The following is a 72,089-nucleotide window of genomic DNA, read 5'->3' as shown; positions in this document are numbered from 1 at the left end:
CAAATACTTGCCAGCAGACTTTTCCTGCAAGCCCCAAAGCCTTGCGTTAAGTCTTCTTCTTGATGTCTCAAAAATATCCTGAGGTTCTTGCACTTGCCCTTCTGGAAGTGGGCTTCTTCCCTCACCTGATAAGGGTCCTGGGAACCTTGCAAACAAGGGTTCAGGCTGCTCTTTCCAAGGGGCTGAAGCGGCTCCATAAAGTCAACCCTATACCGTGAAGCTGTCTGGTCAGATATGAGTCTATTCACATCTATCTTAAATATACCATTCCAGTCAAATCCCTGGCAACATGACAAACATTTCCAATTGTTTTCTGTCACAAGGAGAACATGTTCTTATTGAGGTTATGCAAATAAATATGTTACTACAAAAGTAGGAATACTAAGTTTCTGAATTTTGAAAAACAAAAATTTTCAACCCTTAACTTCTAGTCAAAACGAAGTAGTAAGCAGTTGTTAACCGTGTGCTGTACCACCACTCTTTAGTTTGGCAAATTGATGAATACATTTCATAATTCCTGGAAACATGTGCTTCTTCATAGTATAATCTATCAATAAAACACAAAACACGTTCACTAAGAGACCCAAATTCCTCTTTAGCTGCTTTGTAATGAGGAAGCCCAAAGTACGTAAACCAATGTTCAGTAAATTATTTTATCGTATTTGGTAATCATTTAGTCATGCAGTGAATTTGACTGAAGTTATCTTTTAACTTCACCATAAATGAAGATTTCAGGTTCCCCAAAAGATTTGGGGAAACTAAAAGTTTACCTAAAATTTTTGGTGTAATGCCAGAGTGGAGTGGAAACACTGGGGCTGGAGGTGAGTGAGCTTATGGCCCCTGCTGGAGAATGTGTTGGCCATGGATCAGAGTGGAGATCCGGGGAAGCAGCTGGATGGAAGTGGTGATGCCTGTGCTCCATCCATTCACAGGGATTGATACACTCTGGAGGCTGAGCTAAGGCTTGCAAGCACTGCTGATGCAAGCCCAGTGCTGAGAAATGCTGGCACCCACCTTGTGGGTGGGCAGGCCAGAGCAGGAAGTGAGGTCCGCTCACACCAGGCTCCTGCACTTACCTGCAGGTGGCCTTGTGGACGTCCACCATCTGCCCCCGTTCCTCCAGGTGCAGTCTAGAGGCAGATGTGGAGACTACCCTGCAGGAGGAAGTGAGCTGTCATGTGAGCCCTCTCAAACCTGCAGACCTGGAGGTCAGCTGGAGCTAATGTCCCACCACTAGCCTGAACCTCCCTGATGAGACCAGCTGCCACAGCCTCCCTACTTCCCTGCTGTCACACCTCAGGAGAAGGGGAATCTCTGGCAAGGTGATGATGCCATTTGTTGTTCAACCACACAGGGAATTTAAGGTACTTGACACATCAGGCATATTTAGTGGAGACCATCTGTGTGTCTTCAGGACCGATTCTGGGAATGCAGCATCCCAGACATGCCTGGGGGCTTGTGACCTCGATCTGCTGTGTGTCCAGGCAGTGCATTCTTCCTCAACACTGTTAGTCTGTGTGTGTGAACAACTCAAGCTGTGGCCCGAAAAGCCACCTTCTGTGTCAATGTCACAGGTGCTCTCCCTGCATCCTGGAGAAATCTCTTGCAGTGAGATCCATAAACACACATGCTGTGTGTTCCATAAATGAATACTTGGACATCTACAATATAAATGACACAGTAAATATTATGGATGTGTCTTTGCAGGGGAAATCTCCTAGGTAAGGACACTTTTCATTGAATTGAATTTTATTTTGAGGTTTTGGGGACTATTTTTATCGGTAATGTGTGTGGTTGTGGGGGTTCAAGTTAAAATATAGCAAGGACACTGTATCTGAGAAAATAGAATATGTTCCAAATAAGAAAACTATAAACACTAAAATCATTTTGTGTTTTAAGGAATTCTTCAAATACATTCTTTACCTTCTACCACTTACATAGAATTTCTATTTTATAATCTTAATGAATTATTTATTCTTCTTTTTTCAGTTGTGCATTGGGGGATAGTGCTCTATACTGTGTTCCTCAAGAGCTGAAACTTTGCAGCCCTCTGTGATCAGTAAACATGGTGAGAGTGAGTTCTTTGTACTGGACTTTCTGGGGGAGGGGCCTGTTGTGCTACTTCTCAGGTGGACTTGCCCGAGGGGAACAGCTCTTCCAATGCACAGGGAGGCCGGCCTTGGTGTAAGCTGCTCCGGCCTCCAGTAGGTGGCGCTGATTTGCTCCCTACAGGGCATTCAGCCCTTTGGGCAGGATGAATATGGCAGTGTCCCCCTCTCTAGCCCTGGGACTGAACATTCATTCTCCCACTCTTCAGTGAGCCCTCACAGAAAATAAATTAATCATTATCGTCTCCCTGGGTTCCCTGAGAACTTTGTATTCAAGGCTGCCTTTGTGCTGGCTTACAACTGATTTTCAAAACTCCAAATTTGACGTACTTCTTCGGTGCAGACTCACTCTGTTCCTTCCAGGGGAGGGAGAGGGTCTCCCCACGCTTCTGCCTTTGCAAAGCCCCTCCCAGGAGAGTGATCAGTCTACCATGCAGCGGTTTGCAGTTTATGACAACACAGGGCAGAAACAGGCGTCTAGACTCACTGGTGCTGCCAGCGTCCCAGCTCTTATGCTTGGGAACTCTGCTGCACCAAGGCACCACATGTTCTCTTCGTGACCCGAGGGGTCCTCAGACCATGCTGTCACATCTGGGATTCTGCCTTACTTTGCACCTGAGCACCTCTAAGCAGGGAACATCCCCATGTAGCAGACCTCTAAAGGTTCCCATTTTGTGCTCTGCTGCTTATACTTGGTGCTCCCCTCCTCAAGCTGCCCTCCCACCATATCCGGAGCTATATCACAATGGAATCAAGTCTCCCCACCTCCTGCATTCCAAACTGTGGTGGCTTTTCTACAGGCAGACATGCAGGATTTCTTTTCTCATATCTCTTATTGATTTCTCAAGTGTTCATAATGATTTGGTAACATTTAGTTATACTCAAGGGACAAGACAAACTTAGGGCCTTCCTACTCCTGCACCATCTGAGCTCTGCATATACATTTAATCACTGGACTTCTGATTTCCTTTGGGGGAAAATATGTTAGGCCTGGCAACAACGAACTCAATATCCCCAAGGCATTCGCCCATCACACATGTCCTCCAGACATTCATAGGTGCCCCACAAGGGACAGAATGCTCTCTTATTTGAACACAGGCCACGTCATCTGCTCCTGTGCCCTGCTGGGCACCCCTGACACTGAGGTGCCTGACCCTTGAAGCCTGCCAGGAGCAAGCCTCAACAGCACCCCAGTGTTTGCTCGGCATCCCTAACACCACCAGTCCCTCTCTGCTTGTGGTTTGGAGTACAAGACTCAGGAAGAGACGGGGGCTGGATTTTCGCATAAGAATGGTTTCTAACTCACTTTTCCTATTGGTTTCTAATCTAATTGGTGTCTAGATGTAATCTAGTTAGATCTAAGTATGGCCACATGAAAACTCTGAATGTTTTAAATACAGTTAGTCCGACGTTTGAAAACAAAAGGGAAGCAGTGCCACCGATCTGTCTAATGGGCTCCATTTGTGACAGGTGTTTCCTTGCATTTAAATGTCAGCCATAACTCTTCCTTTCCTGGTCATTTGTTGAAATGGAGTTAACATGCAGTGTTGTATTACTTTCAAGGGTACAATACAGTGATTCGACCGTTCTGTACCTTACTCAGTGCTCAACATGATACTTGTGCTCTTCATCCCTTCCCTCTTTCTCCCATCCCCCACCCAACTGCCCTGTGGGAACCACCTGTTTGTTCCGTGGCTTGTTGTTTTGTATCTTGTATTCCACATATAAGTGAAATCGTAGGGTATTTGTCTTTCTCTGACTTACTTGTCTTAGCATTATACTCTCTAGATGCATGTCATTGCAAATGGCAAGAGTCCATTCTTCTTGAGGGCTGAGTAATATTCCATTGTGTATATATACACCACTTCTTCTTTATCCATTCATCAGTCGATGGACACATGAGGTGCTTTAATAATTTGGTGATTTCAGATAATCCTGCTATAAACCTAGGGGTACATATAACCTTTTGATTTAGTTTTCTGTTTTTTTTTGGTGGGGTTTTTTGTTGTTGTTGTTGTTTGTTTGTGATTTGTTTTGTTTTGTTTTTGTATTTTGGGGGTAAATTCACCATAGTGCAAATACTGAGTTGTATGGTAGTCCTATTATTAACTTTTTGAGGAACTTCCATACTGTTTTCCACAGTAGCTGCACTAGTTTGGAATCCCACCAGATGTGTAACAGTGTTCCTCTTTCTCTGCATCCTCACCAACATCTATTTTATTTTTATTCCCTCTGTTGTTTATTTTAGCTGTTCTGACCAGTGTGTGGGGGTATCTTTGCTTCGTTTTGGCTTGCATTTCCCTGATGATGAGTGATGTTGAGCATCTTTTCCTGTGTCTCTTGGCCATCTGGATGTCTTCTATGGAAAATATTCATGCCTTCAGCTCAACATTTGATGGGATTGATTATTTGGTTTTTTGATGTTGGGTTGTGTAAGTTCTTTATATATTCTGGAGTTTAACCCTTCCAATAAATTAAAGATGGAAAGTGTATTAAATTCTCAAAATGATCTATAATCCATTACTTTTTTATTTTTGTTGTTGACTGACATTTTTAGCAACTTAGTCTCGGGAATATTTGGAGACGTTTTTAATGCTCATGAAGATGGGCATATACATTCATGAATTCGTTCTTTATAGTGAAGGAACCTCTCTCAGTGAGAACTTCCAACATGAGGACAGAGGTTCTTCTCAATTCCAAAAAAAAAAAAAAAAAAGAACTCTATCATCCTTCTTTTGAGCCATTAGCCAACAGTGGTCCCATACACACCATGGAATTAAAACAACATGCAGACAACAGTCATCTCTACGAGGGGTTGATTAAAACCTGGCATTTCTTCTCTGTATACTACCAAATGTTTGGAGGGAGTGCTCTATAATCTAGCTGACAATGATTAGAACTGTGTGAGATTAAGTCAGTGGTAAGTCGGCCCTAAACTGTGTGACCCTCCACAGTTGACATCGAGGTACTATCCGTGGAGCAGAACAATCATGCTCCTCAATTATAGGCATGACTAAGATATTCTAACTTCCTCTAACCATTAGAAACACACTCACTCCCTTGTCAGCACAGGCACTGATATTATCATGCTTCTCTTGCAGCATCTGAGGGCCCATTCAACAACACACATTCTCCCTACCCAGACTCATTCGTGACATTTTCCTAGACTAAAAGGTTAGAGCATCCAGTGTCAATGCCTGGCATGTCACAAGTACTCAAAAATGTTGTGACGTTTACGCACTTGAATAAACCAGTTCATCTTCCTTAATGTGATACAGACAGGCCTCAAATGTGAATCTGTGTCCCAGTTACGAGGTTCCTGTGGGCAGAAGCAGCTTGTCAGCATCTGGAACCTCATCCTATCGCTTACATTCCTCAGTCTAGCACATCCTCAGCCAAATGAGACACTTTTAAATAAACATTTATGGAATGAATGAACATAGTCTTACTTTGCTGACTTCATAATTCCCAACTATGCAAGCATACCAAGGATTGATGATCAGTCTAGAATAAACTGCCAGAGAGCCCAGGCTCCTTCCCTTCCTTGCTCAGACTCACAGTCACTCTAGAAGTGGCTCTCAGGTCTCCCTCTTTTTCACAGTAAGAACTGCAGGGCTTTCCAGCTGCAAATCCAGATTCAGAATCAGAGTGATCTTCTTGCTTGAGTTTTCAAAACCTCATGACTCTCTGCTCAGCAGCTACCTGGTCCCACAGAGACTCAGCTCTGCTAGTATCTTCTTTTTTTTTAAGATTTTATTTATTCGACAGAGAGAGACACAGCGAGAGAAGGAACACAAGCAGGGGGAGGGGGAGAGGGAGAAGCAGGCTTCCCGCTGAGCAGGGAGCCCGATGCAGGTCTCGATCCCAGGACCCTGGGATCATGACCTGAGCCAAAGGCAGACGCTTAATGACTTAGCCACCCAGGCGCCCCTCTGCCAGTATCTTCTGACCATGCTCTTAACCACATGTCAATGACTATGCCAGGCACCAGAGGGTTATTGCCATTGCAGTTGAAAAGCTACAACCACAGGGACAAACTATTCTGAATGAAAAGAAAACCAAGGGCCTTCTTCTGCCTTTAGCAAACATATGTGACTTAAAGACAGAAGATGTGAATAATGTGCAAAACTGGTTTTATGAGGACTTCAGTTAATGGTGACAATGGTTAGTCATATTTTATTGTATATTTGAAGATTGCTATGACAAAATTCTTAAAATTCTTTCACAAGGATACATGAAACTATGGGAAAGATGTTAACCTGAATGGGGTGGTGATTATTTCACAATACATATATCACTCTGTTGTACACCGAAAGGAATAGAATGTTACCTGTCAATTATATCTCAATCTTTAAAAATAAATGAAGAAAACAGGAATTGGCAAAATGTAAAGTCAGTGTGACTGAAAATAACTGCTTTTACACATGTACTTCTATGAGAACCGAGAAAAGTGGAAATCAAAGGAAAAAGCTCTGGTTGTGAAAATCAGGGAAGACTTCACAGAGGAGGAATTACATTGATTTATAAACAGAAGTTTTCCAGGTTTAGAGGGTACGTCCTGATAGGAGAGCATGTACAACCACACGTCTCAATCTGGTCACTGCAAATAATCTTCTTTGCTTTAAACAAATCATAATGATTTGAGAGACATGAAAGCTCCTTCTCCCTCCTAGACTCAACAGACTCTTCTCCTTTTACCCAGCTAATCTGTACAATATCCACTCCTGAAGACTCAGCCCCAGACCCAAAACTCTGTGTGTCCTCTTCTGGTCAGTCCACAACCCCCACCATTGTCTGCTTCACATGGCTGGCATGTTAGTGAAGACTGTAGTCTCCAATCCCACCTATGAGTTCCCTGTCATATTTATTTTAGTTTGCTTTGTGTGCTTTTTCTCTCTAGTACACCAAAACCTCAGGCTATTAATTGTTTGTCAAGAAAGGTACAAAAATACTCAGTAAATAATTTATTCTACAAATGACATCTTTTAACAAATAAAGATGTATTACAAGTGTAAATTAAGCTTCAAATCACACAGATATTACAATGAAATACATAGGTGGTAGGGCTCATCTTGTATTCTTCCCATGAACTTAAAAAAACACTTGTTTCTGCTTAAAGTGAAAATTAGGGCAATTTTCCTTCATTGTGTCTTCACCAGATCATCTTCATTGTGTCTTCACCAGATCATCTTCCCAACACTAACCTTTCTTAGAAAAGCGATGGAGAGCTCATTGTCAAGAAAGAGCAATATTGTCCAGCAACATGCTAATATCTCCACCCTCAAAGGCTACCTTCAATACAAACTCCTCAATGTACCTCAACTCTGAGAGAAAACTCAATAGCAGCGTTTTGTTTTTCATTTTTATTTAAATTCAATTTAATGGACATATGCTGTATTATTAGTTTCATAGGTAGAATTCAGTGATTCATCAGTTGCATATAACACCCAGTGCTCATTCCATCAAGTGCATTCCTTAACACCCTTCACCCAGTTACCCCACCCCCCCAACACACCTCCCCTCCAGCAACCCTCAGTTTGTTTCTCACAGTTAAATGTCTCTTATGCTTTGCCTCCCTCTTTGATTTCCTCTTATTTTATTTTTCCTGACATTCCATTATGTTCATCTGATTTGTTTCTTAAATTCCACATAGGAGTGAAAAGATATGGTATTTGTCATTCTCTGACTAATTTCACTTAGCATAATACTTTCTGGTTCCATCAACATGGTTGCACATGGCAAGATGTCATTCTTTTCGATGGCTGAGTAATATTCCCTCATGTATAAACAAATGACCAACAAACACATGAAAAAATGGTCCCCATCACTTAGCATCAGGGAAATAGAAATCAAAACCACAATGAAAGATCACCTCACACTGGTCAGGATGGCTAAAATGAACAAGACAGGAAAAGACAATGATGGCTAGGATGTGGATAAAGGCTAACTCTCTTACACCATTGATGGGAATGCAAACTGGTATAAGCACTCGGGAAAACAGAATGGAAGTTCCTCAAGAAGTTAAAAATAGAAGTACCCATGACCCAGGAATTGCAAAAACTAGGTATTTATCCAAAGGTACAAACATGATTTGAAGAGGCACATGCACCCCAATATTACAGCAGTAATGTCCACAACATCCAAACTATGGAAAACCCCAGGTGCCCATGGACAGATGAATGAAGAAAGAAGATGTGGTATATACATTTAATAGCAATTTTAAGTTCATCTTGCTGACTTAACAGTTACAATCCACCTGAGTACAGCAGAATCAAATCCATTTGCATGATCCAAAAACCTCTCCCCTTTCAAACCTTTCTCCTGTTTCTAGGGTGGGAGAAATTGATGTTGGCATTTTTAGCATTTGGTGAAGGGCTAAATGCACTCATAGTTTGTATTAGAATACTCAAGAAAAAACTCCACCAACCACCACGTGTTTGCCACTGTACCCTTTTTTAAGTTAAGCATGGGGGAGAAAATACCAGCAGATGCCCCCCACCACTATTTCAGCTAAGGACTGAAACTGGAACTTGCCCCCAGCACTTTCTACAATAGCTCCAACCAGATGACAATGGCAAAGTTAGTGGAGACCAAAAACCCTGAAGTGAGTCCTAGGCATGGAAGTGGTCTTGTCTCCTGCACTGACCAGGGTGACCACGTCTGGCTATGGCAGGCAGTAGTCTCAGCAGTAATAATGAGCAGAGCTTCCTTTTATTCAGTTTTCACCAAAGTCATAGACAGAATAAGAATGTGTGCAAGTGGATAAAGGCATAGATAAGAGAAACCACATTCCATGAACTTTAATCAATGACGAAGGGCTGTAAAAGTTAGAGGACCACCCCGAGAGACTTTCCCCACCCCTAGGAAACACTTACACCAATCAGACAGGTAACTGTGGTTCTGGCCCAGGTGTACCCAGCTCCTCTGTCCTCCTGCCCTGCCTATCTTCCCAGAGGACAGGAAGGGTGGTTTCAGCTAGTGCAACACTGGTATAGTTCCTGGTGTGGGGAAAGCTGGTTAACCTACCTCAGATAGTGAGGAGATCCTCCTACCACTTTAGCACTTCCTCTGCTCAGGTCTGAGCACTGGTGAGAACTTGGGGAGCTGGAACAGTGAGGAAGAGGGGTTGGGTTTGTCCCCATGGGGAAAAGCGGGCAGACGGGGGAACCCTGACACAACAGGAAACAAAGCCAAATGCCCACCATTAGTGTTGGTGCTCTGAGGGTCATTCGGGACTCCCAGGAGCCCACCCCTCAACCCCACACCATGCCTGGGCTGACTGACCTCCTCCCTGCCCAGGTGGTATCCTCAGTTGGAGCTGAAATGGGTGGGGTGCACCCTACCTGAGGGGGATAAAAGCAAGGCAGAGCTGGTGCCATGGAGCCAGGCACACCTGCAGAAAAGGGAGAGAAGAATTAGGCACTGACCCCATCCCCACCTTCCCCAGTGCCTGGAGGCCCCCTAGGATGATGCACAAGCCACTTGGCTGGCAGGGCCCAGCCATCCCTGGCGCTGGGCTTGGGCGGTCAAGCCAGTCCACACTTATCTCCCCAGCCCAGGTGTCCTCCTCACACTAGCCGAGCCCCCACAGGCCGCAGAACCCATGGGGCAGGAACTGGCTAGTGAGGCTGGGAGGTCCCCTATGGAGAGTCACTAGTCCCAGGTCCTTGTGGGAGGAGTGCAGGGTACACCCATGGTGGGTGCACAGGAGCCTCCCTGACTGCCACAGAGCACGTGCTCCTGTGGCACCTGCTGTGCTCCAGACACACTAGAGCTATCGCTCTCCCCACCCCAGGTCTGGAGCTCCTGTCATGTGCCCGGCTCCCCCGCCACCCCAGAGCTCACACTCCTGTGCCCTCTGTGTTTCTTCCCAGCAGGGCTTTTGGGCTTGCATGTGGGAGGGAGGTGGCTGTAGCTGTCTGTGTAAGTACATCTCTCTCCTTATTTGATCCCTGGGAAGGAATTCCATGAATCTTGGCTGCTTCCTGCCAAACCCCTCCCCACTCACACTGTGCTGTCCCAGCTGAGGAGTCACCTTCCAACTGCTCTTCTCTCTCTGCATTCCTCTCTGTCCTGCTTCTGGTTCTGGTTCTATGACCTCTCCTCTGGTGCCCTTTCCTGGTTCTTTGACTGAGCCACCCAGGCAGCCCCCTTTCCTGGTTCTTGACTTTACTACTTGCCCATCCTTGGATTACCAGGTCAAAATAATGAAAAATGAATAAATAAAATACCTACATACAATGGATAGTAACTCTTTCCCAGCTGGGAGAACCAATGTCTACTGACCTGCTCTAGATGCTGGAGATTGAGTTGGAAGCAGCCGCTACTGAGCTCCTGCCCTCACGGAAATCCCAGTCTTCCTGGTTCATGTTAGACTTTCACAAAGCTTTGACCCAGGGATGCAGATGCACTGATGAAGTCCCTTAGTTTGATTTACACTTAAAAGTAGCTGGTAATTGAATATTATATTCTGTGAATTTTCAACTGAATATACTTTTATGGAGGTGTCTTGTGTAGAAATTCAAGTCTGCATAAACCAAGAAATGAATCGGTTTTATTTTACAGGTTAGACCAGTTCTTTGGTAGAAGCATAATTTGGTGTTGTTATCAGAGAGAGAAATGGAAAACACTTTGCTGAAGCACTTTTTCAGTTAGGAGCCATGACAAAAGCATCATATAAAACCAATGCACACAACCTGTGTCAGATGCTGTAATCTGTTAGGAACAGTGATGTGGGGCAAAGAGAAAAAGAAAAGGAAGCAGGGGGCATCTGCACAGAGGAGACATTTAAAGACATCTGGGAAAGTGGTGCACTTAGTTTCATCCCATTTTTACATGTTTATGCTCGAGACTACAGCCTTTCGGTGTGTTTCTATGACAACAGCACACCTCAGGGGACCCGTTGGCATACCTGCTCCACCAAAGGTATGAAATTTGAGTGGGACCCGGTGGGTGGATGTGAACTCCCCTCCCTGTACTTCTCTGAGCACCGACAGCATTTCTGGTGAAAAAAAGTGCTTTAGTCACTGCCATGTAACCGCAGTCCTGTCCAGTGCTGCTCATCATGAAAGATTGTCAGGTCTCACTGATCTAAACTTCAACATGATCCCAGCACAGAAAGAGTGAAGGACATTTCTGGTCTCACCAGGCCACTTAAAACAAAAAACAAAAACACTATTATTAAAATTCTTAATAAAGAAGGCTTTATTGAAAGCCAAATAGCGTGAATATATATCACCTCTTTGTCCTCCCTGGGTTTTTTTTGAAACAGAATTTTTATCATAACATGTTTTTTTGAATCTATTTGGCTTACATTTGTGAAAACTGGAACACTGTTTTCATGGCCTAGGTCTAAGTAAGGGAAGGATGTACCCAAAAAACAGGTGACCAGGCCAGGGAACCTCATCCTGGATTACTTAAATGGGAATCTATGGGTGCCCAGTGCTGACAAGTACATATGATTACATGCAAAGTATCTGGCATCTCTTTTAAATGACACTGTTTTTCCCATTATATATGGAAATATAGGCATCCATACACTTTTTTATTTTATTTAATTATACTTCCATACAACAGCTGGAGCTCATCCCAGGTGCAATCCTTAATCACCATTTCCTATTTAACCCGCCTCCTGCACACCCTCCCCTCTGGTGACCATCGGCTTGTTCTGTAGAGTTAAGAGTCTGTTTAGTGGTTTTCCTCTTTCTCATCATGTTTCCCCTTTGCTCCTTTGTTTCTTGAATTCACATATGAGGGAAATCATATGGTATTTGTCTTTCTCTGACTGATTTATTTCGCTTAGCATAATACTCTCTAGCTTCATTCATGTCATTGCCAATGGCAAGCATTCATTCTGTTTTTATAGCAGAGTAATATTAATACATATATATGTATAGATATATGGATATTTAAATAATGATATATACATTATATTTTCTTTATCCATTCATTTGTCATTGGACACCTGGGGTCTTTTCATATTTTGAATATTGTGATCTTATTTATTGTATTGCTTAGGTACTTGTATTATTGAGAATATCTGTGACCTAGCAGATAATAAATTATTTGGAACAAAAAATAAAGAAAGATTACCACCAAAAAGAGTGACTGGGAATATATAATGATTTTGTCAACTCTCTACAATTTTAATTTTCTAGATTAATGTAATCAATCCTGGAATGCCATTGTTCTTAAGGAGTGTTCAAGGCAAAATTAATGTACTTCTAAGCAAGGAGGACTAGTGAACTTTGTTACATTTTTACGGAGCACAACCTCAGAATCACTCTTCTCAGGGCCCCCATCACCTCCTTGTTTCTCAGACTGTATATGATCGGGTTGAGCACTGGGGTCAGGATGGTGTAGAAGACAGCCAGGACCTTGTCCTCTGTTGGAGATCAGAATGATCTTGGATGTAGATAAGTGTAAGTGAAGGGTGCATAGTAGAAAGTCACCACAGTGAGGCGGGTACTGCAGGTAGACGAGGCATTCTTCCTCCCTTCTGTTGACTGCATGTGGCAGATGGCATAGAGAACCCAACTATAGGAACATGCAATGCGAATGAAAGGAAACACAACAAATAGGGTGATGCTCACAAACACTGTGCATTCATAGACCCAGTTGTGCATGCAGACCAGAGTCAATATGGCTGCAATATCACAGAAGAAATGGTTGATGGTCGTGGATCGACAGTAAGGTATATGGAGGACATATACAGTGTGGGCACAGGAAGTGACTGAGCCCATGATCCAAGATCCTGTTATCATCAGCACACACACTATTTTTACTCATACGGATGGGAGAGTGGAGAGGAAAGCAAATAGCCACATAAAGATCATAGGCCATAGAGGCCAATATTGATCCATCTGCACCAGCTAAAGCCATGAAGAAGAAGCATTGAACTCAAAGCCCCATGAAAGAAATAGACTTATTTCCAAGGAGATAATCAGAAGTCATCTTGGGGACAATGGTAGAGATGTAGTTCAGGTCCATGGGGGAGACCTGACTAAGTAGAAAATACATGGGTGTGTGGAGATGAGTGTCCAGGAGGATGAGGATGACTATGGACAGGTTGCCAAACAGAGCCGTTAGGAAAATTAGGAAACTGAGAATGAAGAAAAACAGTCCAATTCTTGATGGTGGGAATAACCCCAATAAGAAAAAGAGAGTAGATGTTTGATTAATATTTTCCATGGGACATTAATTTAGTTTTCCCTAAAGAGAGATACATATTGGGTACAGAAAAATAATCTCGCAAATAATGAATCATGGAACACTACATCAAAAACTAATGATGTCATGTATGGTGATTAACATAATAAAAATAATAATCTCTTATTAATTCATTATTTTAGTTCTACTGTGATTTATTCAGGACACATTGCAGCTCTCAAAAAATTTCACACATATTTTGAAAAACAATTTCTACCTCAAATATGAAATCTTGATGACACATACAACTGTCTCCAAAATGTTTCATGAGAATGTGTAAATTTCTAAGAATAATATATTTTTATGACTTATAATGATACATGTATTTTATTTTTCTATGTAAATTTACTTATTATCAACATCAGACGTTATTCTTTTAAGTACGCATTGTAAGTCAATGTAAAAGCATAAATTACAGACCCACGATTGAATATGTGTTATGACCCTTAGACAATGATTTTTTTCTTTTATACTTAAGCCCTAATACTTCTGTTTTTTTTTTTTTTTTATTTTACAGAGAGAGACATACAGAGAGAGGGAACACAAGCAGTGGGAGAGGGAGAAGCAAGCTTCCCGCCGAAAAGGGTGCTCGATGTGAGGCTAGATCCCAGGACCCTGTATTATGACTGCCACATTAGCACTTTTTATTGCTCATGTTGGAATGTGCTAATATAAAGAGATGAGATATTATTTGAAGAACCCCTGAATCTGACAAGGAAGTATGTTCAACTGTTGAATATTAGCCTTGAATATTTCAAGGCATAAAGACATTTCTTCTTAGGTAAAAATAAATCTGAATAACTTATTTTTGCTCCCTTTATGTTGGGTTTATCCATTTAAAAAAACACAATAAATAACCTATATTGAGCTTATTTACAACTCATTATCCGTCTCCTTGAGATTTTTTTATGGCTTATTTACTTGAGAGACAGACAGAGTGTGAGTCAGGGGAAGAACAGAGGGAGAGGGAGAGGGACTAACTTACTCCATGCAGAGCACAGAGCCTGATGCAAGGCTTGCTTCCTGGACCCTGAGATAATGACCTGAGCCAAAATCAAGGTTCAGATGTTTAACCAACTGAGCCACCGAGGTGTCCCTCAATTTTGATTTTTGTTTTTGTTGTTGTTTCCTTATTTTAGATCTTCAGATTTACTCAGTTTAACAGATTCAGTGGCGGTATTGGTATCCAAAGCCAACTTCTGACAGCATTCAGGGAACATGAGAAACCCAGTCATGGCACCCTGAAAACCCTTTCCAATTCCTTCTCAATCTCTTTGTTTTTAAAAATTTCTCTAAAACCTTTGCAATCTGGGCATCAACATTACAGAACATATGGGAAGAAAGAAGAGCAGAAAACATGGTTTTCTGATGGTTTAATGGTGAACAGAAGAAACAAGCCTAGAATCTTGCTCCTGTCCTACATGAAACAGAAGATAAAGGTATAAACATAAATTGATAACTGCAATGTGTCAGAATATGTTCCAGAATTACCTGTATTTGACCTTGACCTCTAGCTCTTGAACTTGATATCACACTAATATTTTATACATGATAAAATTGAGAGGCAGGGATTCTAAGTGAATTGAACAAAAATATATATACTTGGAAAACTAGATTCCCTGATCTATCTCTATCTATCATCCATCTATCTATCTATCCTCTATCTATGTCTATCATCTATCACCTGTCTATATCTATCATGTATCTATCTATCTACCTATCTATCTATTTATCTATCTATCATCTATTTATCTATTTATCTATCTATCTAGATATCTATCATCTATCTATCTATCATCTATCTATGTCTATCATCTATCACTTGTCTATATCTATCATGTATCTATCTAAATACATCCCCCATCTTATTTCTCGAATATTAAATATTTTGAAATAATTCATCCGAAATGAGGGGGGGTCGATTTTTTTAATATTGTTTTAATTTTTTATTGTTATGTTAATCACCATACATTACATCATTTGTTTTTGATGTAGTGTTCCATGATTCATTGTTTGTGCATAACACCCAGTGCTCCATGCAGAACGTGCCCTCTTTAATACCCATCACAATGCTAACCCATCCCCCCACCACCTCCCCTCTAGAACCCTCAGTTTGTTTTTCAGAGTCCATCGTCTCTCATGATTCCTCTCCCCCTCCGATTTACTCCACTTCATTCTTCCCCTCCTGCTATTTTCTTACTTTTATTTTCTTAACATATATTCCATAAGGTGTTTCAGAGGTACAGATCTGTGATTCAACAGTCTTGCACATTTCACAGTGCTCACCATAGCACATACGCTCCCCAATGGCTATCACCCAGACACTCCATCCCTCCCAACCCACGCCACTCCAGCAACCCTCAGTTTGTCTCCTGAGATTAAGAATTCCTCATATCATTGAGGTCATATGATACATGTCTTTCTCTGATTGACTTATTTCTCTCAGCATAACACCCTCCAGTTCCATCCAAGTTGTTGCAAATGGAAGATGTCATTCTTTTGATGGCTGCATAATATTCTATTGTGTATCTATACCACATCTTCTTTATCCATTCATCTGTCAATGGACATCTTGGCTCTTTCCACACTTTGGGTATTGTGGACAATGCTGCTATAAACATTGGGGTTCACGTACCCCTTCGGATCCCTACATTGGTTTCTTTGTGGTAAAGACCCAGTAGTGCAATTGCTGGATTGTATGGTAGCTCTAATTTAAAATTTTAAGGAACCTCCATAAAGTTTTTCACAGCGGTTGCACCAGCTTGAATTCTCACCAACAGTGTAGGAGGGTTCCGCTTTCTCCACAACCCCGCCAATATCTGTCATTTCCTGACTTGTTAATTTTAGCCATTCTGACTGGTGTGAGGTGGTATCTCATTTAGGTTTTGATTTGCATTTCCCTGATGCCGAGTGATGTTGAGCACTTTTCCATGTGTCTGTTGGCCATTTGGATGTCTTCTTTGGAAAAATGTCTGTTCATGTCTTCTGCCCATTTCTTGATTGGATTATTTGTTCTTTGGGTGTTGAGTTTCATAAGTTCTTTATAGATTTTGGATACTAAGCTTTTTTCTGATATGTCATTTGCAAATATTTTCTCTCATTCTGTCGGTTGTCTTTTGGTTTATTTGACTGTTCTTTTGCTGTGCAAAAGATTTTATCTTGATGACATCCCAAGAGTTCATTTTTGCCCTTGTTTCCCTTGCGTTTGGTGATGTCTCTAGGACGAAGTTGCTGCGGCTGAGGTCGAAGAGATTGTTGCCTGTTTTCTCCTTTAGGATTTTGATGGACTCCTGTCTCACGTTTAGGTCTTTCAACCATTTGGAGTCTATTTGTGTGTGTGGTGTAAGGAAATGGACTAGTTTCATTCTTCTGCATGTGGCTGTCCAATATTCCAAACGCCATTTGTTGAAGAGACTATCTTTTCTCCATTGGATATTCTTTCCTGCTTGGTCAAAAATGAGTTCACCATAGAGTTGAGGGTCCATTTCTGGGCTCTCGATTCTGTTCCATTGATTTATGTGTCTGTTTTTCTGCCAGTACCATACTGTCTTGATGATGACAGCTTTGTATTAGAGCTGGAAGTCCGGAATTGTGATGCCGCCAGCTTTGTTTTTCTTTTTCAGTATTCCTCTGGCTATTCGGGGTCTCTTCTGTTTCCATACAAGTTTTAGGATTATTTGTTCCATTTCTTTAAAAAAAGTGGATGGTACTTTGATGGGGATTGCATTGAATGTGTAGATTGTTGTAGGTAGCATTGACATCTTCACAAAGTTTGTTCTTCCAATCCATGAGCCTGGAATGTTTTTCTAATTCTTTGGGCCTGACTCAATTACTTTCATGAGTATTTTACAGTTTTCTGAGTACATATTCTTTGCCTCTTTGGTTAGATTTTTCTAGATATCTTATGGTTTGGGGTGCAATTGTAAATGGGATTAACTCCTTAATTTGTCTCTCTTCTGTCTTGTTGTTGCTGTATAGGGATGCCACTGATTTCTGTGCATTGATTTTATATCCTGCCACTTTACTGAATTCCTGTATGAGTTCTAGCAGTTTTGGTGTGGAGTCTTTTGGGTTTTCCACATACAGTATCATATCATCTGCAAAGAGTGAGAGTTTGACTTCCTCTTTGCTGATTTGGATGGCTTTGATTACTTTTTGTTGTCTGATTGCTGTGGCTAGGACTTATAATACTATGTTGAATAGCAGTGGTGAGAGTGGACATCCCTGCCGTGTTCCTGACCTTAGGGGGAAAGCTGTCTGTTTTTCCCCATTGAGAATGATAGTCGCTGTAGTTTTTTCATAGATGGCTTTTATGATATTGAGGTATGTACCCTCTGTCCCTATACTCTGAAGAGTTTTGATCAAGAAAGGGTGCTGTACTTTGTCAAATGCTTTTTCTGCATCTATTGAGAGGATCATATGATTCTAGTTCTTTCTTTTGTTAATGTATTGTATCACATTGATTGATTTGAGGAGGTTCAACCAACCTTGCAGGCCAGGGTTAAAACCCACTTGGTCATGTTGATTAACCCTTTAAATATACTGTTGGATCCTATTGGCTAGTATTTTGGTGAGAAATTTGCATCCGTGTTCATCAAGATATCGGTCTGTAATTCTCCTTTTTGATGAGGTCTTTGTCTGGATTTGGGATCAAGGTAATGGTGGTCTCATAAAATGAATTTGGAAGTTTTCTTTCCATTTCTATTTTGTGGAACAATTTCAAGAGAATAGGTATTAATTCTTCTTTAAATGTTTGGTAGAATTGCCCTGGGAAGCCATCTGGCCATGGGCTTTTGTTTGTTGGGAGATTTTAATGACTGCTTCAATTTCCTTAGTGGTTATAGTTCTGTTCAGGTTTTCGATTTCTCCCTGGTTCAATTTTGGTAGTTGATACATCTCTAGGATTGCATCCGTTTTTTCCAGGTTATCTAATTTGCTGGCATACATTTGCTCATAATATGTTCTTATAATTGTTTGTATTTCTTTGGTTTTGGTTGTGAGCTCTCCTCTTTCATTCATGAATTTGTTGATTTGGGTCATTTCACTTTTCTTCTTGATAAGTCTGGCCAGAGGGTTATCAATCTTGTTAATTCTTACAACGAACCACCTCCTAGTTTCATGGATATGTTCTACTGTTCTTTTGGTTTCTATTTCTTTGATTTCTGCTCTGGTCTTTATTATTTCTCTTCTTCTGCTAGGTTTAGGCTTTATTTGCTGTTCTTTCTCCAGCTCCTTTAGGTGTAGGGTTAGGTTGTGTATTTGAGACCTTTCTTGTTTCTTGACAAAGGCTTGTATTGCTATATACTTTCCCCTCAGGACTGCCTTCACTGCATCCTACAGGTTTTGAACAGTTGTGTTTTCATTTCCTTCGGTTTCCATGATTTTTTTTAATTCTTCTTTAATTTCCTGGTTGACCCATTCATTCTTTAGTAGGATGCTCTTTAGCTTCCATTTATTTGAGTTCTTTCTGATTGAATTCTAGTTTCAAAGCATCGTGGTCTGAATATATGCAGGGAATAATCTCAATCTTTTGGTACCGGTTGAGACCTGATTTGTGACCTAGGATGTGATCTATTCTGGAGAATATTCCATGGGCAATACAGAAGAATGTGTATTCCGTTGCTTTGGGATGGAATGTTCTGAATATATTTGTGAAGTCCATTTGGTCGAGGTTGTCCTATAAAGTCTTTATTTCCTTCTTTACCTTTTTCTTAAATGATCTGTCCATTTCAGTTTGGGGGGTGTTAAAGTCCCCCACTATTATTGTATTGTTGTCCATGTGTTTCTTTGCTTTTGTTATTAATTGCCTTATATAATTGGCTGCTCCCATGTAAGGGGCATAGATATTTACATTTGTTAGATCTTCTGGTTGGATAGACCATATAAGTAGGATATAGTGTCCTTCCTCATCTCTTATTACAGTCTTTGGTTTAAAATCTAATTTTTCTGATATAAGAATTGCCACTGTAGCTTTCTTTTGTTATCAATTAGCATGGTAAATTATTTTCCACCCCCTCAATTTCAATGTGGGATTGTCTTTGTGTCTAAAATGAGTCTATTTCAGACAGCATAGAGATGGGTCTTGTTTTTTAATCCAATCTGATAGCCTATCTCTTTTAATTGAGGCATTTAGCCCATTTACATTCAGGGTAACTATTGAAAGATATGAATTTAGTGCCATTGTATTGCCTGTAAGGTGACATTTACTGTATATTGTCTGTGTTCTTTCTTGTCTATGCTGCCTTTAGGCTCTCTCTTTGTTTAGAGGACCCCTTTCAATATTTCTGGCTGGGCTGGTTTCGTGTTTCCAATTTCCTTTAATTTTGGTTTGTCCTGGAACCTTTTTATCTCTCCTTCTATTTTCAATGACAGCCTAGCTGGATGTAATATTCTTGGCTGCATATTTTTCACGTTTAGTGCTCTGAAGATGTCATGCCAGTCCTTTCTGCCCTGCCAGGTCTCTGTGGATAGGTCTGTTGCCAATCTCATATTTCTACCATTATAGGTGACATATCTATTCTCCCGAGCTGCTTTCAAGATTTTCTGTCTCTGAGACTTGTAAGTTTTACTATTAGATGTTGGGGTGTTGACCTATGTTTATTGATTTTGAGAGGAGTTCTCTGTGCCTCCTGGATTTTGATGCCTGTTTCCTTCCCCACATTAGGGAAGTTCTCTGCTATATTTTGCTCCAATATACCTTCTGCCCCTCTCTCTCTTTCTTCTTCTTCTGGGATCTCAATTATTTTAATGTTGTTTCATCTTATTATATCACTTATCTCTCGAATTCTGCCCTCGTGATTCTGTAGTTGTTTCTCTCTCTTTTTCTCAGCTTCTTTATTTTCCATCATTTGGTCTTCTATATCGCTGATTCTCTCTTCTGCCTCATTTATCCTAGCCATTAGTGCCATTTTTGATTGCACCTCATTCATAGCCGTTTTGATTTCGACTTGGTTAGATTTTAGTTATTTATTTCTCCAGGAAGGGTTTCTCTAATAACTTACAGGCTTTTTTCAAACCCAGCTAGTATCTTTCAAATCATGAATCTGAACTCTACATCCGACATCTCACTAATATCCATATTGAGTAGGTCCCTGGCAGATGGTACTACCTCCTGTTTTTTCATTGGGGTGATTTTTTTCGTCTTGTCATTTTGTCCAGAGGAGAATAGATGAATGAGAGAACAAAATACTAACAGGTTAACAACTCCCTAGAAAATATAATCTAAACAAATCAGAAAAGACCTGAAACCAGGGGAAAAGAAAGGAAAAGAATGGAAAAAGAAAGTGGAAAAAAAAAAAGAAAAAGAAAAAAATCAAAGGAAAACAGAACCCCCCCCAAAAAACAGTATATGTTCAAATAGGATCAGGCTGGTGCATAGATCAGTGCCACACACTAGATTTTCGGTGTATTATGGTCTGTTATAAGAAACTGCTTCTTACAATTTTAGGGAAAGAAAGACTTATAAATGTACAAAATAAGGGGAGATATGATGAAGGGATGGAATATGACTGTAAAAATGAAAATTATAAACAATTTTAAAAAAGGAATTGATCAAAAGGTGTTTGAAAAAATAAAGAGTATTTAAAAAAAAGAAAAAAAATGACAATGTGATCAGGCAGGAGACTGAAAAAAGCCATACACTAGATATTTAGGGTATATTTTGATATGTTAGAAGAAACTATCTCACAATTTTAAAGAGAGAACAACTTATATACATATATGCCAAAAATAAAGGTAACTACTATGAAAGGATAAAATATGACTCTAAAAATGAAAAATATTTTTTTTAAATGGGATTGATAAGATGTTGTTTGGAGAAGGGAAAAAGAGAAATTCAAAAAAAATAAATACAGTTAAAAAAATTAACTTTGAAAGACTAATGAATCATGGTAAAAAAAAAAACCCATGAATTCTATGTGCAGTATTCCCCTAGTGCTGGAATTCTCCCGTTCTTATTGATTGGTAAATTTCGTCTTGGCTGGCTGTTTATGCTGATCTTCTGGGGGAGGGGCCTGTTGCCATGGTTCCCAAATGTCTTTGCTGGAGGCGGAATAGCCCCGCCCTTGCCAGGTCCGGGCTAATTAATCAGCTCGGGTTTGCTCTCAGGAGCTTTTGTTCCCTGCAAGCTTTCCGGACAGGGTTGGAGGACTAGAGTGAAAATGGTGGCCTCCCAATCTCCGCCCAGGAGGAGCCGAGAACTCGGGGCCCCACTCCTCAGTGCACCCCCAGAGAAAAGCAGTGGGTCACTCCGGTCTCCCTGGTCTCCGGCTGCACTCTGGGGTCACCCGGCCTGTGACCAAGCGTTTCTATCTCTGGCACCTGACCCCGTGTGGAATCTCCACACCCAGCAGATCCCTGCAGTGGGCTCCAATGCCACTCCTACCAGGGGAGAGGGGGGAGTCTCCCCAGCTCTGCCGCTTGTTGGTCCCTGCTGGAGGAGCAGTGGCCCGACTGTCACAGATCACAGTTTATGGCCACCCCAAGTTGAGAACCCGTGCCTCAGCTCCATCTCTGCAGCCAGCTTCCCTGCTCCAATACCTGGGAGCTCTGCTGCACTCAGGCACCCCCTGTCTTTCTGTGACCCCGAGGGTCTTGAGACCACACTGTCCCACGAGGGTTCCACCCCCCGCTTAGCCACTACAGTGACATGCCTCAGCGGAGACGACTTCTAAAAGTTCTGATTTTGTGCTCCACTGCTCTAGCACTTGCCAGAAGCGGCCAAGGAGGCCCCCTCCCCTGCAGTCTATCCTCTCGAATATCTCCTTGGATTCATTTCTCTGCACATCCTACCTTCCAGAAAGTGGTCACTTTTCTGTTCAGAGTGTTGTTGCTATTCTTTTCTTTGAGTTCCTGTTGAGTTCGTAGGTGTTCAGAATGGTTTGAACCCTATCCAGCTGAATTCCTGAGACCAGACGAAACCCAGGTCTCCTACTCCTCCGCCATCTTGCTCTGCCCCGAGGGTGGGTCGATTTTTATCCCCCAATGCACAAACTGAAAAAGGAAGAATAAATAATAAATTAAGGTTATAAAATAGAAATTCTATATAAGGGGTAGAAGGTAAAGACTGTATTTGAATACTTCCTTAAAACACAAAATGATTTTAGTGTTTATAGTTTTCTTATTTGGAACATATTCTATTTTCTCAGGTAGACTGTTTTTGCTGTATTTTAACTTGACCCCACCACAACTACACATTACCTGATAAAAAGTCCTCAAAATATCAAAATAAAATTCCATTCATGTTCTTTTCCCAATGAAAAGTGTCCTTACCTAGGAGATTTCCCCTGCAAAGACACACCCATCTTATCTACTCTCTCATTTATATTGTAGTTGTCCAGTTTATCATTTATGGAACACACTGCATGTGTGTTTATGGATCTCAGTACAAGTGTGTTCTCCAGGATGTAGGGAGAGCACCTGTGACATTGGCACAGAAGGTTGCTTTTCCGGGCCCAGCTTGAGTTGTTCACGCACACAGACTAAAGTGATGAGGAAGAATGCACTGCCTGGACACACAGCAGATCGAGGTCACAAGGCTGCCAGGCATGTCTGGGATGCTGCATTCCCAGAATCTGTCCTGAAGACACACAGATGGTCTCCACTAAATATGCCTGATGTGTCAAGTACCTTAAATTCCCTGTGTGGTTGAACAACAAATGGCATCATCACCTGGCCAGAGATTCCCCTTCTCCTGAGGTGTGACTGCAGGGAAATAGGGAGGTTGTGGGGCCTGGTCTTATCAGGGAGGTTCAGGTAAGTTTTGGGACATTAGCTCCAGCTGACCTCCAGGTATGCATGAGTCAGAGGGCTCACATGACAGCTCACTTCCTCCTACAGGGGAGTCTCCACATCTGTTTCTAGGCTGCAGCTGGAGGAATGGGGGCAGATGGTGGACATCCACAAGGCCTGCAGGTAAGTGCAGGAGGCTGGTGTGAGTGGACCTCACTTCCTGCTGTGGCCTGCCCACCCACAATGTGGGTGTCAGCATTTCTCAGCACTGGGCTTGCATCAGCAGTGCTCGCAAGCCCTTTCTCAGCCTCCAGAGTGTATCAATCCCTGTGACTGAATGGAGCACAGGCATTACCATTTCCATCCAGCTGCTTCCCGGATCTCCACTCTGATCCAGGGCCAAAGCATTCTCAGCAGGGGCCATAAACTCACTCACCTCCAGCCCCAGTGTTTCCAATCCATTCTGCCTTCACACCAGAAATTTTAGGTAAACTTTTAGTTTCCCCAAATCTTTTGGGGAACCTGAAATCCTCATTTCTTGTGAAGTTAAAAGATGGGTTCAGTCAAATTCACTGCATGTCTAGATGATATCCAAATAAGATAAAATAATTTACTGAACATATGTTTACATACTTTGGGCTTCCTCATTAAAAAGCAGCTCAAGAGGAATTTGGGTCTCTTAGTCAACGTGTTTTGCGTTTTATTGAGAGATTATACTATGAAGAAGCACATGTTTCCAGGAATTATGAAATGTATTCATCAATTAGCCAAACAAAAGTGTGCTGGTACAGCACACGGTTCACAACTGCTTACTACTTCATTTTGAATAGAAGTTAAGGGTTGAAAATTCTTTTTGGTTTTCAAAATTCAGAAACTTAATATTCCTACTTCTGTGGTAATGTATTTATTTGCATAACCTCAATAAGAACATGTTCTCCTTGTGACAGAAAACAATTGGAAATGTTTGGCATGTTGCCAGGGATTTGACTGGAATGCCAAATTTAAGGTAGATGTGAATAGACTCATATCTGACCAGACAGCTTAACAGTAAAGGGTTGACTTTATGGAGCCGCTCCAGCCCCCTGGAAAGAGCAGCCTGAACCCTTGTTTCCAAGGTTCCCAGCACCCTTATCAGGTGAGGGAAGAAGCCCACTTCTAGAAGGGCAAGTGCAAGAACCTCAGGATATTTTTGAGACATCAAGAAGAAGACTTAACCCAAGTCTTTGGGGCTTGCAGGAAAAGTCTGCTGGCAAGTATTTGGGTGGGCCACTGGCCTTGAAAAGCTGTTCAAATTCAATCTGAGATTTCTTAGGAAATGTTTCAGCGTAGCTGGTTTAAAACGGCCTACTTGATGAATTGCTATTTTTGCTGTACTAACATAAATAAACAGGCCAAGTGTATTGAAACTAGGCTTATACTGAAAAAAAATTAATCTCAATTTGGCTATGCTTGGAAGTTGGGAGATTAATTGAGGTTTTAGTATTTCTCATTATAGCAGTTATAATCAACCAAATGGTTGCAAATAGTCTTTTAAGTGCACAAAGCCTTCGATATTTCAGTATTACTCAACTCTTTAAACACATTTTAGGCCCCTGTGATACTGATTTAGTTTCATGGCTGGACCATGCATGTTCGGGACAATAAATACACAGCGGGTTTCTTTGTATTTTCTTTTTGTTTTATTATGTTATGTTAGTCACCGTACAGTACATCATTAGTTTTTGATGTAGTGTTCCATGATTCATTGTTTGCATATAATACCCAGTGCTCCATGCAATACCTGCCCTCCTTAATATCCATCACTGGGCTAACTCACCCCTTTCCCCTCTAAACAATTCAGTTTGTTTCCTGGAGTCCATAATCTCTCAGGGTTCATTTCCCCCACTGAACCCCCCTTCATTTTTCCCTTCCTTCTCCTAATGACCTCCATGCTATTCCTTATGTTCCACAAATGAGTGAAAACATATGATAATTCATTCTCTGATTGACTTACTTCATTTGGCATAACCTCCTCCAGTTCCATCCATGTTGCTGCAATAAAACGTGACCATTCTCTTACACCATACACAAAGATAAGCTCTAAATGGATGAAAGACCTCAATGTGAGACAGGAATCCATCAGTTTCCTAGAGGAGAAGATAAGCAGTAACTTCTTCAAAATTAAGCACAGCAAATTCTTAAAGACACGTCTCCAAAGGCAAGGGAAACAAAACAAAAATTAACTTTTGGGACTTCACCAAGATAAAAGTCTTCTGCAAGGGAAAGGAAATGGTAAACAGAACAAAGAGGCAGCCCACAGAATGGGAGAAGATATTTGTTAATGACACTACAGATCCAGGGCTGGTATCCAAGATCTATAAAGAACTTCTGAAACTCAACACCCAATAAACAAATAAAAGTCAAAAAACGGGCAGAAGACATGAACAGACACTTCTCCAAAGAAGACACACAAATGGCTAACAGATACATGAAAAAAAATGTTCATCATCATTAGCGATCAGGGAAATTCAAATCAAAACCACATTGAGATTCCATCTTACACCAGTTAGAAAGGCAAAAATTGACAAGGCAACAAACAACAAATGTTTGTAAGAATGTGGAGAAGGAAGAACAGTCTTACACTGTTGGTGGGAATGCAAGTTGGCACAGCCACTTTGGAAAACAGTGTGGAGGTGCCTCAAGATGCTAAAAATACAACTACCCTATGACCCAGCTATTGCCCTACTTGGTATTTACCCCAAACATACAGATGCAGTGAGAAGAAAGGCCATATGCACTCCAATGTTCATAGGAGCAAAGTCCACAATAGGTAAACTGTGGAAAGAGCTGAAATGCCCTTCAACAGGTGAATGGATAAAGAAGATTTGGTCCATATATACAATGGAATATTACTTAGCCATCAGAAAGGATGAATACCCATCATTTGCTACACAGTGGAGTTCTGACTACTGCTTGTTTAATTGCTGTAGAATTTGCTACTGTAATCCTATTTATTTATTTAATTTGAAACCACAAACTTTTATTTGGTCACAATTCTGAATGGTAAAAATCTAGATACAGCTGTCTTCTGGGTTGATTTCTTCTGAAACCTATCTCTTCAGCTCGTATGTAGCCATTTTCTCTCTGGGTATTCTCATTAACTTGCTTTTGGTGTATCCATGTTTTAATCTCTTGTGATAAGGGCTCTTCATATCTTTGATTGGGTCCCCCATATAATTAATTCTATCTCAATTACCTCTTTAAAAAAAGTGTTTTTCTTTTTTTTTTTTAATTCATGTTAGTTAACATATAGTGTATTATTGATTTCAGGAGTAGAATTTGCTGATTCACCACATACAGACAACACCGAGTGCTCATGCCAACAACTCCCCCCCCGAATACCCATAATCCATTTAAGCCATCCTTCCACCCATCTCTTTTTCAGCAACCTTCAGTTTGTTCCCAAAAATTAAGAGTCTCTTAGGGATTGCCTCCCTGTTTTCCTTTTATTTTATTTTTCCTTCCTCCCACCTATGTTCATCTGTTTTGTTTCTTTTTTTTTTAAGATTTTATTTATTTATTTGACAGAGAGAGACACAGTGAGAGAGGGAACACAAGCAGGGGGAGTGGGAGAGGGAGAGGGAGAAACATGCTTCCTGCTGAGCAGGGAGCCCGAAGTGGGGCTCGAGCCCCGGACCCTTGGATCATGACCTGAGCCGAAGGCAGACGCTTAACAGCTGAGCCACCCCGGTGCCCCATCTGTTTTGGTTCTTAAATTCCACATATGAAAGAAAAAATGTGGTATTTTTCTTTCTCTGACTGACTTATTTTTCTTAACATAATACGCTTCCATCCATGTCCCTGGAAATTACAAGATTTGATTCTGTTTGAAGGCTGAGTCATATTCCATTGATATAATTATATGTATATATGTATATGTGTGTGTATATATATATATATATATATATATATTATATCACGTTTTCTTTATCCTATTCATTTGTCAGTGGGATCTGGACTCTATATTTTGGCAATTGTGGATATTTTTGCTATAAACATTAGAGTGCATGTACCCTTAGAACCACTATGTTTGTATTCTTTGGATAAATACCTAGTAGTACAATTGCTGAGTCTTAGGGTGGCTCTGTTTTGCACTTTTGAGGAACCTCCACACTGTTCTCCAGAGTGGCAGCAGGAGTTTGCATTCCTACCAGCAGTGTAAGAGGATTCCCCTTTCTCCACAGCCTCACCAATACCTGTTGTTTCCTGTTTTGTTAATTTTAGCCATTCTGAGATGTTTGAGGTGGTATCTCATTGTGGTTTTGATTTGTATTTCCATGATGATGAGTGATGTTCAGCATCCTTTCATGTGTCTGTTGGCCATTTGGATGTCTTCTTTGGAAAAATATCTGCTTCTGTCTATTTAGATGTGCCCTTTCTGGGTTAACTCTTTCTACTTGTGATTATAGCATAGCAGCTACCCAGACAGTGGATGTCCTCACCATTGACTCTGATGCCTCAGCATCACAGGATTGTGCTGTAAGGCCTTAGAGTTGCTTTCCCCCCTCTTTTTGCTGATGTTTCCACATCAAAGAGGGCTGTCTCGGGTAAACACATTTCTGGCCAATCAAAAGGACCTCCAGGCCAACACCACACCCCCCAGACTCCTTTGTTTTAAAGAATATGGGTGGATTTTGACACCTGGCCATTTGGGCCACTTGCCTTTTCTCTTGCTCTGCTTGAAATTCTCACACTTACCTATAAACTCACCAATAATGAGCGAGGCTTGAAACCTTCAGCCCCCACCAACCACCCCAATAACTGCAGAACTCTAGCCCCAGCTGCTGTATCATTTTGAGGTCTTGCATGTAATACATCTGGGTGTTCCCAATGTTTCCTGGTGGCTGTTGCTACAGGACACTGTGAAATCCTAGTAGGAAGCACAAGGGGGTCGCCAACAGGCAGAGAAAGGGCGGAAGGGTATGGGGGCTGTCTGGGAACTGCACTGGAACATTCGCAGGTGGGAAGCGCAGTCCATCTGCTACTCAGGACCTGCGGCGTGCAGACCCTTCCTCTTATCAGAGTCCCCTCATCTCCTGTCCCTTCCCCAATCTGCAGGGCCCTGTGCTCAGAACCGGATCTCAGGTGGAGAGCCTGTGGAATCTAGGCTCCCTGGGGAGTAGCAGGGAAACCATGAGAGTGCTTCAGGAGGGGTGGGCCCATGATGCTTCTCAAATCCTGAGACCTGTGAGCCTCAGGTCAAAACCCCTACTTCCTGTTTCTCACCTGAGAAAGGAAGCCTGGGTCATGGCAGAGAGGGAGCCAGGACCTGTCCCCAGAAAATACCAGCAAGGACACTGCGCAACAGCTTGCGAGTCTAATAGGGCCGTGGTTGGAGGAGGGCAGGCGAAGGGGCAGAGCTACCTGGTGCTTGGCCAGCCGTGCTGTCTGGTGATTGGCCACAGGAGACAGCTAACAGCTGAGAGCCTCCTGGTGATTGACCAGGGAAAGTGGGGTGGAGACAGCCACCAGGTATTGGCCAGGGAGAGTAGATTGGGGAGAGCCACCGATTGATTGTCTTAGTGCAGTTTGTGGACCTCAGATTTCCAGGTGCAGGCCCCTCCCTCCCTAACTCTTTCAAGGACTCTGTAAGATGCATGAAAGGTCAGGAAACAGAGCAGGAAGAACAACCCAAACCCAGAGAAGGGGGTCATCTACACCTAGATATGAGAAATTTGAGGCTACTACCTAGGCACAAATGACCCTCTCCAGTCGAGGGCCAGTGTGGTGTGGTGTGTGAATTTAAAAGCTGTTCCCTCTTTTGGGGGTTTAGTCCCAAGTGTCAGAGTTTCATGGTGGGATGACAAGAACTGGCTGGTGTTGCAGGCATTCAGAGTGTAGTACCCACTTTGTGTCACTGAGCCAATATGCTGGTGGTTCCAAGGCATGCAGGCCTCTTGCCTGGGGCTGACTTCAGGCTGATGCTCTGGTAACATATCACTTGGGAAGCCTTTATCTTTTGGGGACCTCACTTAACTGACTGAGCCACAGAAATATCTCAAGAAGCTGCAGTTTAAAGAGAAACTAGAATTTAATGGATCCACCCCAATTTCCCCCTCCCCCAAATCAGGAGGGGGTGTTGCTGGATCTCTTTCTGTGTTGAGGCACTGGCAAGCACCATGGGTCACATTTCCCTCCACCCTGATAGCATGGACAGAAGCAGGGTCTAAGCACCCTATACAGCTTATTACCTCGATGAGCCTTGGTCCCCAGCCTACTCAAACCCAGCTGTGCCAACAAGGCAGCCCCAGCATGGCACACACTGGGACGCCCCTGGTCAGCATCAGTGACAGCTCCTGACAACAAACCGATGTGACAGAAGTGCTTAGCACCCCAGAACAACCCAGGCCTGCAGGACTCCAACTTCTTGGGTACCCATTCTAAGGAAGGTTATGTGACCTCCTGGGCCACTACTGCATCAGCTGCACCTACCCTGACAAGGAACCAATTATGTGGAAAACTCAGAACACCACAGCCCACATTCTTTCAGGACACTCAGAGTACTGAAGAAAAAGGGACAAACCAGCTTTTGCCCACTTAAGACTCAACCATCATTCTAGGACATCCTGGGCACAGAGAACCCTTCCGAATCCTAAATGCACTTCAGCAATAGCTACCCTGCCAAAGTGCCTTCTCTGCAGAGAGCCCTGGGACACGCCAGCCTACACTCACTTCAGCTACAGCTGTCCTGCCAGGGTTCCCCCTGTGCAGAGCACCCCAGAAAACCTCAGCTCCTGATCTATTTCCATTCCAGCCAACCTCTGCACAGAGAGCGCTGTGACACCAGTTATATCCACTTCAGCTTCACTTAACTGACATGGATTCCCTCAATGTGAAGATACATGCACCCATTAGTTTATTGTACCGTGACTTTCTATATCCACGATATGGAAACAACCCAGGTATCCACCAGAGATGAATGGATAAGGGCTGCCCTTCAGCCTAAACACCACCTCCCTACATTCCTAGCCAGTTTAAAGAAGCACAAGACCCAGAATGTGGGTTTTCATGCTCTTCATGAGGTCAAACAAGGTACACCACATCATTCCAACCCCTTAAAACATGTTGTTTCTCATACGACTTTAAAAGGTTAGAAAGGTTTTTTTGTCTTATCAGTCAAATAGTGTCCATCAGGGCCACTGCAGAACACACAACAAAGTTTTGTAGGAATATTAGCAATTACAGATTTCATAAATACACCACAGAGATATTATAATCACCCCGGTATAGATTTATGAAAGAGGGGCACAAAACATTGAAACATGGAGGGAGATTTCTCACCCAGAAACACATAAGTCTTTAGTCAATATAACTCCAGAGGCAAGCCTCTTCCATGTTGTACACTCAATGATCAAAAATAAAATCCACACATAGCCAGCTATTGATCTTATCAGTGGAAATGCACTTGATATAATTAACCACAAAAAGAATCTTCAAGTTCCTCCAGCATTTTATGTCGGATTTGCCAAAGCCTGCCTTCATGCTGCAGAACCCAAATGCTCTTTTGTTTGGGACCCACCACAACATCCCTTCATCCACCGGGACACTCCCATCAGGAAAGCCTTGAATGTCTCTGTAGAATGATGGTTCCCTGCCTTCCCTGGGTTGCATGAGTCAGGACAAGTTGTAGATATGTATTCCAAGTCTGATGCTAAACTTGCTGCTGAGAAAACATACAATAACCAAGCTATCACAGGGACCCAGGCCTTCGGCACCCCTCACAGAGTCTTGAGGGTGCTGTGGAGTGCAGTAAGCTGGAATCCTGGAAGGATCATTGTGGGCTGACCTCTGTGGGCTGCTGGTCACAACTGAAGCAGATAGCATCGTGGGTGTCATTTCCCTGTCTGACAGACGGCAAGCCCTGATACTCATGCCCACAGGTGCCAAACAGAAGGAGACAGAAGCAGAATGGCCACTGTGCATGGAGCAGACCTTGGAGAAAATGTGAACAAGATTCTGGATAGACTCTGCCTCATGAACACTGACCGTGACAGAAGACAGTCAAATGGCTAAGAATGTGTATCAGGGTTTGGTGATGGGTATTTTTCCCAGTGAAACCCAGCATAAGAAACAGATTTTATGTGTTTCTTAGTTACCAGAATTGCATTAAACCACTGTTTTAAGACCTTTGAAAAATTTCAGATGCTATATTTTATCAAAGTTCACTGTGTCCTGATTTTTTTAAAATTTTTCATCTCAAAGAATTCACTGGTCTGCAACAGGTCATATGACATAAGGGGAGAGCATGGGCCTATTCAGATCTCAAGCTATATATCAGCACATGGCGTATTTCATCACTGTGACCTGTGGCAGCAGGAGCCATGCGGGACGGCGATGTGAAAGCCTTTCAAACTTTCTCAAAACACTTCTTTTCATTAGAATGATAGAAATGCTCTAATTTGAATATAAATAGTTAATTTGTAAAACATAACGACAGTCTTATGTTTAGTGTGTTTTTGGATCTATAATGTAAACAAGTTTGCTTTAAGACAGGTTTATTTATTTCTCTTCCATGCAATATTTTACACACCTTGTAGGGCAACTTCAACAAAGCCATTAAAAACCATTGGTTGTTATTGTCAATGGCAACTTCCTCATTTATGTTTGCATCTGGAATGGATAGTACTTCGAATATAGACACTGTTAGAATTGAAAATCTGATGTTTCCAAAAGCATGTGTGGAGACCTGCTCTGCTAGACTGGAAACAGGCAGCTGGTATGAGGAAAGAAAGTCCTAGGAAAACGTGGATTTTCTCCTTCTGTTGAAATGTCAAATCATGATGTCTGTATGACTGCTGATGGATTGTTGTTGCAAAGTGTTATTATGGCATATGCACTACTGTCATGGATTGAAGAGAAACAATGCTTCCTAATGTAAGTCCTCTGAAAATGTCCACACTGTACATAGTTATTAGTATAGTGTGCTTTTTCTTGTTTTTGTTATGTTTTGGAAGATTGCAAAATTAAAAAAAAAACTTACCATCTGCAAAAAAATCAGATGAATGGGTAAAGAAGAGGTGGTATATACACATAATTGATTATTACCCAATCATAACAATAAAGGGTGAGATCTTGCAATTTGGAAATACATGGATGGACGCAGAGGGCCTAAACAAGTGAAATTTATCAGAGAGAGAAAGACAAATACCATAGGATTTCATTCCTATGTGGAATTGGCAAAGCAAAACAAATGAATAAACCGCCAAACAAACAAACAAAAAAATCAGACCTATAAATACAGAGAACAAACTGATGGTTGCCAGAAGGGAGATGAGGGGGGTATGGGAGAAATGGGTAAAGGGGAGTGGGAGACACAGGCTTCCCATTATGGGATGAACACCTGACAGGGATTAAAGGCACAGCATAGGGAATGTGGTCAATGGTATTGTAACAGTGTCTCAGGTGACAGAGTAAAACTACACTTGTGGTGCGTGTAGGATAAGGTAAAAACTTGTCCAATCACTATAATATCCTCCTGAACCTAACTTATTATTGTCTGTCAATGCAGATTCAATTAAAAAAATAATAAGTCAGAAAGAATATATGTAAAACAGAATTGGGTTTGTCTGAGAGTCACAGAAATCCAAAGGCAATCCAGCTGCAATTAGCCTCACTCAGCCAGTCTAGGGGCTGCAGGAAACTCTGGTCTCTGGACACACCCAGCTCATCCCATCTGTGATAATTTACTTCCAGTTCCCTTCTTCACTGATTTCTCTTTCAGCTTCCTTTCCGGGCTTTTTCCTGTGCAGCCCCTTTGGTTGTCTTCAGTCCTAGCCCACATGCTCTTCTCTTCACGGTCCTCACGGGGAAGCCCATCCATCCCCTGGCTTCAGAGAGCACCTCTCTGCTCTTAATCTTCTCTCCCCTAAGCTCCAGACCCTGTACATCTGCTCTGGGAGGAGACAGCTCCATCTGCCAGCTCAGTCCTTCAACAAATAATTAATGGGTGATTGCTATGTGGCAGTGCAGAAGAAATATGGAAGTTTCCTGAACACACTCCATTTTATTTTTTTGTGTTTTATTTTTTTTAGATTTCAGAGTCTAAATTTAGGATCGCATTAGTTGCATAGAACACGCGGTGCTCATTCCATCAAGTACCCTTCTTAATGTCCATCCCCCAATCACCCTATGTCCCACCCACCTCCTCACCAGCAACCGTTTTGTTTCCTACAGAGGAGCTTCATATGGTTTGCCTCCCTCTCTGTTTTCATCATACATTATTTTTTTCTTCCCTCTCCCAATATTCATTTTTCCCTTAAATTCCACCTATGAGTGAAATCATATGGTATTTGTCTTTCACCGACTGTATTCACATAGCATGATATTCTCTATGTCCTTGCAAAAGGCAAGATTTCATCCTTTTTGCTGGCTGAGTAATATTCCATTATATATATATATGTATATGTATATATATGTATATGTATAAATACATTCTTTACCAGAATTCTAAAAGATGAAATTTTGTACCCTGCTACTCATAATACTTTACAGTACACTCCTCAGGCTGACTCCCTCCCCTCAGCTGTATCCTCAGCTATGTCACACCAGATTCAAATCTCCATACCTCCCCCCTTTCAAACAGTGGTTGTTTTTCTACTTGTCAACTTGTAGCATTTATATTCTCAAACTCTGATTCATTTCTGACGTCTTCAAAATGACTTCATAATTTTGCAGTTATAATGGAGGGAGGAGACAAACTTAAAGCCTCCTCCCAGTACTTTCTGATTGGATACTGGCTTTGAAGGCTGTGAACCAGGTGACAGGCTGGAATTGGTTGTCTCCCTTCTAGGAGAGCTGAGTGTCATTCTGGCCATGAGCCAATGACTTGTGACAAACCTCCATCATTCTCAGGTTTCTTTTCATTGTGGGAAGATATACCAAACACAATCTCTACCCTTTTCTAGACTTATATTTAAACTGTGATGGATGAGTTGAGAGTACCTTTTTTTCTAATACCATGTTCTCCGACTAACCCCACAAGAGTGATCTTTCATGGGGTCTAATAGCCTATGTCTTCATTATAATCAGTGTCAGCATTTCAGTGAATGGTGACTCTGGGTGTAACATATAGCTTTGTATTGGTTGAGAATTTCAGGCTCACCATGAAATTCACTAAAAATACATCCCAAATATTAATTTTTTATCATGAAGGAAAATTCACCTGTTTTCCTTAAACATGGTTTCTAGGCAATGATGTCATGAAGGTCATTGAGAAGCCATCAGTCACTGGCCAGCCAGACATCATGATGATTGGCCACTGAATGAAGCCAACCTGACAGCACCCTGATGATTGGCCAGGGCATGGTGGTGACATCCCTAGAAGGCATTGTGATGCCCCAGGGCTGTTATAAGAGCATGGCCACTGCCCAGGCTGCACTGAGGAGAGAGATGATGCAACAGTCACAGCTCTTCCTGCTATTCCTCGTCTTCTCTGCCCTGTTTTCTGCCTCTGCTCATGGTCAGGCCCTGCCCACTGCTCCTGCCCCAGGGCTCTCTCCAACACTCTGCAGTCTGCCTTCATGTTTCCACCTATCTTTATGCCCCTCTGTGGTCCTGAGTGTCCCTACAACTGCACCCGGTGACTGCCGGGTCTGTTTCCCATTGTGAGGTTGGACCTGCTGCTCAGGGACACACTCCCATTTGGCATATGGGAGTGGGGCACTAGGAATCAGAGAACAGTGGATTCTCAGCCAGCTGGGCCCCACACCACTGGGGTCACAACCAGGCTCAACACATGAAAGCTGAGCATGTCCTGAGGGAGCACTGGGCACACAAATACTCTGGAGCCCTCCAAATTGGCTCAGCACAGGACACATGAATGCCCTGAACATCCAGCCAACCCAGATGTGCACAATGTTTACAACGCCTCCAGACAACAGGCACAGAAGAAGTTTGAGGCAAGAAGTAAGTTCTGGGAGAAGGAATCACCACATTGCCAGACACAGTGAGAGTCCTTGGAACACAGGCCCTCAGACCATGAGCTCTCTAATCCAGCTCAGCATTGGAAATACTAATGCCCCAGACACCTGCCTGAGCAGGAGGCCACAGAACACCAACACTCGAACAGAGCAGAATATAGAGAAATTCAGTCCCCAGAACAGAGCACCCACCATTAATCCAAAGACTGGCAGCCCTCTGAATCCATTTAACACTGGGCAGAGTCACATATACACGGGGTGGACCAGGAATGCTCATACCACTAGCTGGCCAGCCCAGTACAGCACAAGGAAGTAAGTGCAGAGAACACCAGGTTTTCCAAGTGCCAGGAAATGATGACCCTGCATCCCAGCTCAGCATTGGAAGAAGGAAGCAACTGGACAGCAAGCCCACCATGAGCATTCAGATGTCCAGACCAACAAATCAAGTCTGTGCTAGACCAAGCAGACACTTGGCAACAGGCTCAAGATGGGCCCTTGGATAAGGATACAAACAAAATAGATCTCCACTAAACAAAGTAAGCTCCTGGACAGAGAGAACACCACGTGCCCTCGGACATGGAGAACAACAACTCCATTCTGTGCTAAGCCAAGAAAGCACCTTGACAGTGGGTTCACCATCTGCTCCTGGACCTCAAGGCCAAAATCTCAGCACTCTGCTATTCAAAGCAGGCACCTGGACGGCAGGCTTACAATGTGCCCTTGGACCTGGAGACCAACAAAACAGCTCTGCACTAGGCTAATCAGGAACTTGGACAGAAGGCTCACCATGTGCCCTTAGACCTGGAGCCTACCAACACTGCTCCACCCGGTGCCAGCTGTTCACCAGGATAATGGGATCAATATGTGCCTTTGGACCTGGAGCCCTGTTACACTGCTCTGCATTAGGCCAAGAAGTTGCCTGGACATTGACCTCACCTGCCCTTGGACCTGGAGACCGATGGTGCAGATTTGCACTATTCCAGGTATGCACCTCAGCAGCAGGCTCACCATATGCCTGTTGACCTGGAGACTACAAACCCAGCTCAGCATATTGCCACGAACTCACCTGGACAATGTAATTACCATGTGCCTCTGGACCTGGAGTTCTATTCCACAGTTCTGTATTTGGCCAAGAATTTACCTGGTGAGTTGCCTCACCTCATGCCCTTGCACCTGGAGACCAGCTTCTCAGCCCTACGATGGGTGGAGCAGGCACATTGACAGATACATCACCATGTACCCTTGGACATGGAAACCAACAACTCAGCTCTGTGCTAAGCCAAACTGCCACCAGGATAGCAGGCCCACCATGTGTCCTTGAACCTGGAGACAAACAACTCAGCTCTGGTCTAAGCCAAGCAGGCACCTTGAAAATGGGTTTCCCATGTTCCCTTGGACCTGGTGATCAACAACTCATTTCTGTGCTACGGTAAGCAGGAATCTGAACAGAGGTCACAAAATGTGCTTTTGGACCTGGAGACCAACAACTCAGTTCTGTGCTAGTCCAAGCAGGCACCTGCTCAATGGGTTCACCATATCCCCCTTGGTCCTGGAGACCAAAAGTGCAACTCTGCACAAGGCCAAGCATGCACCTGGACAGAAGCTTCATCACATGCTCTAGGACATGGATTCTTCTTTCCCTCCAGAGCCCAGGACACACAGACCCTGGAATTGCTACTTGCTCTCAGGCTATAAGACCTCCAAACCTGCCTAACACCTCACTCATGTGTCCATTGGTCCCTTGGTCACCTGGGAGCCATCAAGCCATGAGCCCTCTATCCCAGCTTAACAGTGGGCTAAGAAGCCACGGGGATAACAGTGTGTCCTAAAACCCTCTGATATGGCACCCACCAACTCTGCAGAAAAGTGAGCATTCGAGTCCCTTCTCACTTTGGATTGATTTCAGCCTGAGGTCCGTGTAGTCGGCTGTCTGTGCATTATTCATCGTTTGGAAAGTTCTCTTCAAAAGAAAATGACACCGTGCCCTAGAATGTGAAACAGTCCAGTGGTTTGAAGAGTTTTAATTAAAACTCACATCAGGAAATGAGGAGGGGGACTAGGAGGAAATGGTAGTGCAGACCCAGGAACTCTTTGCCTGAGATCCTCCAGATGGACAAGAGGTACTCCAACAAGGAGGGAGAGGTAGAGGCCTTAAACAAAGAGGCCAAGCAGTGCAGTGAGAGGCAGGCTCAGCTTCATGAGGTGGAGTGGCTCTTCATTCAAACGAAGATCTTCCTGGAAGTTTCTCCATCCCACACAGTGCCCACAGAAGTGAAGTCTGAGCACCCACCCCCTGATAACATAGAAGAAGAGCTGTGAAAAGTGCGGTTATCTTTAGGAGTGGTGGCATGGTATAAAATTGAATATTAGGTGAAAGAATTTAAAATGATCATTTCTGAATGAGTAATTTATGAGAAACCACCTTAGGGTGATTGTGATGGGCAGCCTGACTTGCAGTGACTATTGACACTTAGGAGTCATCACATTCTCCTGATGGTGGGCAGGGGTCTCCATGGCTCTGAGAAAGTATCTGTGAATTATGCAGAACTGACCCTGAGCAAAATCTGCCTGTCCCCAACAGCACTTTCAGACATACTGATCCCTATAAAACATGCACAGCTGCTGAGATCAGCACAATTATGATTGGATGGAAAAAAGAAGCAGTATGTCTGTACACCAAGATTGCTGCATAGGGAATTTCGGGCTGACATCTCCCAGCAGATTGTTGCTAAACTTGAGATGGGACAGTGATGTTATAGCTTCAGTCTGTGGCCATGACCGCAGTTGTTTCTCCACGACAAGTTCTTGTGTGATACAGGCCTTTGAAGAGTAAATGTTATAACACCAGGGAACCAGGGTAGAGAGACTCCAGATACATGGGACCATTCCCTATCTCTGAGCGAGGGGCTGTGGGGTCAGCATGGTAGGCAGAACAGGGTGAGAGGCAGGGTGGTTGTCCTTGTTCTGACCAAACTAACACTGCAGGAATTGGGGGAGACACGTGGGATTCACACTGGGTGCTTTAGGTGCCTGTGTGTTTGCACATAGTAAGGACAGTGGGAGAGAGGTGGGGACAAGAGCTCCTTGGAGACTGTAGGGTCTACCTGGGCATGAGGGAAAAGGGCCAATTCCAAGAGGCAGAGCAAAGATTCTGTGATATATTGGACACTGAGGGTCAAAAGGGAGTTGGAAGGTGAAGTTCTAGGGTCAGACCCTCCTGGGAAATGGTCCATCTTGGCTTCAGGGATGTGGGCTGGAAGCTCAGTGAGGTGCAGATCCCAGTGAGCTGGGGCCCAGCTGTGGCTCCAGTTGAGGTTGCAGGGAGAAGCCTAGAGTTTTGGTTTCTGAGCTGAGCTCAGTCAAGGCAGTGTGCTCATAGCACCTGAGCATAAACAGATGGAACCGTGAGGAAGCTTCTTGGGATGAGAAGTGACCTTCAGGGGCCTGGGAAGTGTGAGTCTTGCCTCTTTATGGTGGATGGTGTTTGAGCTGGTTTGAGGGTGCTGCTTTCAGGAGTCTGGAGGCTGGTGGAGTCTAGGTCACTTAAATATAAGGGGGAGGTGGGTCACTTATGTGATTCCCAACACTTAGAATCTCCTGTTTGTAGCTGCTCAGACCCTGCACAACGTACCCTGGGTTCCACAAACATCAGGCTCTGGGAGAGCTGGCCCCACAGAGCTGCTCACCCCGTGAATCTCCATTCCTTCATCGTAAGATGGGGGTAACTTTGTTGGGAGGTGGTCGTTTGAGCAGAAGGCAGGAGATGGCAGGGATGGGGAAGGAATTTAAAAGGGCAAGGGACAGATACATTCCGGAGTAGGGAAGGAAGAAGGGGAATGGTACACTGTGAGCCTGGTCCTTTTCCTGGCCTTTTCTCTTCAAATGTAAAACATTAGCTCTGGGTCTGGGAGGACAACTGACTGCGTGCTGCCTCTGTCCCACACCTGAGCTTCTCTGCCCCTCGTGCTTACAGGGCATCACAGCCCAACACCTACACAGTCATAGACCAGTGACAGACCTCTCCTGCCTCCTTCACTGCTGCTTGACACTCACACCTTAGTGTCCTGGGGCACTTAGTGAAGCTTGGAGCTCCAGCAACCAGGGTGGGACTGAGAGATTAGGGAACTATTCTGAGGTGCACTGACAGTTAGAGCCCTACTACAGATAGGTGGAGATGTAGAGAGGTAGTTGCTGTGGCAGTTGTCGAAGAGGTTACTGCCTATGTTCTCTTCTAGGATTTTAATGGATTCCACACACATTGGGGTCTTTCATCCATTTTGAGTTTATATTACATTTGCTGTAAGAGAATCGTCCAGTTTCACTCTTCTGCACGTGGGGGTCCAATTTGCCCAGCACCAAATATGGAAGGGACTGTCTTTTTTCCATTGGATGTTCTTTCCCACTTTGTTGAAATGAGTTGACCATAGAGTGGAGGGTCCATTTCTGGGCTCTCTATTCTGTTCCATTGATCTATGTGTCTGTTTTTGTGCCAGTATCATCCTGTCTTGATGATGACAGCTTTGTAATACAGGTTGAAATCAGGCAATGTGACGCTTCCAGGTTTAGTCTTCTTTTTCAACATTCCACTGGTTATTTGAAGTCTTTCCTGGTTCCATACAAATTTTAAGATTATTTGTTCCAAGTCTGTGAAAAATGCTAATGATATTTTGATAGGTATTGCATTGGATATATAGATGGCTCTGTGCAGCATAGAGATTTTAACAATGTTAATTCTTCAAATGCATGAGCATGGAATATTTTTCTATCTTAGTGTCTTCCTCAATTTCTTTCATAAGTGTTCTGTGTTTTCTAGAGTATAGATGCTTTACGTTTATGGTTAGCTTTATTTCAAGGTATCTTATATTTTTATTTCTATCGTATGTGGAATTGATTCCCTAATTTCCCTTTGTACAGTTACATTTTTAGTTTATAGGAAAGCAACTTATTTTTCTGCATTTTTTTTATCCTGCCACATTGCTGGATACTTTAAAATGTTTAGCAAATTTGAGCTACAGTCTTTTGCATTTTCCACCAAAACTATCATGTCATCTGTGAAGAGAGAGAGTTTGACTTGTTCACTGCAAATTTAAATGACATTTATTTCAGGGGCGGTGGATGATGGCAGAGGAGTAGGAGACCTGGATTTCGTCTGGTCTCAGGAATTCAGTTGAATAGGGATCAAACCATTCTGAACACCTATGAACTCAATAGGAGATCGAAGAAGAGAGTAGCAACAACTCTCTGAACAGAGAAGCAACCACTTACTGGAAGCTAGGACGTGCAGAGAAGTGAATCCGAGGCAATAGTCGGGAGAATAGACGGCGGGGGAGTGGGCCTCTCCCGCTTCTGGCAAGTGATAGAGCCGAGGAGCACAAAATCGGAACCTTTAGAAGTCAGCTCCGCTGAGAGACATCACTGCAGTGGCGAAGTTGGGGGTGGAACCCTCACGGGACAGTGTGGTCTCAGGACCCTCGGGGTCACAGAAAGACCGGGGGTGCCTGAGTGTGGCAGAGCTCCCAGGTATCGGAGCAGGGAAGCCGGCTGCAGAGATGGAGCTGAGGTGTGGACTCTCAGCTCGGGGTTACCATAAACTGTGATCCACGGCCCAGTCGGGCCACTGCTCCTCCAGCAGGGACCCAACAAGAGGCAGAGCTGGGGAGACTCCCCTTCCTCCCCGGGGAGGAGCGGCACTGGAGCGCACCGCAGGGATCTGCTGGGTTTGGAGATTCCACACGGGGTCGGGTGCCAGAGATAGCAACGCTCGGTCACAGGCCGGGTGAGCACGGAGTGCGGCCAGAGACCGGGGAGATGGGAGTGACTGCTTTTCTCTGGGGTCACACTGAAGAGCGGGGCCCCGAGTTCTCGGCTCCTCCAGGTGGAGATTGGGAGGCCACCATTTTCGCCCTGGTCCTCCAAAGCTGTACCGAGAGCTTGCAGGAAACAAAAATTCCCAAGAGCAAAGCTGAGCAGCTTGCTTAGCCCGGACCGAAAAGGGCGGGCAATTCCGTCTCTGGCAAAGACATTTAGGAACCACGGCAACAGGCCCCTCCCCCAGAAGATCAGCAGGAACAGCCAGCAAACCCCGAACAAGTTTACCGATCAAGGAGAACGGGAGAACTCCAGGATTAGGGAAATACCGCACATAGAATTCATGGCTTTTTTACCATGATTCATTAGTTTTTCAAAGTTAATTTTTTTAATTTTTTTTAATTTTTCATTTTCCCTTATTCAACCAACATCTTATCAATTCCTTTTTTAAAAAACATTTTTTATTTTACATTTTTAGAGTCATATTTTACCCAATCATAGTAGTTACTTTTATTTTTGGCATAAATATATAAGTTGTTCTCTCTTTAAAATTTTGAGATACAGTTTCTCGAACAGATCAAAATATACCCTAAATCACTAGTGTATGCCTTTTTTATAGTCTCCTGCCTGATCACATTCTCTCCCTTTTCTTTTTTTTTAATCTTGTTTCATTTTCAAACAACTTCTTTTCTTAACAATTCCTTTTATTAAATCTTTTATAATTTTCATCTTTACAGTCATCTTCTATCTCTTCATTGTATCAAACCTTATTTTGTACATACATAAGTATTTCTTCCTTTAAAATTTGGGAGGCACTTTTTTCTAACAGACCAAAATATGCCCAAAATCTATGCACTAGCCTGATCATATCTGATCATATTCTGGTTTTTTTTGTATTGTTCTGTTTTTGTTTTTATCTTTTTCTTTTTGTTTTTTTCCCTTTGGTTTTTCATTCTTTCCCTTTGTTTTCCGCTGGTTTCAGGTCTTTTCTGATTTGTATAGAGTATATTTGCTGAGGACTTTGTTAACTTGTTAGCATTTTGTTCTCTCATTCATCTATTCTCCTCTGGAAAAATGACAAGACGAAAAAAATCATGTCAGCAGAAAAAACAAGAGGTAGTACCCTCAGCCAGGGACCTACTCAATACAGACATTAGGACGATGTTGGACCTAGAGGTCAGAATCATGACTTTAAAGATACTAGCTGGGCTTGAAAGAAGCGTGGAAGTTATTAGAGAAACCCTTTCTGGAGAAATAAAAGAACTAAAATCTAACCAAGTCGAAATAAAAAAAGCTATGAATGAGGTACAATAAAAAATGGGGGCACTAACTGCTGGGATAAATGAGGCAGAAGAGAGAATCAGGGATATAGAAGACCAAATGATGGAAAATAAAGAGGCTGAGAAACAGAGAGAGAAACAACTACAGGATCATGAGGGCAGAATTCGAGAGATAAGCGATATGATAAGATGAAACAACCTTAGAATAATTGGGATCCAAGAAGAAAAAGAAAGAGAGAGATGGGCAGAAAGTATATTGGAGCAAATTATAGCAGAAAACTTCTCTAATTTGGGGAAGGAAACAGGCATCAAAATTCAGGAGGAACAGAGAACCCCTCTCAAAATCAATAAAAATATGTCAACCCCCCTGACATCTAATAGTAAAACTTACGAGTCTCAGAGACAAAGAGAAAATCCTGAAAGCAGCTCGGGAGAAGAGATATGTAACCTACAATCGTAGAAACATTAGAGTGGCAACAGACCTATCCAGAGAGACCTGGCAGGCCGGAAAGGACTGGCATGATATCTTCAGAGCACTAAACGAGAAAAAATATGCAGCCAAGAATACTATATCCAGGTAGGCTGTCATTGAAAATAGAAGGAGAGATAAAAAGCTTCCAGGACAAACAAAAACTAAAGGAATTTGCAAACATGAAACCAGCCCTCCATGAAATCTTAAAAGGGGTCCTCCAAGCAAAGAGAGAGCCTAATAGCAACATAAATCAGAAAGGAACAGAGACAATATACAGTAACAGTCACCTTAGAGGCAATAAAATGGCACTAAATTCATACTTTCAATAGTTACCCTGAATGTAAATGGGCTAAATGCCCCAATCAAATGACACAGGCTATCAGATTGGATTAAAAAACAAGACCCATCAATATGCTGTCTGCAAGAGACTCATTTCAGACCCAAAGGCACCCCCAGATTGAAAGTGAGGGGGTGGAAATCCATTTACCATGCTAATGGACACAAAGAGAAAGCTGGGGTGGCAATCCTTCTATCAGAATAATTAGATTTTAAAACAAAGACTGTAATAAGAAATGAAGAAGGACACTATTCCCTACTTAAAGGGTCTATCCAACAAGAAGATCTAACAATTGTAAATATCTATGCCCCTAATGTCGGATCAGGCAATTATATAAGGCAATTAATAACAAAAGCAAAGAAACACATTGACAACAATAGAATAATAGTGGGGGACTTTAACACACCCTGACTGAAATGGATAGATCATCTAAGCAAAAGATCAACAAGGAAATAAAGACTTTAAATGAGACACTGGACCAAATGGACTTCACAGACATATCCAGAAAAATCAATCCCAAAGCAAGGGAATACAAATTCTTCTCTAGTGCCCATGGAACAGTCTCCAGAATTAATCACATCCTAGTTGACAAATCAGGTCTCAACTGCTACCAAAAGATTGGGATCATTCCCTGCATATTTTCAGACCACAAGGCTTTGAAACTAGAACTCAATCACAAGAGGAAAGTCGGAAGGAACTCAAATACATGGAGACTAAAGAGCATCCTACTAAGGAATGAATGGGTCAACCAGGAAATTAAAGAAGAATTGAAAATTTTCATGGAAACCAATGAGAATGAAAACACAACTGTTCAAAAACTTTGGGATAGAGCAAAGGCAGTCCTGAGGGGAAAGTATATAGCAATACAAGTCTTTCTCAAGAAATAAGAAAGGTCTCAAATACAGAACCTAAACCTAAACCTAAATGAGCTGGAGAAAAAACAGCAAATAAAGCCTAAACCGAGCAGGAGAAGGTAAATAATAAAGATCAGAGCAGAAATCAATGAAACAGAAACCAAAAGAACAGTAGAACAGATCAACGAAACTAGGAGCTGGTTCTTTGATAGAATTAACAAGATTGATAAACCGCTGGCCAGACTTATCCAAAAGAAAACAGAAATGACCCAAATCAACAAATCATGAATAAAAGAGGAGAGATCACAACCAACACCAAAGAAATACAAACAATTATAAGAACATATTATGAGCAACTCTATGCCAGCAAATTAGATAATCTGGAAGAAATGGGTGCATTCCTAGAGATGTATCAACAACCAAAATTCAACCAGGAAGAAATAGAAAACCTGAACAGACCTATAACAACTAAGGAAATTGAAGCAGTCATCAAAAATCTCCCAACAAACAAAAGCCCAGGGCCAGATGGCTTCCCAGGGGAATTCTACCAAACATTTAAAGAAGAATTAATACCTATTCTCCTGAAACTGTACCAACAAATAGAAATGGCAGGAAAACTTGCAAACTCATTTGATGAGACCAGCATTACTTTGATCCCAAAACCAGACAAAGATCCCATCAATAAGGAGAATTACAAACCAATATCCTTTATGAACATGGATGCACAAATTCTCAACAAAATACTAGCCAATGGGATCCAACAGTACATTAAAAGGATTATACGCCATGACCAAGTGGGATTAATCCCTGGGCTGCAAGGTTGGTTCAACATCCGCAAATCAATCAACGTGATGCAATACATTAACAAAAGAAAGAAGAAGAATCATACCATCCTCTCAATAGATGCAGAAAAGGCATTTGACAAAGTACAGCATCCTTTCTTGATCAAAACTCTTCAGAGTATAGGGATAGAGGGTACATACCTCAATATCATAAAAGTCATCTATGAAAAACCTACAGGGAACATCATTCTCATTGGGGAAAACCTGAGAGCTTTTCCCCTAAGGTCAGGAATGTGGCAGGGATGTCCTCTATCACCACTGCTATTCAACATAGTATTAGAAGGCCTTGCCACAGCAATCACGCAACAAAAAGAAATCAAAGGCATCGAAATCGGCAAAGAGGAAGTCAAACTTTCACTCTTTGCAGAAGATATGATACTCTATGTGGAAAACCCAAAAGACTCTACCCCAAAACTGCTAGAACTCATACAGGAAATCAAGAAAGTACCAGGATATAAAATCAATGCACAGAAATCAGTGGCATTCCTATACACCAACAAGACAGAAGAGAGACAAATCAAGGAGTTGATCCCATTTACAATTGCACCCAAAACCATAAGATACCTAGTAATCAATTTAACCAAAGAGGCAAAGGATTTGTACTCAGAAAACTATAAAATACTCATGAAAGAAATTGAAGAAGACACAAAGAAATGGAAAAACTTTCCATGCTCATGGATTGGAAGAACAAACTTTGTGAAGATGTCAATGCTACCTAGAGCAATCTACACATTCAATGCAATCCCCATCAAAATACCATCCACCTTTTTCAAAGAAATAGAACAAATAATCCTAAAATTTGTATGGAACCAGAAGAGACCCCGAATAGCCAGAGGAATCTTGAAAAAGAAAAGCAAAGCTGGCGGCATCACAATTCCGGACTTCCAGCTCTATTACAAAGCTGTCATCATCAAGACAGTATGGTACTGGCACAAAAACAGACACATAGATCAATGGAACAGAAGAGCGAGCCCACTAATGGACCCTCAAGTCTATGGTCAACTCATCTTTGACAAAGCAGGAAAGAATGTCCAATGGAAAAAAGACAGTCTCTTCAACAAATGGTGTTGGGAAAATTGCACAAACACATGCAGAAGAATGAAACTGGACTATTTCCTTATACCACACACAAAAATAGACTCCAAATGGTTGAAAAACCTAAACGTGAGACAGGAGTCCATCAAAATCCTTAAGGAGAACACAGGTAGCATCTTCTTCGACCTCAGTCGCAGCAACATCTTCCTAGAAACTTTGCCAAAGGCAAGGGAAGCAAGGGCAAAAATGAACTATTGGGATTTCATCAAGATAAAAAGCTCTTGCACAGAAAAGAAACAGTCCACAAAACCAAAAGACAACCGACAGAATGGGAGAAAATATTTGCAAATGACATATCAGATAAAGGGTACTATCCAAAATCTAAAAAGAACTTATCAAACTCAACACCCAACGAACAAATAATCCAATGAAGAAATGGGCATAAGATATGAACAGACATTTTTCCAAAGAAGACATCCAAATGGCCAACAGACACATGAAAAAGTGCTCAACATCACTCGGCATCAGGGAAATCCAAATCAAAACCTCAATGAGATACCACCCCACACCACTCAGAATGGCTAAAATTAACAAGTCAGGAAACGACAGATGTTGGCGGGGATGTGGAGAAAGGGGAGCCCTCCTACACTGTTGGTGGGAATGCCAGCTGGTGCAGCCACTCTGGAAAACAGTATGGAGGTTCCTCAAACAGTTGAAAATAGAGCTACCATACGATCCAGAAATTGCACTACTGGGTATTTCCCACAAAGATACAAATGTAGGGATCCGAATGTGTACGTGTATCCCAATGTTTATAGCAGCAATTTCCACAATTGCCAAACTGTGGAGAGAGCCAAGATGTCCATCGACAGATGAATGGATAAAGAAGAAGTGGTATATATACACAATGGAATATTACGCAGCCATAAAAAGGAATGAGATCTTGCCATTTGCAACAACGTGGATAGAACTGGAGGGTGTTATGCTGAGTGAAATAAGTCAATCAGAGAAAGACATGTATCATATGACCTCACTGATATGAGGAATTCTTAATCTCAAGAAAAAAACGGAGTTTTGCTGGAGTGGTGGGGCGTGGGAGAGATGGGGTGGCTGGGTGATAGACATTGGGTAGGGTATGTGTTATGGCGAGTGCTGTGAATTGTGGAAGACTGTTGAATCATAGATCTGTACTTCTGAAACAAATAATGCAACATATGTTAAGAAAAAAGGAAAAGAATAAGATAGCAGGAGGGAAAGAATGAAGTGGAGTAAGTCGGAGGGGGAGACGAACCATGAGAGACGATGGACTCTGAAAAACAAACTGAGGGTTCTAGAGGGGAGGGGTGTGGGGGGATGGTTTAGCCTGGTGATGGGTATTAAAGAGGGCGCATTCTGCATGGAGCACTGGTTGTTATGCACAAGCAATGAATCATGGAACACTACATCAAAAACTAACGATGTAATGTGTAGTGATTAACATAACAATAAAATTTTAAAAAAAATGACATTTATTTTTTTTTGTCTGATTGCTGAGCGTAGGACTTTTAGTACTATGTCAAACAATAGTGGTGAGATTGGGCATCCCTGTCATGTTCCTGGCCTTAAAGGAAAAGCTCTAAATTTTTCCGCATTGAGATTGATATTCACTGTGGGCATAGATGGGTTTTATGTCATTGAGGTATGTACCTCAATCCCTTTATTTTGAAGAATTTTATTCAGGAAACGATGCTGTATTTTGTCAAATGCTTTTTCTGCATCAACTGAGAGGATCATATGGTTCTTGTCTTTTCATTATTAATCAATCAACATGATAGAGCACATTAAGAATGCTGAACCACACTTGCATCCCAGGAATGATTTCCACCTGGTCGTGGTGAACAATCCTTTAAGTGTACTGTTGGATCCTATTGGCTAGGATCTTGGTGAGAATATTGGCACCCATGTTCATCAGGGATATTGGTCACTAAATCTCCTTTTTGATGGGGTCTTTGTTGGGTTTTGGGATCACAGTAAAGCTGGCCACATAGAACAAGTTTGGAAGTTTTCCTTCTGTTTCTTTGTTTTGGAACAGCTTCAGTAGAATAGGTATCATTTCTTCTTTAAGTTTTGGTAGACTTCCCCTGGTAAGCCATCTGGCCCTGGTCTCTTTTTGGGGGGGCAGGTTCTTGATTACTGCTTCGATTTCCTTGCTGCTTATTGGTCTGTTCAGATTGTCTATTTTTTCCTGTTTCATTCTTGGTAGTTTATAAGTTTCCAGGAAAACATCCACTTCTCCCAGATAGGTTAATTTGTTGGCATATAGTTGCTGAAAATATTTTCTAGTACTTGTTTCTATTTCCTTGGTAGTAGTCGTGATCTCTCCCCTTTCATTCTTAATTGTATTAATTTGGTCCTTTCTGTTTTCTTTTGGATAAGTTTGGCCAGAGGTTTATTGATTTTATCAGTTCTTTAAAAGAACTTCTAGGTTTGTTGATCTTCTCTACTGTTCTGCTATTTTCTATTTCATTGATTTCTGTGCTAGTCTTTATTATTTCTCTTTTCCTGCTTGGTTTAGGCTTTATTTCTTGTTCTTTCTCAAGGGCATTTAGGTGTAATGTAAACTTTTCATTTGGGATTTTTCTAATTTTTTGAGAGAGGTTTGGATGGCTATGTACTACCCTCCTAGGACCACCTTTGCAGCATCCTATAGGCTTCGAAATGCTGTGTTTTCATTTTCATTGCTTTGCATGATTTGTTTAAGTTCTTCTTTAATTTCAGGGTTGACCCATAAATTCTTTAGCAGGATGTTCTTTTACCTCCAAGTTTTGAGCTCCTTCCAAAATTTTTCTTGTGATAGAGTTCCAATTTCAAAGCATTGTGGTCTGAAAATATGCAGGGACTAATCTCAGTCTTTTGGTATCGAGTGAGACCTGATTTGTGACTCAGCATGTGATCTATTCTGGAGAAAGTTCCATGTGCACTCGAGAAGAATGAGTATTCTGTGGTTTTAAGATGGAATGTTCTGTAAAGGTCTGTGAAGTCGATCTGGTCCAATGTGTCCATCAAACCTCTTGTTTCTTTGTTGATTTTCTGCTTAGATGATCTGTCCATTGCTGTGAGTGGAGTGTTAAAATCTCCTACTATTAATGCATTATTATCAGTATGTTCCTTTATTTTGGTTATTCATTGGTTTATGTAGTTTGCTGCTCCCACGTTGGTGGCACAGATATTTACAATTGTTAGATTTTCTTGTTGGATAGACCTTTTAAGGATGAGATAGCATCCATCCACATCTCTTACTGCAGTCTTTGGTTTAAGATCTAATCTGTCTGATATGAGGTTTGCTACCCCAACATTCTTTTGACATCCATTAGCATGGTAAATTGTTCTCTATTATTCACTTTCAATAGAGAGGTGATTTTAGGTTCAAAATGAGTCCCTTCTGGACATCGTATGTCAAAGCAGTGTGTTCTACTTGTTCCTTAGTGATTTTTGGTCTGTGTGTTAGAAATTGCTACATCCCAAACTTGCAAGGAAAAATAATATTACATGTAAAGATAAAACTGGAAAGTGAAAGTAAACATATATATATATAAAGATAAAATTAAGAGCGTGAAAAAGGAGCAAAAATGAAGAATATATCTTTAAAAAATTTAGATGTGAAAAAATACAAGCTAAAAAGCAACTATGAAATATAAGTTTTATAATAAGCATCTAGTTGAAATGAGAAAAATGTAAAAGTAAAAAGAAAAAGAGAAAAAAACTAATAAAATAAAAAAAAGGAGAATTTTATCCAAAAAATAAAGGAGTTGTGAGGGAACACCTGGACTCAATATACTATTTTCCCCTGGTGTTGGAATTTTACAGTCTCGTGGAATCCATAGGCTTGTACTCCACCTGTTCTTCCAGACTTTCTCCTTGGGGAAGGCCCTGCCACGCTGTTTCCCAGGTATCCCCGCCTAGGCGGAGTTGTCCCACACCCTGTCAGTGGGAAGGGCTCAGGGTAAAGTGGTCTTCTGTGTGGCTTTTGTTCAGTGGAGGGTTTCCTCGCCTCTTCAGAGGATCAAAGCAAAAATGGCCATAGCCAAAACTCTGGCCCAGAGCAGAAAGTTTGCAGTCTGCCGTCTAATACACCCTCAGGGACAATAAGTATCCACTTCTGTATTCGAGAAAAAACACATCTCCTGCAGCATACACCCACTGTAGCTCTCTCGGAGGTAGTCCCAGAGGCCTCTGAGTGCCACTAAAACCGTGAGCAGCCATGGGCTCCTGCGTGAACCCAGTGCTCCTAGATCATGTCTAGCTGCCTCTCTAGTGTCCTTCCTGATCCTCTGCTCCCCTGTGAGCTTTTGGCCAGTTGCAGACTGGTCATTATCAGGCTGCTCAGGAAAAGAGCGATTACCAACCAGCTTGGTTGGTGGTTTATGAGGACCCAAGGTGAGAGTCCCCTCCTGGGCTCGCTGACCATAACATGCTTCCCCGCTCCACTGCTCAGGCATTCTACCTGTTCAGGCACCCTGATAGCTCTGCGACTCCTCAGATCCCAGGACCACAATGCCCTACCTAGAATTCTACCTTTTCATTTCCAGAGCCCCTTTACAGAGAGGGCTCTCTCTCCCTAGAGCAGATTTCTTAGGGTTCTTATTTTGCGTTCTGATGTTATATCATTTTCCAGGACCTAGGTAATGGAGGCCCTCCCCTTCTGTTAATCTTTTGAAATCTCCCCCTAGATTCATGGTTCCACACATCCTACCTTGCAAAAAGCAGTAGTTTTACCTGTAGACATCCAAATATATATTCTTACATCTCAGGTGGATTTTATGGGTGTTCAAAACGGTTTGATAGATATCCAGCTAAATTCAGGGAACCAGCCGAAACGGGGTCCCCTACTCCTCCACCATTTTGCCTCCCTCTTTGACTTTGAAAAGTTCTTTATACATTTTGAGTACTAACTGTTTATCATATTTGTCATTTGCAAACATTTTCTCCCATTCTCTAGGTTGCCTTTTTTCTTCAATTATTTCCTTTGTTGTGCAGTAGCTTTATATTTGATGAAAACCCAATAGTTTATTTTGTTTTTGTTTCCCTTGCCCTAGGACTCATATCTAGTAAGAAGTTGCTATGGCCAAGGTAAAAGAAGTTACTGTCTATGTTCTTGTCTAGGATTTTAATGGTTTCCTCTTCCACATTTAGATCTGTTTTCCATTTTGAATAAATTTTTGCATGGTGAAAGAAAGAAGCCCATTTTCATTCTTTTGAGTGTTTTATCCAGTTTTCCCAATACCATTTGTTAAAGAGACTGTCTTTTTCCCACTGACTATTCTTATCTGCTTTGTTGAAGATTAAATGACCATATAGCTGTGGTTTCATTTTTGGGTGTTCTATTCTGTTTTATTGATCTTCTGTCTAGTTTTGTGCCACTAACATACTGTCTTGATCTCTGCACCTTTGTAATATAACTTGGAGTCTGGAGTTAGGATGCCTTCAGCTTTGCTTTTCTTTTCAAGATTGTTTTGGATATTTGGGGTCTTTGTTGTCCCATATATATTTTGTGATAGTTTGTTCTAGCTCTGGAAAAATGGCATTGGGAATTAGAATGGATTTTCATTAAATTTGCACATTTCCTTGGGTTGTATAGACATTTCAACAATGTTTGTTCTTTCAATCCATGAGCGTGGAGTATCGTTCCATTTCTTTGTGTGTCTGTAATTTTTTTCATCTGTGTTTTATAGTTTTCAGAGTAAAAGTCTTTCACCTCTTTGGTTAGGTTTATTCCTAGGTATCATGGGTTTTGTTGCAATTATAAGTGTGATTGATTCTTTGATTTCTCTTTATGCTGCTTACTGATTGCTGTGTAGAAATGCAAAAGAATTCTATACCTCAATTTTGTATCCCATGAATTTGCTGAATTCTTGTATTCTAACAATTTCTTTTTTTGAAATTTTTTATCATTTAAAATCAATTAATTAACGTAATGTGTATTACTAATTTCAGGGGTAGAGTTTAGTGATTCATCAGTTGCTGAATTGCATGAATGATTCGTCTAGTGCTCATTACATCAAGTACCCTCCTTAATGTCCATCACCCAGTTACCCCATCCGCACATCCACTTCCCCTCCAGCAACCTGCAGTTTGTTTCCTATAGTTAAGAGTCTCTTATAGTTTGTCTCCTTCTCTGATTTCCTCTTATTTTATTTTTGCTTCCCTACCCCTATGTTCCTCTATGATGTTTCCTATTCCACATATGAGTGAATTCATACAATATTTGTCTTTCTCTGACTGACTTACCTCACTTCGCATAATACACTCCATTTTCTTCCACATCATTGCAAATGGTAAGATTTCATCTTTTCTGATGGCTGAGTAATAATCCATTTTACACATACACCTCATCTTCTTCATTCATCTGTCAATGGACATCTGGGATGATTCTGTATTTCGCTACTGTGGATATTGTTGCTATGAATATTGGGGGCAAGTGCCCCTTTGAATAACTATATTTATATCCTTTGGATAAATACCTGGTAGTACAACAGCTGGGACAAAGATAACTCCATTTTTAACTATTTGTGGATCCTCCATTCTGTTTTCCAGAGTGGCTGCCCCAGTTTGCATTCCCACCAACAGTGTAGGAGGATTCCCCTTTCTCTGCATCCTGACCAAGTTCTGTTCTTTCCCGTGTTGTTCATTTTAACCATTCTGACTGGCGTGAAGTGGCAGCTCATTGTGCTTTTGATTTGTATTTCCCTGATGCTAAGTGATGTTGAGTATTTTTTCACGTGTCTCTTGTCCACTAGTATGTCTTATTTGGAGAAATGTCTGTCCATGGCTTCTCCCCTTTTCTTGACGGGATTATTTGCTTATTAGATGTTGAGTTTGAGAAATTATTTGTAGAGATTGGATACTAGCCATTTATCTGATAAGACATTTGTAAATATCTTCTCTCATTCCATAGGTTGTCTTCTAGTCCTAGAAACATATGAACCACCAAAATTGAAACAGGAAGAAATGGAAAACCTGAAAATACCCTTAACGGACAAAGATATTGAAGGAGTAATTAAAATCTCCCAACAAATAAGAGTCCAGGACCAGTTGGCCTCCCAGGAGAATCCTCTCCAATATTTTTAAAAAGTAATATATAATGTATTGAAGCTTTTTCAAAAAATCGAAATCGAAGGAAAACTTCCGAACTCATTCTATGAGGCCAGCAATACCTTGAACCGAAAACCAAAGACCCACCCAAAAGGAGAATTAAAGACTAATATCACTGATGAACATGGATCCCAAAATTCTCACTCTGATACTAGCCAATAGGATCCAACAGTATATTAAAAGGATGATTCACACCAACCAAGTAAAATTATTCCAGGGCTGCAAGTGTGGTTCAAAATACACAAATCAATCAATGTGATACACTACATTAATATAAGAAAGGACAAGAACCACATAATCTTTTAAATAGATGCAAAAAATGTATTTGATAAAATGCAGTATACTTTCTTTTTTTAAGATTTTATTTATTTATTTGAGAGAGAGAGAGAATGAGAGATAGACAGTACGAGAGGGAAGTTAGTCAGAGGGAGAAGCAGACTACCTGCTGAGCAGGGAGCCCAATGCGGGACTCGATCCCGGGAATCCAGGGTCATGACTCGAGCCAAAGGCAGTCGCTTAACCAACTGAGCCCCCCAGGCGCCCAAAATGCAGTATACTATCTTGATTAAAACTCTCTGCAGTGTAGGTCTGGAGGGAACATTCCACAGTGTCATAAAAGCCATATACAAAAAAACACGTAGAGAACATTATCCTCAATGGGGAATAAATGAGAGCATTTCAAGTAAGGGCAGGAATATGACAGGGATGTCCAGTCTCACCACAGTTAATCAACATATTGCTAGAAGTTCCACCTTAGCAACCAGGAAAGAAAAACAAATAAAAGGCATCTAAACTGGCAAAGAAGAAGTCAAACTAACATAATAAAAATAAAAAATAATTCAAAATGAAGGTTTATATAATGTGGAAAAAAAGAAAGTAAAAAAAAATGCATGTTCAATAAGAAAAATGGTCTCCTTAGAAATGTAAGGTTTAAATGGGTTGGAGAAAGAAAGAAAAACAAGTTTCATCAATCGATATTTAAGAAGATTGCATGAAGGCAGTAATCTTCATGAAAGATTATGTTTATACAATATTTTATTTGCAATAATAGCCAGAGGATTCAAATAAACATTACATAAAAAAAGGAATTCATAACATATGGGATAACTATCTAGAAGACTCTAAATTAGTGCAAGACACTTTAAACCAGCTTGGCCTGGCATACACAGATCGATATTCTGACAATTCTTTTTTTTTCTAATTTTATTTTCTTATGTGATGTTAATCACCATACATTACATCACTAGTTTTTTTATGTAGTGTTCCATGATTCATTATTTGCATATAACACCCAGTGCTCCATGCAGAACGTACCATCTTTAATACCCATCACCAGGCTACCCCATCCCCCCACCTCCCTCTCCTCTAGAACTGGAGTCCATAGTCCCTCATGGTTCATCTACCCCTCTGATTCCCCCCTTCATTTTCCCGGTATATTATGTTCTTTTTTTTTTAAATATATAATCTAGTATTTGTTTCAAAGGAACAGTTCTGTAATTTATCAGTCTTACACAATTCACAGTGCTCATCATAGCACACACTCCCCCAAAGTCTATCACCCAGCTAACTTATCCCTCCTACCCCCCACCACTCCAGCAACCCTCAGGTTGTTTCCTGAGATTAAGAATTCCTCATATCAATGAAATTATATGATACATATCTTTCTCTGTTTGACTCAAGTCGCTTAGCATAACACACTCTAGTTCCACTGACGTCATTGTAAATGGAAAGATTTCATTTTTTTCTGAGAGCTACATAATATTCCATTGTATATATATATACACATCTTTCTCCATTCATCTGTTGTTGGACATCTTGGTTTTTTCAATAGTTTGGCTATTGTGGACATTGCCGACAACCCTTTTTATATCCCCCTTTAATTATTATTTATTGTTATGTTAATCACCATACATTACATCATTAGCTATTGATGTAGTGTACCATGATTCATTGTTTGCGCATAACACCCAGTGCTCCATGCCGAACGTGCCCTCTCTAATAACCATAACCAGGCTAACCCAGCACCCCCTCCCCTCTAGAACCCTCAGTTTGTTTTTCAGAGTCCATCATCTCTCATGGTTCTTCTCCACCTCCAGTTTCGCCCCCTTCATTCTTCCGCTCCTGCTATCTTTTCCTTCATTTTTTCTTAAAATATATTGATATAATTGTTTCAGAGTTACAGATCTTTGATTCAACAGTCTTGCACAATTCACCGCACTCACCATAGCACATACCCTCCCCAATGTCTATCACCCAGCCACCCCATTCCTCCCACCCCACCCCCACTCCAGCAACCCTCAGTTTGTTTCCTGAGATTAAGAATTCCTCATATCAGTGAGGTCATATGATACATGTCTCTCTCTGATTGACTTATTTTGCTCAGCATAACACCCTCCAGTTCCATCCACCTTGTTGCAAATGGCAAGATCTCATTCCTTTTGATGGCTGCAGAATATTCCATTATATATATATATATATATCACAACTTCTTTATCCATTTACCTGTTGATGAACATCTTGGCTTTTTCCACAGTTTGGCTATTGTGGATATTGCTGCTATAAACATCGGGGTGCACGTACCACTTCAGATCCCTACATTTGTATCTTTGTGGTAAATACCCAGTAGTGCAATTGCTGGATTGTATGGTAGCTCTATTTTGAACATTTGAGGAACCTCCATATTGTTTTCCAGAGTGGCTGCACCAGCTTGCATTCCCACCAACAGTGTGGTAGGGTTCCCCTTTCTCCACAACCCCGCCAACATCTGTCATTTCCCGACTTGCTGATTTTAGCCATTCCAACTGGTGTGAAGTGGTATCTCATTGAGGTTTTGATTTGGATTTCCCAAATTTGGATGCCGAGTGATGTTGAGCATTTTTTCAAGTGTCTGTTAGCCATTTGGAGGTCTTCTTTGAGAAAATTTCTGTTATGTCATCTGCCATTTCTTGATTGGATTATTTGTTCTATGGGTGTTGAGTTTGGTAAGTTCTTTATAGATTTTGGATACTAGCCCTTTATCTGATATATCATTTGCAAATATCTTCTCCCATTCTGTCAGTTGTCTTTTCGTTTTGATGACTGTGCAAAAGCCTTTTATCTTGATGAAATCCCAATAGTTCATTATTGCCCTTGCTTCCCTTGCATTTGGCGATGTTTCTAGGAAGTTGCTGTGGCTGAGGTCAAAGAGGTTGTTGCATGTGTTCTCCTTTAGCATTTTGATGGACTCCTGTCTCACATTTCGATTTTTCAACCATTTTGAGTCTATTTTTGTGTATGTTGTAAGGAAATGGTCCAGTTTCATTCTTCTGCATGTGGCTATCCAATTTTCCCAACACCATTTGTTGAAGAGACTGTCTTTTTTCCGTTGGACATTCATTCCTGCTTTGTCGAAGATTAGTTGACCATAGACTTGAAGGTCCATTTCTGGGCTCTCTATTCTGTTCCATTGATCTATGTGTCTGTTTTTGTGCCAGTACCATCATGTCTTGATGGTAACAGCTTTGTAATAGAGCTGGAGGTCCGGAATTGTGGTGCCACCAGCTTTCCTTTTCTTTTCAACATTCTTCTGGCTATTCGGGGTCTTTTCTGGTTCCATACACATTTTAGGATTATTTGTTCCATTTTTTTTAATTGGATGGTATTTTGATGGGGATTGCATTAAATGTGTCGATTGATCTAGGTAGCATTAACATCTTCACAATATTTGCTCTTCGAATCCATGAGCATGGAAGGTTTTTCTATTTCTTTGTGTCTTCCTCAATTTCTTTCATGAGTATTTTATAGTTTTCTGAGTATAGATTCTTTGCCTCTTGGGGTAGATTTATTCCTAGGTATCTTAAGGTTTTGAGTGCAATTGTAAATGGGCTCGACTCCTTAATTTCTCTCTCTTCTGTCTTGTTTTTGGTGTATAAGAATTCACTGATTTCTGTGCATTGATTTTATATCTTGCCACTTTATTGTATTCCTGTATGAGTTCTAGCAAATTTTGGGGTGGACTCTTTTGGGTTTTCCACATAAAGTATCATATCATCTGCAAATATTTAGAGTTTGATTTCTTTGCCGATTTGGATGCCTTTGAATTTTTTTTGTTCTTGTCCGATTGCTGTGGCTAAGAGTTCTAATAATTTGTTGAATAGCAGTGTTGATAGTCGACATCCCTGCCATATTCCTGACTTAGGGGAAAAGCTCTCAGTTTTCCCCACTGAGAATCATATTCGCTGTAGGCTTTTCATAGATGGCTTTTATGATATTGAGGTATGTACCCTCTATCCCTATACTCTGAAGAGTTTTGATCAAGAAAGGATGCTGTACTTTGTCAAATGCTTTTTCTGCATCTATTGAGAGGATCATATGGTACCTGTTTTTTCTTCTAAAATGTATTGTACCACATTGATTGATTTGCGGATGTTGAACCAACCTTGCAGCCAGGGATAAATCCCACTTGGTCGTGGTGAATAATCGTTTAAATGTACTGTTGGATCCTACTGGCTAGTATTTTGTTGAGAATTTTTGCATCCATGTTCAGCAAGGATATTGGTCTATAATTCTCCTTTAGGATGGGGTCTTTGTCTGGATTGAGGATCAAGGTAATGGTGGCCTCCTAAAACGAGTTTGGAAGTTTTCCTTCCATTTCTATTTTTTGGAACAGTTTCCAGAGAACAGGTATTGATTCTTCTTGAAATGTTTGGTAGAATTCCCCTGGGAAGACATTGGCCCTGGGCTTTTGTTTGCTGGGAGATTTTTGATGACTGCTTCAATTTCCTTAGTGGTTACAGGTCTGTTCAGGTTTTCTATTTCTTCCTGGTTCAGTTTTGTTAGTTGATACATCTCTACGAATGCATCCATTTCTTCCGGGTTATTTATTTGCTGGATATAGTTGCCATAGTGTTGAGGGTTCATTTCTGGGCTCTCTATTATTTTCCATTGACCTATGTGTCTGTTTTTTTGCCAGTACCATATTGTCTTTCAACGCAATGGAACAAATATAGTTTGTAATTCTTTGGTGTTGTTTGTGATCTCTCCTCTTTCATTCATGATTTTGTTGATTTGGGTCATTTCTCTTTTCTTTTTGATAAGTATAGCCAGTGGTTTATCAATCTTGTTAATTCTTTCCAAGAACCATCTCCTAGCTTCGTTGATCTGTTCTACTGTTCTTTTGGTTTCTAGTTCCTTGATTTCTGCTCTGATCTTTATTATTTCTCTTCTCCTGCTGGGTTTAGGCTTTATTTGCTGTTTTTTCTCCAGCTCCTTAGGTGTACGGTTAGGTTCTGTATTTGAGACCTTTCTTGTTTCATGAGAAAGACTTGTATTGTTATATACTTTCCTCTTACGACTGCCATTGCTGCATCCCAAAGACTTTGAACAGTTGTGTGCTCATTATCATTGGTTTCCATGAATTTTTTTCAATTCTACTATAATTTCATGGTTGACCCATTCATTCTCAATAGGATGCTCTTTAGCCTCCATGTATTTGAGTACTTTCCCACTTTTCTCTTGTGATGGAGTTCTAGTTTCAAAGCATTGTGGTCTGAAAATATGCAGGGAATAATCGAAATCTTTTGGTACCAGTTGAGACATGATTTGTGAGCTAGGATGTGATCTATTCTGGAGAATGTTCCATGACACTAGAGAAGAATGTGTATTCTGTTCATTTGGGAACGGAAAGGAATATTCTGAATATGTCTGTGAGGTCCATTTGATCAAGTGTGTCATTTAAAGTCTATTTCCTTGTTGATCTTTTGCTTAGATGATCTGTCCATTTCAGTGAGGGAGGTATTAAGTCATCTACTATTATTGTATTGTTGTCAATGTGTTTCTTTGCTTTTGTTTGTATTGCCTTATATAATGGCTGCTCCCATGTTAGGGGCATAGATATTTACAATTGTAAGATCTTCTTGATGGATAGACCCTTTAAGTAGGATATACTCTCCTTCCTCATCTCTTATTACACTCTCGTTTAAAATCTGAATTGTCTGATATAAGGATTGTCAGCCAAGCATTCTTTTGGTGTCCATTAGCATGGTAAATAGTTTTCCACCCCCTCTTTCAAGCTGGGGTTGTCTTTGGGTCTAAAATGAGTCTCTTGCAGATAGCATATCGATGGGTCTTGTTTTTTAATACAATCTGATAGCCTGTGTCTTTTGCTTGGGACATTTCGCCCATTTACATTCAGTGTAACTATTGAGAGGTCCGAATTTAGTGTCATTTTATTGTCGGTAAGGTGACTGTTACACTATATTGTCTGTGTTCCTTTCTGGTCTATGTTGCTTTCGGCTCTCTCTTTGCTTAGAGGACCCCTTTCAATATTTCTGGTAGGGCTGGTTTCGTGTTTCCAAATTCCTTTAGTTTTGGTTTGTCCTGGAAGCTTTTTATCTCTCCTTCCGTTTTCAATGACATCCTAGCTGGATATTGTATTCTTGGCTGCATATTTTTCCTGTTTAGTGCTCTAAGTATATCATCCCAGTCATTTCTGGCCTGCCAGGACTCTCTGGATAAGTCTGTTGCCAATCTAATGTTTCTACTATTGTAGTTTACAGATCTCTTCTCCTGAGCTGCTTTCGGGATTTTCTATTTGTCTCTTGACACTCGTAAGTTTTACTATTAGATGTTGGGGTGTTGAGCTATTTTTATTGATTTTGAGAGGGGTTCTCTGTGCCTCCTTGATTTTGATGCCTGTTTCCTTCCCCACATTAGGGAAGTTCTCTCTTATAATTTGCTGCAATATACCTTCTGCTCTGCTCTCTCTTTCTTCTTCTTTTGGGATCCCATGTATTCTAATGTTGTTTCGTCTTATGGTATTGCTTATCTCTGGAATTCTGCCCTCATGATTGAGTAGTTGTTTATCTTTTTCTCAGCTTCTTCTTTTTCCGTCATTTGGTCTTCTAAATCGCTGATTCTCTCTTCGGCCTCATTTATCCTAGTAGTTAGTGCCCCCAATTTTGATTCCACCTCATTCATAGCCTTTTTGATTTCAACTTGGTTAGAGTTTAGTTCTTTTACTTCTCCAGAAAGGGTTTCTCTAATAACTTCCATGCTTTTTTCAAGCCCAGCTAGCATCTTTAAAATCATGATTCTGAACTCTAGGTCCGACATCTTAGCATGTCCGTATTATGTCCCTGTCAGTTGGTACTACCTCTTGTTCTTCTTGGTGAGGTGATTTTTTCCCGTCTTCTCATTTTGTCCAGAGAGGAATTGAAAGAGTGAACAAAATGCTAACAGGCTAACAATGTCCCCAGAAAATATACTCTAAACGAATCAGAAAAGATCTGAAACTAGGGGAAAACAAAGTTAAAGAGAGAAAAAAGAAAAAATAAAGAAAAAGTTAAAAACAGAACAAAACAAAATAAACCAGGAATATCATCAAATATGATGAGGCTGGAGCATAGATCATTACCACACACTAGATTTTGGGTGTATTTTGGTCTCTCAGAAGAAAGGGACTCCCAAAATTTTAAAGAAAGAAAAACTTATATATGTACAAAAATAAGAGTTGATATAATGAAGGGATGGAATATGACTGTAAAGATGATAATTATAAAAAGTTTTATAAAAGGAATTGATAAGATAAATTTTTTGAAAAAGGAAAGAAGTGGATTTAAAAAAAAAAGAAAGAAAGAAAAGGGAGAGAATGTGATCAGGCAGGAGACTAGAACAAAGCCATACACTAGAGATACAAGGTTTTGATCTGTTAAAAGAAACTGTATCTCAAAATTTTAAAGAGAGAAAAACTTATATATATGCCAAAATAAGTGTAACTACTATGAAGGGACAGAATATGACTCTAAGAATGAAAAATAAAAATGTTTTAAAAAATGGATTGATAAGATGCTGGTTGAGAAAAGGAAAAAGAAAAATTCAAAAAAAAAGACAGTTTAAAAAAATGAACTTTAAAATACTAAAGAATCATGGTAAAAAGCCATGAATTCTATGTGCTTTATTCCCCTAGCGCTGGAGTTCTGCCGTTCTCATTGATGGGTAAACTTTTTCGTGGCTGGCTGTTCTTGCTGATCTTCTGGGGGAGGTGCCTGTTGCCATGGTTCCCAAATGTCTTTGCCGGAGGTGGAATTGCCCTGCCCTTGCCTGTTTGGGCTAAGTAATCTGCTCCCCTGTGCTCTCAGGAGCTTTTGTTTCCTGCAAACTTTCCGTACAGCTTTGGAGGACCAGAGTGAAAATGGCGACCTCACAATCTCCACCACGGAGGACGCGAGAACTCAGGGACCCCACTCCTCAGTGCACCCCCAGAGAAAAGCAGTCATTCACTCCCACCTTTCTCATCTGCGGCAGCACTCCATGCTCACCGGCCTGTGACCAAGCTTTCTATCTCTGGCACCCGACACGGTGTGGAGTCTCCAATCCCAGCAGATCCCTGTGGTGTGCTCCCAAACCACTCCTCCCCGGGGAGGAAAAGGAGTCTCCCCAGATCTGCCGAATGTTGGTTCCCTGCTGGAGGTGCAGTGGCCCAACTGTGCCGTGGGTCATGGTTTATGGCAACCCCGAGCTGAGAGCCTGTGCCTGGGCTCCCTCTCTGCAGCCGGCGTCCCTGCTCTGATACCTGGGAGCTCTCTTGTACTCAGGCACCCCCTGTCTTTCTGTGACCCCTACATCCTGAGACCACAGTGTCCCGTGAGGGTTCCACCCCTGCTTAGCCACTGGAGCAACGTCCCTCAGCGGAGCTGACTTTTAAAAGTCCCGATTTTGTGCTCCACTGCTCTCTCACTTGCCAGAAGCAACTGACGGAGGCCCCCTCCCTCGCCATCTATCCTCCTGAGTATCGCCTCAGATTCACTTCTCCGCATGTCCTACCTTCCAGAAAGTGGTTACTTTTCTGATCAGAGAGTTGTTGCTATTCTTTTCTTTGATCTCCTGTTAGGTTTGTAATTGTTCAGAATTGTCTGATCCCAATCCAGCTGAATTCCTGGGACCAGACGAAATCCAGGTCTCCTACTCCTCTGACATCTTGCTCCACCCCCCGTCATCCACCCCCCCCCCCCCAAATCTGACAACTCTTACACACAGAAAGGAAGAAACTGAAATTGCCAATGAGAGTTAAACTTTTCTCCCGGCCACAAATGGAGACAGTCATATCCAAATTCTGGTGTTGTTGATACGGAACTTCTAGATGCCACCTGTCACCATGGCCCATAAGAAATGTGCCAGTAGAGGCACCAGCTGGATGTGAGCCTGGGAGGAAAGAGTTCAAAGCCTCTCAGTCCGAGGAGGTGGTTTGCCACACACACACATGTGCAAACCCACAAGCAACTAAAAGTGTCAACCAAACCACCCCACATACATGGCAATGGCCAACTCCGCAATTTTCCTCTCATGTGCCACCCATCTAAGCTGACTGATTTCAGTTTCCTGCCTGGCTCCACACCTGTAGCTTCACAAGCTGCCTGGGAGCTGCCATGATGTCATCACAATCGGGTTCCCCAGATGGGGAGGGCATATAGACACCAAACTATGTGGCTAACAAGTCCTGACTGGCGGGGTGAAAGTTGAAAATACCAGGGCACTTACAAAATCAATATTAAAAAGAAAATAATACCAAATAATTAAATATAAAAATGAAGGGGAAAATCAAAAACATTCAAATGGAAAATGACGAAAGTTCCAATACATAAGAAAAAATGTAAAAGAAGAAAAGAAAAGTAGAAAACAATGTAATGCAAGAAAGGGAACTTCATTAGGAGGCACGTCTTCAGTTGTCAAAGGTGACTCGAGTTCCACACACACATGCCAGAATCTGAAGGGATTATCGAAGGGCCTTCACATGGTCTGGTCCTACACAGACTCCCAGAGTCTCAACACCACGATTTGATGACAAGGCTATAATCCCAGAGAAAATCTAGTGCGAGTGGGAAAGACACATTGCATCCAGAGGAGAGGGGGCAGGGCACGTCCACTGCCCAGGGAAAGCACTTGCCTCAAGTGGTACCAATGTCCTCCTGAAGACCTCTTCAAGCAAAGGTCTGAACAACTGATGGCAGGGCTACCACAGGAAGCTGTCGAAATGATAGGGAGGGGCCTATCCAGGGGAGGGCCATACCAGGCATTGATAAGTCCCATGGCCCCGATCCTGACCAGTCGGCCAGCCAGTGTCTGGAACCCAAGTGACTCCATCGGCATGGCCCCCACCAGCACATCAAGGAGTAAGTTTCCATCCAATGCCCTGCTCCCTGCTTGCATTTCCTAGAGTCCCTGATAATTTTCCAGGGTTCGGGAAAGTAGAAGAGCCCACCTCAATTGCCGGCATACATGCTGGAGGGATTGTGATCAAGGGAGGATTGGAGGAAAGGGATAGAGAGAGGATTGCATATGGCTGCTGTCAGAATGAAAACTGAACTGGGTGGCCAGGAATCCCATCAAGAGCCCCTCTTTTGCAAATAGGCAAGTTAGATCTCAGGTGGCAGAGAACAGGAAAATATTCAGCACCTATTTCAGGTGTCATTTACAAAAAAAGAAGTTTCACCACATAGACAAGCACTTAAGATATGTTGTTGGAGTTGACCCTGATGAGTGTTAGGACCAGTGGGTTCCTCTTTGTTTCTCCTAAGGTGCTTTCACCTCTTCATCCCCATCGCGGGTTTCCTCAGTTCCTTTATATGCAATCATATGGTTGGATAGCATTTGGTATTTCCCTAGATCATTGCCATCACTCATTCCCATAGGGAGATGGTGGACTGCCTGTCCTATTGAGCAGACCCTTAGTTGTATCCCTGAATGACAAAGGCACAGGAAGCCTCAGCCTGGGAATGTTGCCACAGCGCAGAAAGTGAAGAACTGAGAACGCACCACCAGTTTGCATTCCTATGAAAGCATTCCTAATACGGTTGTCATTTTCCCTGCACCAGGCCAACTCCCATGGAGATCCCGACGGAGGCGGCTTGTTTGGAAGCCGACACAACAAGGGGCTCCGCATGCATTGGTCAAGCAGAACCCATACCCAGACATCACTACCAGAGAACGACTGGCCCGAGAGCTAGACATTCCAGAATCCAGGATCCAGGTAGTTTTCAGCTTCACTTGCATTTTCCCTAGGGGACAAGTCGTGGACACAATCAGTCCCAAGCCACTGCATGTCAATCTACATGCTCAGCTGGGGAGCTAAGAAGCTTTGGCCCCTCTATGTGCATCTCTGTTAAGCTCATGCCCTTTGAAGTCTTTCCAAGTCATTCACTCATCGAACCCAAGTACTATTGGAGCGCAGGCCTGGGACATTCCAACAGGTCAACTCATCTTCGCTGCCTTTCCCTAGAGATCATTTTTCTAGTGTTATTGCATAGACCACACAAAACACTTTGAGACCTTAGGTATGAGAAAAAAAAACATATATGTATATATATCATGTCCACAAGTGTTGCCTGAAGTTTGGTTCTTCTTTTGCCGATTAGGTGTGATTTCAGAACCAGTGCATGAGAAAGCTAAGGCAGAAATGATTGGGGTCTGCCAAATCCCAAGGGGAAGGGACAGCACATGGACAAGAACAACCTCCAGGTTTGACTCAAGGTAACTCCCCAGCATACAAAACGGGTCTCTTCTTGAGCTTCTCCTTGACACAGGAACGGGTATGCAAGGGCTTGCCATGTGTTTGGCAAGGAGGCTTAGCAGAGGGACACAAGAACACTGGTTCCAGCTGCCTTTCTGTACCCAGAGGTGAACAATGTGCATACCCCGCCTGTTGGGCAGGTGTATTGTTTCTGGGCAAGGAAGACTTTGAATCTTCTTGCCCTGAAACTGTAGGAAGGACAGAGTACTCTTCTGGGGACCCCTCAGACTTTAAATCCAAGCACTGGCTTGTGTGGACGGGTCCATGCTGACCTCAGTGGACTCAGGGAAGGAGAGGCTATAGAGAAAACGCAGAAGTATGAGAACACACACACAGACGCACAAACACACGCACACACACTCATATGTGCACACGGACACCATTTTCTCTTTCTACACTGGATGTGCCAGTGGCTTCAAAGCCCTCCTTTCTAACTCTATTCTCTTTTTAGAACATTTCCAAAGGAAGGCAGGAGAAAACGGACATCCATTTCTCCATCCCAAAACAGTATCCTCCTCCAAGGCTTTGAGAAGAACAGCTTTCCAAGCATTGTTACCAGGGAACACCTGGCCAGACTCACAGGTCTTCCAGAATACCACATTCAGGTCCATTTTCAGAGTGTGGCCTGTGAGTTGTTCCAACATGGAAAGGATAGTGAAGCCAGAGACGTTGCTGGGGAATCATGGGCTCCTTTGAGTTATCCACAGGATCCAGTGCCCAGGTAATGAGGGGAATGTGTTGAACTTGCAAGTGAGAGACGGCCCAAGGAAGAATTTCCAAACCAAATGGTGTGTGTGTTTGGGGGTGAGGAGTTGGCAGTGAACATGAGTGTCGAAATACTGAGCAGTCAAAAGAGGGGAAACAGAAACATTGGCACCTATCTAGAGATCACACAAACTGTCAGCTCTTGAGCAGCCTAGTAGCACTCTCCATGTGGCCCTCAGGATTTCCTGAGTGTGAGTGGGGTTGCTGTCTTGTGTGTGGCAACGTGTTTGTCAGTGTCCTGGGCCTCAGGCCTGCAGGGCGGGAATGGATTCTACCCACAAACCACACCTTATTTGGATAACCTAATCATCCAGGATAATTGTCCCAAGGATTATTGGCAGGTGGGTCAGAGGTCCCATGAGCCCTGGTTGAGAAGGCTCTCCATACAGTGGTTCCTGTTATAGGAGCTGTGAAACGCCCTTATGGTATAAGGAGGCAGACTCTCTGGAAGCCTCTCCTTTGGGGCAAGAGCCAGTGATTCTGCTTCAAGCGGGCCTTCATGGGCCTGTACTCTGAGAAGTCGTGTCCCTGGACACAGGGGAAGCTCAATGTGCTCGTTCCTGAAAACTCTTCTTCCCATGTAGCAAATGGAGGACAGGGAGAGCCAAATCTGAATGTGAGTGTTGGGAATATGGATTCCTGGCTGTCCATGCCTTCCACTAGACACATCAATGATGTGCTTGTAAACTTACCTATCATGTGGATGTGAGGCCAGGAGGGCAAGTTAGGGACTGAACAGCCAGCAGACCTGAGAGCCTGCAATTTAAGCCTATCAAAGGGGGATGGACTCCAGGCCAGGTGTCCACAATTTCCCTGGGTGTTCACCTAGTTTCCAAACGCCAGGTGAAAATTATGGACAGAGTTCCCTTGAGATTCAGACCAAGAGTCCTGGCCTTGTCCGTGAGAGATCCCAGGAGGGGGTAGGGGAGAAAGAGAGCTGACATCTATCCCTTCTTCCCATGTCCACGACATCACTTCACTCTCCCAGGTCTGGTTCCAGAACAGAAGAGCTCGGCACCCCGGGTAGAGCAGAAATGGCCCTGTGAAGGACCTGGAGGCACACCCCAACCCCAGTCCTTATGTGACAGTCCCAGGGGACCCGGGCCTCCTGACCAGTGACCCTGTAAGCTCTCCTCAACTGGCTCTGTCCAATCCTCTGGGAAGCATGCAGGCCCTTGCTACAGGGACAAATCCCATTCCCTGCAAGGGCTTTGCCCCTCCAGTTTTCTGTGGGGGCCCTGGGAGCCATGATGGTCCCACCCAACCTAGGTGGGCAGGGATGATACAATATCCTGCTGCTGGAAGCCTGAGGAGCCGTTCCTTGACGGGACCAACTCTGGGAGAGTTTCTCTCCATTCCACATGCTCTTCTTTGGCCCCCATCCCAAAGGGAATACCAGCAGCAACATGAGTACCCCGGCATGGCACCCCTGCACTTCCGATACTACCCTCAGCCTCTAGCTGACAGTCCTTGCCAAGGCTTGAAGGAGACAGGACACCCCGGGAGCAACCACGCAGCACTGTGCTGGAGCGTGGGTTCCCAGCTTGTCATCGGTCCAGGACAGGCTCAGGATGGGGCAGTTCTGCAGCCTGCACATGCTGAGACCTCTGGCTGGCAGCAGCAGGCACATCCTACTGCAGGGCTGTCCTCTGCACTCAACCCACAGCACCAAGCCTCTGCAGAAGCCTCAAGTTTTTTAAAAAAATTAAAAATAAAATAGCGTACAATTGCACACACACACAAAAAAAGACTTATGCTAAAGCAAAGTAATCAAGACAGTGTGATATCAGAAAAATAAAGACCATGGAAACACAGTGAAGAACCCATATATATATAAATGTTATATGTTATATATGTGCTTTGTTTATGTGATATATGTGATGATCATATATATATAAATAATATTATTATAGATAAATAATATATTATATTTATATATAAATAATATCTTTATTAGGTGAATGGATAAATGGTGGTACATATAGAAAATAGACTATTATTCAGCATTAAATAGGAAAGCACAGATAAGCATGAAAATACCTGCCTTTAGAAATTTAAATGCTTATTAATAAGTGTAAGTAACCAATCTGAAAATACTATATACTGAATGATTCCGACTCTATGACATTTCAGAAAGGAATAAAGAACTGTGGAAACAATGAAAAGATCAGTGGCTGCCAAGGGTTGTAGAGAGAGGGAGTGAAAGGATGAGTAGACAGGCCCAGAGGGTTTTAGGACCTTGAAAATTAGGTATCCTAATGGTCAATTCACATCAGTATACATTTGTCTAAGGACATAGAATATATAACATCAAGAGTGAACTCTAATGTTTACTCTGAATTCTGGGGTTTTGTAATGTGTCAGTTTAAGTTTGGTAATTGTAACAAATGTAGAACTCTGGTGGGATATACTAATAATGGGGGAAGCTATGCATACATGGAGGCAGGGCGTTTCTGGAAAATCTCTTTAAATGTCCTCAAGTTTGCAGTGAGCCTAAAACTGCTCTAAAAATAAAGTCAATAAAAAATAGTAATTTCCTAAATAGAAAGATGAATTTTAAAAAAAGAAAAATGAATTTTAGTAATAAATAATATTTTTGAATTAGAAATATTGTATTTTAATGTAAATTTAATTGATGGCTAAAAGATATTCAAAGTAGATTTCACTCTTAAATAATTTTATAATTAACTTGTAAAAAGTTTCAAAAGATTAAATAAGAAAAGAAGTCCATGTCACTAAGTTAACAGATGGGGCCGAGTGGTAACATAAATAGTGATGTGCTCTACTTCGGTAGCTACGAGTTATCTACCATGATTAATAAAGTTCCAAAATGCATCTCATTGAGAGACCTTATTTATACTTCAATTTGTAATCAATACATGCTAAATAATGTTATGTTATTAAATATCGATATAATGTTTAAGTAATTTAAAGGCAGTCCTTCTAGGTGGGATGTGAATTAAGAGATAATCTCCATTTTCCTTTATTTTTCATTAAAAATCAGAAAATAAATACATACAACAGAGAAACAAGAATGGAAATCTGTGTTTTTTACTTGAATTGCTCAGGTTTAAAAGATTGAAAGCATAATTATCATTGTAAAATGTACCTGATGTGGTCCACAGCATACAGTGGCAAAGGAGTTTTTTGTTTGTTTGCTTTTTAATTATTTATTTAGGTATTTATCCTAAGGCAAAAGAGTTTTAAGTAACTTCTATGTCCTCTATGAAGAAGTCATTTCTTGTGTCTTCTGTGTCCTATATAAACAGCTTGGAAGTTTTAGTAATTCCTTTGATACCCCCCTTTATTACATTTTAGGTACAGTAATTTCTTATATTGGAAAAATTACCAAAAAATTACAAGCTTAGTATTTTAGTATGTTGTATAAAAATATGATAGCAGACAAATGCTCCCAAAATATTCTCAAATTTCTGCCATATAACTAATGGAGTTAGAACTCAAATACCGAGTCTGATATCTAATTTGATTTAATAAAATGGAAACCAAAAATATAATAATAATAAATCTTAATATTGGGGCGCCTGGGTGGCTCATTTGGTTAAGTGACTGCCTTCAGCTCAGGTCATGATCTCAGGGTCCTGGGATCGAGCCCCACATCTGGCTTTCCCACCCCCCCTGCTTGAGTTCCCTCTCTCGTTGTCTCTCTCTATGTCAAATAAATAAAATCCTAAAAAAATAAATAAATCTTAATTACCAAGTCTTGTATGTAGGTGTTGGGGCATATCTGAAATGGAAAGGGGAAGTCTCTGAAAAGTGTAATACTCAAATGTTGATGGATGCAAAGTAACCTGATTAGCCAAATCCCCAAACCTATGTAGAACTCCCATTCTAGGAGAAAAAACTCTTATTTTCATCTGATGAGAATGGGACTGAACTGACTTGGAATATTCCTGCATAGGAATGCCAAATGCTCTCATTCCTCATTGTTGTTATTCTTCATTTCTTTCAATTCTATTTGCTAGAGGCAAGGCTTATTGTGCCCCATGGTAACTATTTAAAGTCACACAATATAAATAAATCTTATCTACCACAACAACTGTGAGTGTTTATTATTTATATTAATATCAAACAGAAGAATATGAAAAAAATAGACAATGGTTTCTAGAGTTCAGTAGACAGAATGTATATTTATAATAGCTCTAATTATTGATATGGATGCATTAAGTAATGAATTTGGGCACTATATGATGTTTTGAACAGTTGAATGTGGTTCTAATATTTCACTCAGTTGATTTATAATAGTCTATATTTAATGGACATCACAATAACAAACATAAACTTAAAAAAAAAATTGTCTTCTTGTATCCTAGAAAACAGGTGCATCTTGCTTGGATGTAGGCAATAATTTGGACTCTATACATTCCCTCAACCACCCATCAACAGAATGACTAGGAGGAGGAAACCCCAAAAGAGGAAAGATGCAGAGATTATGACTTATGCCGCAGATTTACAAACGGATGCAGATATAACCGAGATGTCGGAGATGGAATTCAGGCTAGCAACTGTGAAGACAATAGCTAGAATGGAGAAATCAATTAATGGCAAGATAGAGCCTCTAAGGGCAGAAATGAAAGCTGAATTGGCAGAACTTAAAAGTGCTATCAATGAAATCCAATTTAATCTAGATAATCTAAGAGCTAGGGTAGGTGAGGCAGAACGAATAAGCGACCTGGGAGACAATTTAACAGATAAAAAGGGAAAAGAGGAGGCCAGGGAAAAACAACTCAGAATCCATGTAAAAAGAATCAGAGAAATAAATGACACCATGAAGTATTTAAATATCAGAATTATTAGAATCCCTGAGTGAGTGGAGATAGAGAGAGGACTAGAAAATATATTTGAGCAAATCATGGCTGAGAACGTCCCTAATCTGGGGACTGAAACACACATTCATGTCCTAGAGACAGAGAGGAACCCTCCCAAATTCAAGGAAAACAGGCCAACACCCCGGCATATAATAGTATAACTCCCAAATCTTAGAATGAAGGAAACCATCTTAAGGGCAGTTAGGGGGAAGAGATTACTTACATACAGAGGGAGGAATATCAGAATAATGTCAGACCTATCCACAGACACCTGGCAAGTCAGAACAGAATGGAAAGATATATTTAGAATTCTAAATGAGAAGAACATTCAACCAAGAATACTTTATCCAGCAAGGCTGTCATCTAGAATGGATAGAGAGATGCAGAGCATCCAAGAGCAGCAGAAACTGAAAGAATATGTGATCACTAAACCAGTCCTGCAGGAAACATTAAGGCGGGGGGGGGGCGCGCCTGGGTGGCTCAGTCGTTAAGCGTCTGCCTTTGGCTCGGGTCATGATCAAGGGGTCCTTGTATCGAGCCCTGCATCGGGCTCCCTGCTCAGCGGGAGGCCTGCTTCTCCCTCTTCCACTACCCCTGCTTGTGTTCCTTCTCTTGCCGTCTCAATCTCTCTGTCAAATAAATAAATAAAACCTTAAAAAATAAACATTAAGGGAGGCTCTATAAAATGAAAAAAGACGCTAAGAGTGATATACAATAGAAATTTACAAGGATAATCTATAAAAACAAAGTCTTTACTGGCAATATGATGACAATTAATTCATTTCTTTCAATAATCTCTCTCAACGTGAATGCCCTAAATGCTCCCATAAAATGGCACAGGGTTGCAGTTTGGATAAAAAGACAGGATCCATCCATATGCTAACTACAAGAGACTCATTTTGAACCTAAAGATACAACCAGACTGAAAGTGAAGGGCTGGAGATTCATCTTCCATGCAAGTGGCCCTCAAAAAAAAGCTGGGGTAGCAATTCTTATATCAGACAAATTAGATTTTAAACTAAAGACTGTAGTTAACGACACAGAAGGACACTATATCATTCTTAAAGTGTCTATCCAACAAGAAGATCTAAAAATTGTAAATATCTATGCCCCCAACATGGAAGCAGCCATCTAAAAAAGCCAACTGTTAAACAAAATAGTCATATTGATAACAGTATGTTAATTGTAGGAGACCTCAATAATCCACTCTCAGCAATAGACAGATCATCTAAGCAAAAAATCAACAAGGAAACAAGAGCTTTGAAAGACACACTGGACCAGATGGACTTCATAGATATATACAGAACATTCCACCCTAAAACAACAGAATACTCATTCTCCTTGAGTGCACATGAAACTTTCTCCAGAATAGACCACATACTGGGTCACAAATCAAGTCTCAACCGATACCAAAAGACTGAGATTTTTCCATGCATATTCTCAGACCACAATGCTTTAAAACAGGAACTCAATCATAAGAAAAAATTTGGCAGAAATCCAAACACTTGGAAGCTAAAGACCACTTTGCTCAAGAATGGTTGGGTCAGCCAGGAAATCAAAGAAGAACTTAAACAATTCATGGAAACCAAGGAGAATGAAAACACATCAGTCCAAAGCCTATGGGATACTCCAAAGGCGGTCCTAAGGGGGAAATGCATAGCCATCAAAGCCTCACTCAAAAAAATAAAAAAATCCTATATTCACCAACTAACTCTACATCTATAAGAACTAGAGAAAAAGCAACAAACAATGCCTAAGCCACACATTAGAAGAGAAATAATTAAGATTATAGCAAAGTTCAATGAATTAGAAACTAGAAACACAGTAGATCAGATCAATGAAACTAGAAGTAGGTTCTTTGAAGGAATTAAGATCAATAAACCACCGGCCAGCCTAACCCCCCCCCCAAAAGAGAAAGGACCCAAATTAATAAAATTATGAATGAAAGGGGAGATATCATGACTAACACCAAGGAAATAGCAACAATTATTAGAAATTATTATCAACAATTATTTGCCAATAGACTGAGAAATCTGGATGAAATGGAGGCCTTTCTGGAAATCTGCAAGCTGCAAAGACTTAAACAGGAAGAAATTGATAACCTGAATAGTCCAATAACAGTAATGAGATTGAAGCAGTGATCAAAAACCTCCCAAAAAACAAGAGCCCAGGGCCTGATGGGTTCCCTGGGG

The 72,089-nt window shown here is 41.7% G+C and overlaps 3 pseudogenes; 1 reads left to right on the top strand and 2 right to left on the bottom strand.

Moving 5' to 3' along the window:
- The window catches only part of LOC114202010 (5'-AMP-activated protein kinase subunit gamma-2 pseudogene), a 15,056-nt pseudogene extending 12,819 nt beyond the window's left edge, over nt 1-2,237 (bottom strand).
- Nucleotides 2,238-12,358: 10,121 nt separating this feature from the next.
- LOC114202021 (olfactory receptor 2L8-like) lies at nt 12,359-13,298 on the bottom strand (annotated as a pseudogene).
- Nucleotides 13,299-23,202: 9,904 nt separating this feature from the next.
- LOC114202009 (5'-AMP-activated protein kinase subunit gamma-2 pseudogene) lies at nt 23,203-31,032 on the top strand (annotated as a pseudogene).
- The last annotated feature ends 41,057 nt before the right edge of the window (nt 31,033-72,089 follow it).

Source organism: Eumetopias jubatus, unplaced genomic scaffold, assembly GCF_037043125.1.
Source record: "Eumetopias jubatus isolate StellerSeaLion01/CBP00866 unplaced genomic scaffold, mEumJub1_p1.0 scaffold_5, whole genome shotgun sequence".
NCBI classification, from domain to species: domain Eukaryota; kingdom Metazoa; phylum Chordata; class Mammalia; order Carnivora; family Otariidae; genus Eumetopias; species Eumetopias jubatus.
This window is presented reverse-complemented; position numbering and strand designations above follow the sequence as displayed.